Below are 72,089 nucleotides of genomic sequence, written 5' to 3' on the forward strand. Positions count from 1 at the left end.
TGAGAAAATGTATCTTTAAAAAATTCATTAAGTATTTTAGAAAGCAAGAGAGGGCGCCATTCGTGGACATTATGAGGGATGCCTGAAAGTCAGAAGGCAGATGGGATCAGACTGAGGAAGGAAACCAAATCCCAAAATATGCAAAAGAGATGACTCTTAAAAAGGAGGAAGACATTCTAGGGGAGAGCTCCAAGTTGGAGAGAGGCAGGTATAGAGATCTGGAGGGTTCTAGATGGGATCTGGCAAGAGAGGCAGCCAGGTGGTTGAGCCCCTCTTCCAACTTCCACAGCTTGTGTAAGCAGTAGGTGACAGGGGTGTCACTGTCCAGGTGGGAACAGTGAGTGTAGATGCTCAGGTCAAGGTAAGCAGTACCCTTCACAGCTGATGACTCAAGAAGCCAGCAGCCCTCACATCCAGAAACCTGGACCCTCCCTAGGAGCTGCCTTTGTCCATGTCCTATGGACCCTCCCAAATCACCCTTTTTTTTTTTAAATTTTTTTATTGTTATGTTAATCCCCATACATTACATCATTAGTTTTCGATATAGCGTTCCATGATTCATTGTTTGTGCATAACACCCAGTGCTCCATGCAGAACGTGCCCTCCTCAATACCCATCACCAGGCTAACCCATCCTCCCAACCCCCTCCCCTCTAGAACCCTCAGTTTGTTTTTCAGAGTCCATTGTCTCTCATGGTTCTTCTCCCCCTCCAATTTCCCCCCCTTCATTCTTCCCCTGCTGCTACATTCTTCTTCTTCTTTTTTTCTTTCTTAACATATATTGCATTATTTGTTTCAGAGGTACAGATCTGAGATTCAACAGTCTTGCACAATTCACAGCGCTTACCAGAACACATACCCTCCCCAGTGTCCATCACCCAGTCACCCCATCCCTCCCACCCCACCCCCCACTCCAGCAACCCTCAGTTTGTTTCCTGAGATTAAGATTTCCTCATATCAGTGAGGTCATATGATACATGGCTTTCTCTGTTTGACTTATTTTGCTCAGCATAATACCCTCCAGTTCTATCCACGTTGTTGCAAATGGCAAGATCTTATTCCTTTTGATGGCTGCATAATATTCCATTGTATATATATACCACTTCTTCTTTATCCATTCATCTGTTGATGGACATCTTGGCTCTTTCCACAGTTTGGCTATTGTGGACATTGCTGCTATAAACATCGGGGTGCACGTAGCCTTTCGGGTCCCTACTTTTGTATCTTTGGGGTAAATACCCAGTAGTGCAATTGCTGGATCATATGGTAGCTCTATTTTCAACTTTTTGAGGAACCTCCATACTGTTTTCCAGAGTGGCTGCACCAGCTTGCATTCCCACCAACAGTGTAGGAGGGTTCCCCTTTCTCCGCATCCCCGCCAACATCTGTCATTTCCTGACTTGTTAATTTTAGCCATTCTGACTGGTGTGAGGTGGTATCTCACTGAGGTTTTGATTTGGATTTCCCTGATGCCGAGCGATATTGAACACTTTTTCATGTGTCTGTTGGCCATTTGGATGTCTTCTTTGGAAAAATGTCTGTTCATGTCTTCTGCCCATTTCTTGATTGGATTCTTTGTTCTTTTGGTGTTGAGTTTGATGAGTTCTTTATAGATTTTGGATACTAGCCCTTTATCTGATATGTCATTTGCAAATATCTTCTCCCATTCTGTCAGTTGTCTTTTGGTTTTGTTGACTGTTTCCTTTGCTTTGCAAAAGCTTTTTATCTTGATGAAGTCCCAATAGTTCATTTTTGCCCTTGCTTCCCTTGCCTTTGGCGATGTTTCTAGGAAGAAGTTGCTGCGGCTGAGGTCGAAGAGGTTGCTGCCTGTGTTCTCCTTTAGGATTTTGATGGACTCCTGTCTCACATTGAGGTCTTTCATCCATTTTGAGTCTATTTTTGTGTGTGGTGTAAGGAAATGGTCCAGTTTCATTCTTCTGCATGTGGCTGTCCAATTTTCCCAACACCATTTGTTGAAGAGACTGTCTTTTTTCCATTGGACATTCTTTCCTGCTTTGTCAAAGATTAGTTGACCATAGAGTTGAGGGTCCATTTCTGGGCTCTCTATTCTGTTCCATTGATCTATGTGTCTGTTTTTGTGCCAGTACCATACTGTCTTGATGATGACAGCTTTGTAGTAGAGCTGGAAGTCTGGAATTGTGATGCCGCCAGCTTTGCTTTTCTTTTTCAACATTCCTCTGGCTATGCGGGGTCTTTTCTGGTTCCATACAAATTTTAGTATTATTTGTTCCATTTCTTTGAAAAAAGTTGATGGTATTTTGATGGGGATTGCATTGAATGTGTAGATTGCTCTAGGTAGCATTGACATCTTCACAATATTTGTTCTTCCAATCCATGAGCATGGAACGTTTTTCCATTTCTTTGTGTCTTCCTCAATTTCTTTCATGAGTATTTTATAGTTTTCTGAGTACAGATCCTTTGCCTCTTTGGTTAGATTTATTCCTAGGTATCTTATGGTTTTGGGTGCAATTGTAAATGGGATCGACTCCTTAATTTCTCTTTCTTCTGACTTGTTGTTGGTGTATAGGAAGGCCACTGACTTCTGTGCATTGATTTTATATCCTGCCACTTGACTGAATTCCTGTATGAGTTCTAGCAGTTTTGGGGTGGAGTCTTTGGGATTTTCCACATAAAGTATCATATCATCTGCAAAGAGTGAGAGTTTGACTTCTTCTTTGCCAATTTGGATGCCTTTGATTTCTTTTTGTTGTCTGATTGCTGTGGCTAGGACTTCCAATACTATGTTGAATAGCAGTGGTGAGAGTGGACATCCCTGCCGCGTTCCTGACCTTAGCGGGAAAGCTCTCAGTTTTTCCCCATTGAGAATGATATTCGCTGTAGGTTTTTCATAGATGGCTTTTATGATATTGAGGTATGGACCCTCTATCCCTATACTCTGAAGAGTTTTGATCAAGAAAGGATGCTGTACTTTGTCAAATGCTTTTTCTGCATCTATTGAGAGGCTCATATGATTCTTGTTCTTTCTTTTGTTAATGTATTGTATCACGTTGATCGATTTGCGGATGTTGAACCAACCTTGCAGCCCAGGGATAAATCCCACTTGGTCGTGGTGAATAATCCTTTTAATGTACTGTTGGATCCTATTGGCTAGTATTTTGGTGAGAATTTTTGCATCCATGTTCATCAGGGATATTTGTCTGTAATTCTCCTTTTTGTTGGGATGTTTGTCTGGTTATGGGATCAAGGTAATGGTGGCCTCATAAAACGAGTTTGGAAGTTTTCCTTCCATTTCTACTTTTTGGAACAGTTTCAGAAGAATAGGTATTAATTCTTTAAATGTTTGGTAGAATTCCCCTGGGAAGCCATCTGGCCCTGGGCTTTTGTTTGTTGGGAAATTTTTGATGACTGCTTCAATTTCCTTAGTGGTTATAGGTCTGTTCAGGTTTTCTATTTCTTCCTGGTTCAGTTTTGGTAGTTGATACATCTCTAGGAATGCATACATTGCTTCCAGATTATCTAATTTGCTGGCATAGAGTTGCTCATAATATGTTCTTATAATTGTTTGTATTTCTTTGGTGTTGGTTGTGATCTCTCCTCTTTCATTCATGATTTTGTTGATTTGGGTCATTTCTCTTTTCTTTTTGATAAGTCTGGCCAAGGGTTTATCAATCTTGTTAATTCTTTCAAAGAACCAGCTCCTAGTTTCATTGATCTGTTCTACTGTTCTTTTGGTTTCTATTTCATTGATTTCTGCTCTGATCTTTATTATTTCTCTTCTCCTGCTGGGTTTAGGCTTTATTTGCTGTTCTTTCTCCAGCTCCTTTAGGCGTAGGGTTAGGTTGTGTATTTGAGACCTTTCTCGTTTCTTGAGAAAGGCTTGTATTGCTATATACTTTCCTCTTAGGACTGCCTTTGCTGCATCCCAAAGATTTCGAACAGTTGTGTTTTCATTTTCATTGGTTTCCATGAATTTTTTTAATTCTTCTTTAATTTCCTGGTTGACCCATTCATTCTTCAGTAGGATTCTCTTTAGCCTCCATGTATTTGAGTTCTTTCCGACTTTCCTCTTGTGATTGAGTTCTAGTTTCAAAGCATTGTGGTCTGAAAATAGGCAGGGGATGATCCCAATCTTCTGGTACCAGTTGAGACCTGATTTATGACCTAGGATGTGATCTATTCTGGAGAATGTTCCATGGGCACTAGAGAAGAATGTGTATTCTGTTGCTTTGGGATGGAATGTTCTGAATATGTCTGTGAAGTCCATTTGGTCCAGTGTGTCATTTAAAGTCTTTATTTCCTTGTTGATCTTTTGCTTAGACGATCTGTCCATTTCAGTGAGGGGGGTGTTAAAGTCCCCCACTATTATTGTATTGTTGTCAATGTGTTTCTTTGCTTTTGTTATTAATTGGCTTATATAATTGGCTGCTCCCATGTTAGGGGCATAGATATTTACAATTGTTAGATCTTCTTGTTGGATAGACCCTTTAAGTAGGATATAGTGTCCTTCCTCATCTCTTATTACAGTCTTTGGTTTAAAATCTAATTTGTCTGATATAAGGATTGCCACCCCAGCTTTCTTTTGGTGTCCATTAGCATGGTAAATGGTTTTCCACCCCCTCACTTTCAATCTGGGGGTGTCTTTGGGTCTAAAATGAGTCTCTTGCAGACAGCATATCGATGGGTCTTGTTTTTTAATCCAATCTGATAGCCTGTGTCTTTTGATTGGGGCATTTAGCCCATTTACATTCAGGGTAACTATTGAAAGATAGGAATTTAGTGCCATTGTATTGCCTGGAAAGTGACTGTTACTGTATGTTGTCTGTGTTCCTTTCTGGTCTATGTTGCTTTTAGGCTCTCTCTTTGCTTAGAGGACCCCTTTCAATATTTGTTGTAGGGCTGGTTTCGTGTTTGCAAATTCCTTTAGTTTTTGTTTGTCCTGGAAGCTTTTTATCTCTCCTTCAATTTTCAATGACAGCCTAGCTGGATATAGTATTCTTGGCTGCATATTTTTCTCATTTAGTGCTCTGAATATGTCCTGCCAGTCCTTTCTGGCCTGCCAGGTCTCTGTGGATAAGTCTGTTGCCAATCTAATGTTTCTACCATTGTAGGTTACATATCTCTTCTCCCGAGCTGCTTTCAGGATTTTCTCTTTGTCTCTGAGACTCGTAAGTTTTACTATTAGATGTCGGGGTGTTGACCTATTTTTATTGATTTTGAGAGGGGTTCTCTGTGCTTCCTGGATTTTGATGCCTGTTTCCTTCCCCAAATTAGGGAAGTTCTCTGCTATAATTTGCTCCATTATACCTTCTGCCCCTCTCTCTCTTTCTTCTTCTTCTGGGATCCCAATTATTCTAATGTTGTTTCGTCTTATGGTATCGTTTATCTCTCGAATTCTGCCCTCGTGATCCAGGAGTTGTTTATCTCTCTTTTTCTCAGCTTCTTTATTTTCCATCATTTGGTCTTCTATCTCACTGATTCTTTCTTCTGCCTCATTTATCCTAGCAGTTAGCGCCCCCATATTTGATTGCACCTCATTGATAGCCTTTTTGATTTCTACTTGGTTAGATTTTAGTTCTTTTACTTCTCCAGAAAGGGTTTCTCTAATAACTTCCATGTTTTTTTCAAGCCCAGCTAGTATCTTTAAAGTGATGATTCTGAACTCTAGATCTGACATCGTACTAATGTCCGTATTGAGTAGGTCCCTGGCAGTCGGTACTACCTCTTGTTCTTTTTGTTGAGGTGATTTTTTCCGTCTTGTCATTTTGTGCAGAGGAGAATAGATTAATGAGAGAACAAAATGCTAGCAGGGTAACAACGTCCCCAGAAAATATACTCTAAACAAATCAGAAAAGACCTGAAGCAGTGGGAAAAGAAAGGGAAAGAGAGAAAAAAGAAAAGGAAAGAAAAAAAGAACAAAGAAAAAGATAAAGATAAAAACAAACAAAAGCAGAACAAAACAAAACAAAACAAAAGAGAATGTGATCAGATATGATCAGGCTGGATTATAGATCAGTGCCACACACTAGATTTTGGGTGTATTTTGGTCTGTTAAAAGAAAGTCCCTCCCAAAATTTTAAAGAAAGAAAAACTTATATATGTACAAAAATAAGGGTTGATATGATGAAGGGATGGAATATGACTGTAAAGATGGAAATTATAAAAAATTTTAAAAAAGGATTTGATAAGTTGTTTGAAACAAGAAAGAAGAGGATTAAAAAAAAAAAAGAAAGAAAGAAAAAAGGGAGAGAATGTGATCAGGCAGGGGAGTAGAAAAAAACCATACACTAGAGATTTAGAGTATATTTTGATCTGTTAGAAGAAACTATCTCAAGATTTTAAAGAGAGAACAACTTATATATATATGCCAAAAATACGGGTAACTACTATGAAAGGATAGAATATGACTTTAAAAATGAAAAATAAAAATGTTTTTTTTTTTAAAAAGGGATTGATAAAATGTTGGTTGAAAAAGGGAAAAAGAAAAATTCAAAAAAAAAGAAAAAAGGAAAAAAAAAAGACAGTTAAAAAAAATAATTAACTTTGAAAGACTAAAGAATCATGGTAAAAAAGCCATGAATTCTATGTGCAGTATTCCCCTAGCGCTGGAGTTCTGCCGTTCTCATTGATCGGTAAACTTGGTCTTGGCTGGCTGTTCTCGCTGATCTTCTGGGGGAGGGGCCTGTTGCCGTGGTTCCCAAATGTCTTTGCCCCGCCCTTGCCGGTCCGGGCTAAGTAATCTGCTCGGGTTTGCTCTCCAGAGCTCTTGTTCCCTGCAAGCTTTCCGTACAGCTTTGGAGGCGGAGAGTGAAAATGGCGGCCTCCCAGTCTCCGCCCCAGCGGAGCCGAGAACCCGGAGTCCCGCTCCCCAGCGAGCCCCCAGAGAAAAGCAGTCAGTCACTCCCGTCTCCCTGGTCTCCGGCCACACTCCGCGCTCACCCGGCCTGTGACCGCGCCCCTCTATCTGGCACCCGACCCCGGGTGGAGTCTCCAAACCCAGCAGATCCCCGCGGTGCGCTCCCGCACCTCTCCTCCCGGGGGAAGAAGGTGAGTCTCCCCGGATCTGCCGCTTGTTGGGTCCCTGCTGGAGGAGCAGTGGCCCGACTGTGCCGCGGATCACGGTTTATAGCAACCCCGAGCTGAGAGCCCGCGCCTGGGCTCCGTCTCTGCAGCCGGCTTCCCTGCTCCGATACCTGGGAGCTCTGCCGCACTCAGGCACCCCCGGTCTTTCTGTGACCCCGAGGGCCCTGAGACCACACTGTCCCGCGAGGGTTCCACCCCCCATTTCGCCACCAGAGTGACGTCCCTCAGCGGAGCAGACTTCTAAAAGTTCCGATTTTGTGCTCCGTGGCTCTATCACTTGCCAGAAGCGGCCGACGGAGGCCCCTCCCCCGCCGTCTATCCTCCCGAATATCGCCTCGGATTCACTTCTCCGCACGTCCTACCTTCCAGAAAGTGGTCGCTTTTCTGTTCAGAGAGTTGTTGCTATTCTTTTCTTCGATCTCCTGTTGAGTTTGTAGGTGTTCTGAATGGTTTGATCCCTATCCAGCTGAATTCCTGAGAGGAGACGAAATCCAGGTCTCCTACTCCTCCGCCATCTTGCTCCGCCCCCCCCAAATCACCCTTGCCTATGTCCATGAAGACAGTAATGCCACACACACCCTTCAGGGCAGCTCAAACGCAAAAATGAACACACAGCCACAATTTAACAAACACCTGAAGAAAATCAACCACACCCAAAAGAGGCCCTAATAAAACAGACAGGAATACACAGCAGAGGAAGCACAGTTCATCAAACAAACAACACAAGGTGGATAAGAGATAATTTCATATCAAGCAAGAACAAGTTATTAAGAAAAAGACCCAATTAGAAAAAAAAATCTTAAAAAGAAACACATACAAGTACTGAATAGAATAAAAACATGGCTTTAAAAATGGTGCAGTGAGGGGGGCGATAAAACAGAGGAATTCTGTCATCATAGAAGGCACAAGGACCCAAAGAGGAATTATGAAAGAATGATGGAGAGATGGAGGGTGATGTTGACGTGTTGGCATCATCTAAGATGAGTGCAGGTACGTGACAATATAGAAGATGAAGGGTGGGGACAGCTCCGTTTCCACCTTGTAGCCAAAAGTGATCATTAGAAATGTAGATCTGGGGGTCTTGGTGCTAGCAACAGAACCGCTTCCCTGGGGAATCATGGCCTCTGGTTCCCACCGCACACACAAACAGCTCCAAAGTAGTAATACTTGCTGCATGCTTAACACTGAAAGGACAACAAGAAGTTTAAGATTTCTTTGTTGTCCTTTTGTTATTACAGTATATCTACTAAGAGATGCAGCCAGCACATTGTGTTCAAGTCACTTGATTGTTCCTTCCTGTCAACTTCTCTCACCCATGCTCTTTCTATTTTAGGATTTGCTTTTCTTTCTCATTTAATTCTTTTTAAATATGTAAAAGATTTACACTGTTCAACGTTCAAGACAATGTAAAAAAATGCTCGGACAAGTCTCCCTTCCCTTCTACCTCAGCACCTCAACCTCTTTCTCCCCTCTGACTTTTCCTTTGCAGTATGTCTTCTAGAAAAAGAAGCAAATAATTACTTGCCCTCTCATTTCCTGCTACTCCTTACAGAAAAAGGTAGCAAAATATTGTTCCTACTTAAACCTGCTTTTTCACTTACCAGCTTTTTCTAGCAATCACTCCATATGAGTACATAGAGGGACTTCATTCTTTTTTACAGCTGGGTAGCACTCTGTCCTATGGAGGCATCGTGGTTCATCCAATTGGCTTTAGACTGATAGACATTTGGGTGGCTTCCAGTAGTTTTCTACTACAAATGATATTACAATGAATAACTTATACAATGAATAACTTACAATGTGGGATATTTCACATTCGTGGGAGTGTATCTTGAGGTGGGATGACTGGTCAAAGGGAAAGTACAAAATGCTACATACTGTCACAGGCTCCTCCAGAGAGCTCATGCCTTTTTGTATTTCTTCTAGCAATGTCCCTCTATGGTCTCACCAACAGGGTATATTGCTGAATTTTGGGGGGTTGACAATGTGAGAGAGGAGAAATGGTATCTCAGAGAAGTTTTTCCTTTTTGAGGTGTAACCCACATACTATAAAATTTATCCATTTAAATACATAACTCACTGGTTTTTCATATATTCATAAGGTTTTGCAACCATTAACTCTATAATTCCAGAACATTTTGATCACTGCAAAAAAAAAAAAAAAACCTAAACAAACAAACACAACCCTCTAATACTTATTAGTGGTCACTTTCCTCTCTCCCCAGCTCCTAGGAACCTCTAACCTACATTTGATCTGTACAGACAGCACATAGTTTCACCATTTTTAAAATTCATTCTGTCAATCTCTGCCTTTCAGTTAAGGGGTTTAATTTTTCAGTGTTTTATATTTAACGTGATTGCTGATAAAGTAGGTTTTATGTCTGCCATTTTGCTATTTATTTTCTATGTATTACATCTTTTGTTCTGCTCCTGTTGTTCCAATATTCCTCCATTGTGCTTTCTCTTGTGTTAGAGATTTTCTAGTGTACTATTTTAATTCCCTTGTAATTCCATTTACTATATATTTTTGAGTTATTTTCTTATTGGCTGCTATGAGATTATAATTAATATCTTCATTTAGAACAATCTAGTTCATATTAATATCAACTTAATTCAATAGTTTACAAAAACTTTATGCACCTATATAATTCTATCTTCTTCCCCCTTCTTATGCTGTAACTGTCGAACAAATTATATCTTTATACACTATATGCCCATTAACACAGATTTATTACTGCTTTTAGCAGTTGTCTTTTAAATCTTTTTTTAAAAAGGCAAAAAAGTTTATACTGTCTTTTATATTCACCTGTATGGTTACCTTTATTAGTGTTCTGTATTTATTCAAGTAACTGTATAGTCTCCATTCATTTCAGCCTAAGCACTCCCTTTAATATTTCTTATAAGGAAAGTCCGCTAACAACAAATTCTTTCAGTTTTTGTTTACTTAGGAATATCTTAATTTCTCCTTCATTTTTTTTCAAAAGTAACTTTACAAGGTATAGAACTCTTAGTTGACAGTATTTTTCTTTCAACACTTTAAATGTGTCACCCCGCTGCCTTCTGACTTCTGTGGTTTCTGATGAGGAATCAGCTGTTAATCTTATTGAGAATACCCTGTATGTAATAAGTTACTTCTCTCTTGCTGCTTTCAAGAGTCTCTCCTTATCTTTTGTCTTTCAACAGTTTGGTTATGATGTGTCTGGATTTCTTTGAGTGTATCTGACTTAGAATTCATTAACCTTCTTGTATGTATGGATTAGTATTTCTCACCAAGTTTGGGAAGTTTGCAGCTATTATTTCTTTAAATATTTTTTTCTGTTGTTATGCTTGATGGTGTCTGTATTAGGGTATTCCAAGAAACAGAATCAATAGGATATATATACATATATATATATGTATATATATATGCAGATTTATTATAGGAATTGCTCACATGATTATGGAGGCTGAGAAGTCCCTTGATACGCCATCTACAATTGGGAGAATCAAGAAAGATGGTGGTGTAATTCAGTCCAAGTCTAGCAATATTTTAGAGCTTTTCAAAGCCCTATATGGACATCTCATTCTACAATTTTTTCCTTTTAAGTTTTTTGATTAGACTTTTTTTTTTTTGGTCCCACTGTGACCTACCACCTCAGGCAGCTGTGATATTAAAGTTACCTTTAATTATTTTTGACAAATATCCTTGAGGAAAAGACCATTTACACTGGGTAAGCTCAGAGTCAGGTCAAATAAAGCCACTCTTATGAACAGGGTCTTCCTCTTTTTTTGGGGGGGGGGGGGGAGAGGGAGAGGGAGAAAGAAAATCTTAAGCAGGCTCCATGCCCAGCATGGACCCTGACACAGGGCTCAATCTCACCACCCTGAGATCATGACCTGAGCCAAAATCAAGAGTTGGATTCTTAACCAGCTGAGCCACCTGGTGCCCCAGGGGGGTCTTCCTCTTAACCATTAAACAGGTCAAATAATTACAATTCTCTGAGAATAGGGCTTTGAAGAAGCTCCAATCTCATTCTACTCCCTCCTACAGCTACCAAGCTGCAGGTTTTTATTGTGATGTGGAGTACTGGTTTTTAAGGTAACCATAAAGCTGCGGAGGGGCAATGGAAATACCTAAATTAGAATGCCACAAAGCTCACTATCTTATCAAGATTCAGTCATTTTTCTTGAGGAAACACTTTGTGGATTGCTGTAAGCCTTTGGTTAATTTCCAGAGTTCTGAAAAAGTTGATTCAGATAATCTTTTTCCTAGTGTTCTTGTTGCTTCTATGAGAAGAGACTTTTGAGAAGTCCTTACTCTATCATTTTTGCTTACATCACCCCTCTCAGTGTAGTTTTAATTTGAGTTTTTCTTATAATAAATGAAGTTAAATATGTTTTCATATGTTTAAAGGCCATTTGCATTTTCTTTTCTGTAAATTATCAGCAGTGTCTTTTGCCCAGTTTTCTATTAATTTTTTGGGGCTTTCTTCTTGATTTTAAGAATGTTTATATATTAGGAAGATTGGCTCTTTGTATGTAATACAAATATAATTTTTTTTTCTCAGATTGTCCTTTGTCTTTTGACTTTGCCTTTGCTATTTATTTCATCATGCAAAAACTTCACAAAATTTTTTTATTTAGTTAAATTTATCAATCTTTCAAAAAATTGCATCTTAATTTTAAGTTATAGTTAGAAAGGCATTCACACTTCTGGTTTTTTAATTAATCCATATTTCTTTCTAGTACTTATGATTTCATTTTTTATACTTAAGTCTGATCTTGAAGGTTATCCTTGTATATGTATCAAGTATAGGTCCAGTGCAATCTTTTCCCAAATGGCTAGCCAGTTGTCTCAAAACCAATTATTAAACATCCCACCTTCTCCAGTGATTTGAGACACCACCTTTATAATGTATGGGATTGACACACATATACTTGGGTCTACTCCAGGTCTTTTTATTTTGCTTCACTGGTCTGTCTTTCAGGCACCAATACAATATCAGTTTAAATATTGAGGATTTCTGTGGCTGAGTAATATTCCATTGTGTATATATATATACCACGTCTTCTTTATCTATTCATCTAGCAGTGGACATTTAGGTTACTTCCATATCTAGGTTATTATAAATAATGCTGCAATAAACATAAGGGTGCATGTATCTTTTCAAATTAGAGTTTTCTTTTTCTTTGGGGACAACATTGATGGACCTAGAAGGTATTATGTTAAGTGAAATAAGTCAGAGAAAAACAAATACCATATGATTTTTCTCATATGTGGAATATAGAAAACAAAACAAATAAACAAACAAGCAAGCAAACAAACAAACAAACAAAAAACCCAGAAACAGACTCACACAACTACAGAGAACAAACTTGTGGATGCCAGAGGGGAGGAGGATGGGGGGGGGGGGGGGGGGGAAAGGGGGGAGGGGAGAAATGGGTGAAGTGGATTAAGAGCTATAAACTTCCAGTTATAAAATAAGTACATCCAGGGGATGAAAAGCACAGCACAGGGAATATAGTCAATAATATTGTAATAACTTTGTATGGTGACAGATGGTGACTACACTTATTGTGGTGAGCCCTGAGTAATGTATGGGATTGTTGAATCACTATGTCATATACTTGAAATTAGTATAACATTATGTGTCAACTATACTTCAATAAAAAAATATTGTAGACTTCCAGTGTGTTTAAATATATGCTAAGGCTAGACTCAATCCCCCAGTACTTTTCTTCTTTTCAGGGTTTTCCTGCCAAATTTTGCCTCTTTATTTCTCCATAGAAAATTTATATTCATCTTGTCAAGTTCCAGAAGGGAAAAAAACTTGGTGTTTTTGTAGAGATCACATTAAATTCTTTAAATAACTTGAGCAGGACTGAAATTTTTATGATGTTGTCTTCCTGTCCAGGAATTCATTCCATCTTTCACTGGTTAGGTCTACCTCTTTGATTTTCAGTGTTTTGTAGAGTTTGGCACAGAAAGGTGTGCACATTTCTTATTAATTTATTCCGGGATATTTTATCTTTCTGATGCTAAAGAGTAGTGGCAATCGTTACTTCTTTGCCTTGTTCCTATCTTTAGCAGGAATGTCTTCAGTATTTCCCCATTAAATAAGAAGCTAAACTTTGGGTTGAAACATGTCTACTTTATCAGAATGTTCCTTAACTTTTGAAGTTCTTTTAGCCAGATGAAGAATTATGTTCCAGAATTGTGTAAAAGAAAGGCATGTTTAGAGAATTGTAAGTAATTTTAAAGAACTGTAAGTGGCAGGAGTGTTGCTTGCCTGTTATGGGAGAGGCAGGAAATGCGGATGGAGACCATTCAAATGCACATGAAGAAGACCTCACAGGCTATGCTAGGGCGCTTGGACTTTCTTCCATAAGTGTAAAAAAAAAAAAATCACTGAGAGGTTTTAAGCAGGGGAATGGCATAACTAGACTTATATTGTAGTGAGATTCTTCTGAGGGCAATGGCTGATGATTTCCATTGACAAAGCATTTCAAACACGACTGCAAATCAGACCAGACACCACCCACTGAATAAGCCGGGAAGAAGAACAAGTTAGGTACAGAAAAACAAATTGTAGCCATGTCACTATTTTTTTTAATGATTTAAAAATAACGGAGTCAGTAGATCTACTTAGGACTAAACATGAAAGACTTTTTCTGTTTTCCTATTTCCAAAACTTGGAAGTCCTGCTAGGGAGATTCAGCTCCAGGTGACTGTATTGTCTTCATCTGACCTTGGCATGAATCAGAGTAGGCAATGCTGGATCTTAAAGAGAACCCCAGCAACATGGGGGGACCTGAATGACCCTTACAGCAAGCCCCAGAATCACTTCCACTCACCGAGGAAATGGCTGTTTTCTCTCCTTTTCTGTTTTCCTGAGTGGAGTGCTGGAAATAGTCAAGCACAAAGCACAGCATGGTGGACAAAGAATATGATGTTTGTGTTCATGAAAAATTCAACCCTAATTATACCTCTGGGAGCCAGTGGGAGTTATGAAATAGTGTGCCCAGGATGTTCATCTTGTTAATAGATGCCAGCCATGGGGTACTTATTTTTCCATGCCATTTATAAAGACTTTGATGGACAGAAAAAAGCTGCTTGCGTCAGTCCATAAAATTATAATATATAAAGGATATTACGGTAATTCTTCGGGATGATTTTCATTTAGTATCTGGTCTATGAGAATGCCTTTCCTCCCATTAGTGCAAAATTCCAGCAAATGCAATAGTCAGCTTAGCAGGAACTCTCAAAAGTTTATGCACTAACGTCGGCTCAGACACCAGGGATACATTTTCCTGCCACTTAAAATTAATCATTTTTAATATGTTTTTTAAGGAAATGGTTTTTAAATTTTATTTCTGACTCTCAGTTTAGGAGTGATAGCTCCTAGATTTCAATCACATGGACTGACTGACATACAGGAAGTCATGGTGTGACCAATATGACAGCAAGCATTCTGAAAACAAATGAGCAGTCAGGGAAGGTGAACACAAAAAAAGTGAAAAGAGAAAACTAGCTAGTCCACTAGTTAGGACAGAGAATATATAAGCAAGTTTCTTTGGTCTGAAACCAAGATCAGAAAGTCAACTTTAGTGACTTTCACCAATGTTTCTGCAGGTTGAACCCTATGAAACTTTTGATAGTCTACTGGTTTTGACCTACAAAATCATATTTCATATGATTCAACTTGATGCTTTAGGGACAATATCTTGTCCACACCCTAGAACTGGGCATAACCTGCAATTGCTTTAACTCTAAAGCCTTAAACTGCCTGACTGAAGCCTCCTGTCCTCCTAAAGCTCTCATGCCCTCATTTCTATAATGAATCCATGTCTGCAGCCTAGACCAGTTTGCAGATCTGCAGGCCCACAGAGCCAAAAGTCCCCTGGGCATCTTGGCAAGGAAATCCCAACAATACTTCAGTGTGATAGTTTTGGGGTTTGGGGTTTTTGTCTTTTTGTTTTTGTGGGTTTTTTTAAAAAGATTTTATTTATTTATTTATTTATTTATTTGACAGAGAGATAGAGAGCACAAGTAGGCAAGGAGGCAGGCAGAGGGAGAGGGAGAAGCAGGCTCTCTGCTGAGCAAGGAGCCCGATGCGGGACTCAATCCCAGGACCCTGGGATCATGACCTGAGCCAAAGGCAACCTCTTAACCAACTGAGCCACCCAGGCGCCCCTTGTGGGTTTTTTTTTTAACCTCACTGAATCTAGTTACTCACGGCTATTGAAGAGAATGAAGGAGAGTGTGGAACTTCTGAGACTGAATCATGGGAAGCATTGTGGCTTCCATCTTGGATGAGAAACAACAAGGAACACTCAAACGAGAGAAGGCAGAGAGGACTGTGATAATGAGTCTGTGACTTTGTGAGTATTGTAAATTCAGTTTTTTACTGAGCCCTCTATCGTTTTACTCTTTTAGATGCTGAGGCTATGCTTTGTGGCCAGTGGAATTTGGCCTTGGTTTTTAGCAGACTCAGCCCTGGACTGCTTCTCCATCCACACTTGCTCCCTTGGTAATGCCACTGGGTTCTGTCAGGGCTTTAGATCCCACCCATCTGCTGATGATCCCAGTACCTCTATCTCCTCCCCAGCCCTCTCCTCTGAGCTCCAGACCCTTGCCTCCAGCTACCAGCCAGGTGTCTGTCCACCCATTGATGTGTGAAGGGCATCTCCGCCCAAACCTGTCATACCCCCAGCTCCGTCAACCCATTTGCTCAGCTCAAAATTCCTAGACTTCTTGACTTCTCTCTTCCTCACACCACACTTTGAGTCAGTAAATCCTGTGAAGTGTACTGTCACTACATGAGCCAGTCTGACCCTGTCATCACCCTCATGGAACCTATGCAGATCTAAGCCTGCTTCATATCTTGCCTGGATTTGAGGGACATCCTCCTACAAGTGCTCCCTGCCTCTACCCTGCCACTGGAAAGATCCTCTGAAAAGTGTGTCAGATTATATTCCCTCCTTTCTTGAATACTCTGATGGCCCCATCTCACTCAGAGATATGGCAGGGAATAAAATCAAGTTGGTGCCCTCACAGAGATGGCACTTAAGTTGGGAGAGGCAAAATTTAACAACAACAATTTAACATGTAAGCAGGTGATGAGAACAAATGTGTTCTTTGTTTGAAACCTTGAGCTTCCAAGAGACATTTCCAGGAATAGAAATGTCTTCAGTATAGGGCACAAGTCCTGGCTGGATTCAGATGATGCCATGTTCCCGGGTTCCCTGAAGAATGAGGACAGGCCGCCATGGGAGAGCCCAGACTTTGGAGTCAGGCAGACACAGCTCCAGCCCTGGCCCTGCCCCACACTAGCAGCAAGTTCTACCTATTGAATCCCTTCTCCAGTGAAACTGGCTAAAGAGAGTACCTACTTCAGGGTATTTTCATGAGGATTAAGTAAGAGAGTGCAAAGCACCAAACACAATACCTGGTACCAAGTAATCATTCAATAGTTGGTAGCTATTATTGTCATTATTAATGTTAACATTATTGTCTGTCCCTAAGACCCAGATTTAAAAAAAAAAAAAATGGACGAGACTAGAAACCCCAAACACAAGAAATCACAGCCTTACAAAAACTTGAATAAAGGAGACTAAAGTAATTAGGTTTTTGAGAACTGCCCCAAGGAAGGAAATTTCTTTGAGTGGACCCCAGTGGAGGGGCTCATGGCAGGAGGGGAGAAATGAGACCAGGGGCCAGGGCCTGATACTCTGTTCTTCCCAAGGCCACCAGGGCTGGGTTAGGCAGAAGAGGCAGTTTGTTAAGACACTGAAAGACATCAAGATAATGGGTGGAAGGTGGTAAGGAGATGTGGGCTTCTCTAACGTGCTGGTGAGTTAGGGGTCCTGAGCAGCTTGAAACAATCTGAGTTAATCAACATGAACCTCACCCTGATGAGATATTAAGTAAATTATCAATACTGTGCTCTCTATGGTCTGGCTATTATTTGTATCAACCAGAGTTGATGTACAGTCAGAACTTTGCCATGATTGGGTGGATGGTGGACTTCTGGAGCATGGAAAGAGGGCCATGCTGAACATCAGCCATTGTCTCCCACCAGGGCTGCCAGTAGAACTCTGCAGATTGTACTGGGGTATAGAGAATACCTCACCGAGGGGTGAGTGGACAGAAATCCTGCCTGTGCTCCAACTCTGTCATTAGAGGGGCTCCTCTTTGTAATTCAGCTGTTCAAAGGGGGCACTCTTAGCAATATGTCTGCCCAGCAGGGGTGCCTTTTAAAAATTTTCCTTGTGTGTTATTGGGGCCCTGCTCACACCTCTGTCCAGGGAGGAAAGGGACAAGGCATCAGGGGAATGTCACAGTCGTCACTACCTCTATGCCCCTCATCCAGGAAGGTTGGGGGTAAGTTTCTTTATCCATAAGCAGCCAAGGGGAATAGACTGTTTGAGTTTGAGGGAATCCAAAAATTGTCCTCTATTCCCAGAAGACATGCTACTCAAATTAAAGTGGAGACTGGGACAGTGTTGTCAGATGTTTTGGAAAAGGAGGTAGTGTCTCCTCTTCCAGCAGATGGGAGGCCTCCATGGCCTGAGGGGGGAGGGAGCATTTCCAAGTTCTGTGCCTGGGCTTCCTACAGGTACATCTCCACAGCGACCTTTCTGACATCCCTAGAAACAAGGACCAGGGTCACGCAGACATCCGCCAGAGGGCAACTGGGATTTTCCACTTGGCACCACCACACCCTTGATGGAGAAGGCCCAGGAAGAGAGGAGTGGGGGAAGGGCTGGTAGAAGAGGAGAGACGAAGGATCAAAGCATCAGCAGAGAGAGCCACCAACTAGCTTGAGTGAACAGCCCAAGATGCCAGCTTTGGGGAGCACACTGGAGAAACAAGAAGCTGGCTTGGATAACAGAGTCACCCAGAGGGGTGGGACAGGCTAAGCCATAGCTTAAGATGTCAGCAAGAGAGGCCGGGAAGGTAAAGGGAGGCTGGCAGGGTAAGGCTGGACAAGGCAGGGCTGCAAAGTCCTGGGATCTTTATACCTGTCCCTGGACTGATAGGGATGAGTATTGTCTGTTGGTCCAAATAAAGATGGCCACAAAGGATGCTCCTATGTCTGAACAGAGGGACAGGGATGTTCCCTGAGCAGAGTGAGAAGTTAGAGCCTATGGGAGGGTCTGCAGGGATGGCCTTCAAGAACAGGGGGGCAGGAGAACTCTTCGGGCGTGGAGGGGGAGGAATCTGCCACTTTCCACAGCGTTCTTGCCTACACTCTCATTCGTGTTGCAATCTGTGATTCTTGAGTATGCGAATGAAAATCTACATGATAGGAGGCCCCTAGTGTCCTCCCTGCCTTCTAACCTTGTCCCTTTTTCTTTCTTGTTTGTAAGACCTTGCACCTTGGAAACTTTGACTAGACCATAAACCACAAGGCTTGCAGAAATACTTCTTGGAATATACTATTCTAATGTTAGGATTGCACCAATGGCCCTGGGCAAGAGGCATAAAAATAGGAACAACCTCCAAACCATAAATTTCCCTTGAAGTTGAAAACTGTTGCCTACACCCAAACTGTACCTCCGCATATTCAGCTTTCCCCTATCCTATAGAAACCCTGACCCAGCTTTAATCTGGGCTCACCTGTCCTTCAGGTGCTCTCTGATGTGCATCAGTTGAATAAACCCTTTAATCTTTATTTAAGTCACCTAAATAACCATCTTTTGACACCTGATACTCAGAAAAATGGTCCTAGAACATTATTTGGGTCATCTGTTCCAAGGCCATCTTTTAGCAAGCATCCAGTTGTGTCCAGGGAGGGCAGGATTAGCCTCTCTCCACCATGGCACTGGGCTTGGTCGGATGCTGCTTTCCTGAGCACAGGGCTGTAGAGCATAGGGGGAGTCTGAGGGTGTGCGTGGGTAAGCGAGTGCAAACCAGATGGAGCGCTGTGGGTATGACTGTTCACCCTGCAAGGGAAGGAAGTGGTGTGGAGCAGGGGGAGGAAGAGAGAAGTTCAATCTCCTTCAGTGTGTGCTGAGTGTAAATTTCATCTCATGAACTAAAGAATTCAAGAATTAGAACTTGCTTTATCTTCCATGACTCTACTTAACTTCTCACTCAAGTCCACTTCTTCTGCTGGGCTGCAGAAAAAACAACGTCTGTCCTTTCTGGGAAACTTCACCCTCTAGGCGGTCCCATGATCCTGGGTCTTGCACAGTGTCAAGGCACTGGGGTAGGGAAAGTTATTTGGTCCTTATTCATCAGGCCCCCAGTTGTCATTCTGACTGCTTCAGGCCGGGCAGCTGTTGGTGACACCTGTGCAGTAGCCTATCTTGAATGTGTCTCTTTCTGGAGTCTTGCCCCCTCCCCAGTGGGGCTGCCAGGAAAGACGACTGTGCCCCATCCACTCCTGGGACCACGGCCTCACTCTTCCTTCTCTTCTGCCCAGTCTGGAGCAATCTATTTTCAGTCTGGGGAGAATCCGTCTCCTTTTATGTTTCTTTGACTGTGATTATTCTCAGGAATTCACTTCTAAGTGTAAAGCCAACACCAGCAGGATTTTCAGAGTAGGCCTATTTTCTGACTTGCCACATGCCTCCCCTGAAGCAATGCACCCAAGCCAGCTTAAATGAGGAGAGAGAAAAGGGGGAACAGATGGGGAAAAAGTACATACAATTATGTATCAGTGAGAAATCTTCTGGCTTCTCCCTGCCTTCCATGTCATCTGCTCTAATGCTGAGGCTGGCAGCCTGGGGCTTGGAATTTGCTGGTTGGGTAATGCTCCCTGGAGCTGAGGGTGAGGTCGGTCCTTACTCCATGGCTTGGATAGGGATGGGGGAGGGAGGTTCTCCAAAGTGAGTGTTACTGAAAGGGAGGGAATTAGAGCAGCTGGAAATACTTGGCAGTCTTCTTTGACTTCTCCCTATTCCATAACGACTAGCTCTTTCTCCTCTGTGCCCCTAGAACCCTTTCTTCTATTGCCATGGACCACAGTCTACTGCAATGGCTGGCTTCATTCTTGCCTCCCTCTTTAGACAGAGAGCTCCCAAGCTGAAGACCTGTATTTGTTCATCTGTGCACCCTAAGCCCCTCAAAGGTAAAGACTGAGTGAGTAACTCTTGGGAATGCTGTGAAATCCCTGTGCCTGCTGCAGGGGACTGGCATGCCATGGGTGACTGAGGCCTGGGTATGGAAATTATGGACAACACCAAATGGCTGCTCAACAAAATTAGGATCAGTTGAAAGCATGGGCCAAAGAAAGCCAGATAAATTTTAATGCTTAAAAACATAAAACCATGGACTTGAATCGCAAAATTCAGCTGGGATAGAGGTGATTTGATGAATGACTAGAGCCCATAAGCAAGATATAGGGTTTTTAGTTGCGTCCAAACTCAGTATGGGTCAGTCATGCTATATAGTTGACAAAGAACAACAATCACAACAAAAACAGGTAGTCTGATAAAAGGCTGCATTAGGAGAAGTATGCCATCTAAAACAAAGGAGGTGACAGCCCTCTTCTACAGCTCACTGCATCCAAATCAAATCTTTCCAGGGATATAATGTCCAGCCCCATGCATTATGTCTCCTGAGACACATGACCAAACGGAATACCTCCAAACAAAAGTAACCAGGAAAGTGGTTACATCTCAAAACCTTATCTTGTCTTTTCTTTAAATGGTGCTGGGAGTGCTAGATAAACATGTGGGAAAAAATGAACACAAATACACAAAATTTAACTCAAAATGGATCAAACACCTAAAACAAAACTGAAAACTATAAACTTCAAGAAGAAAACATTAAGAGAAAATTTTTTTGCAATGTTGGAGTTGGTAAAGACTTCTTGGGGTGCCCGGGTGGTTCAGTTGGTTAAGCATCTGCCTTCAGCTCAGGTCATGATCCCAGGGTTCTGGGATTGAGCCTTGCATCGGGCTCCCTGCTCAGCAGGGAGTCTGCTTCTCCCTTTCCCTCTGCCCCTCCTCCTGCTTGTGCTCTCTCTCTCAAATAAATAAATAAAATCTATAAAAAAAGATTTCTTAACACATAAAGAAAAACTATAAAAGAAAAATGACAAATGGACTTCATCAAAATAAAGCCTTTTTTTCTTTGAAATTCACCCATAAGAAAACCAAAATGCAAGCCGCAGACTGGGAGAAAATATGTACAGCACATGTATGAGACAAAAAACTTACATCCAAACATATAAAGAACTCTTCAACTCAATAATAAGAAGACAAAACAATAAGAAAATGTGCAAAAGATTTTTTTAAATTTTATTTTATTATGTTAGTCACCATTCATTACATCATTAATTTTTGATGTAGTGTTCCATGATTCATTGTTTGCATATAACACCCAGTGCTCCATTCAATATGTGCCCTCCTTAATACCCATCACCAGGCTAACCCATCCCCCTACCCCCTCCCCTCTAAAACCCTCAGTTTGTTTCTCAGAGTCCCTAGTCGCTCATGGTTTGTCTCCCTCTTAGATTTGCCCCCCTTCCTTTTTCCCTTCCTACTATCTTCTTTTTTTTTTTTTTAACACATAATGTATTATTTGTTTCAGAGGTACAGGTATGTGATTCATCAGTCTTACACAATTCACAGCGCTCACCATAGCACATACCCTCCCCAATGTCTATCACCCAGCCACCCCATCCCCACCCTCCACCACTCCAGTAACCCCCAGTTTGTTTCCTGAGATTAAGAATTCCTCTTATCAGTGAGATCATATGATACTTGTCTTTCTCTGATTGACTTATTTCACTTAGCATATACCCTCTAGTTCCATCCACATCATTGCAAATGGCAAGATTTCGTGGGGTTTTTTTGATGGCTGCATAATATTCCATTATATATATACCACATCTTCTTTATCCATTCATCTGTTGATGGACATCTTGGCTCTTTCCGTAGTTTGGCTATTATGGACATTGCTGCTATAAACATCAGGGCGCACGTACCCCTTTGGATCACTACATTTGTATCTTTGGGGTAAATACCCAGTAATGCAATTGCTGGGTCATAGGGTAGCTCTATTTTCAACTTTTTGAGGAACCTCCATACTGTTTTCCAGAGTGGCTGCACCAGCTTGCATTCCCACCAACAGTGTAGGAGGGTTCCCCTTTCTCCACATCCCCGCCAACATCTGTCATTTCCTGACTTGTTAATTTTAGCCATTCTGACTGGTGTGAGGTGATATCTCATTGAGGTTTTGATTTGGATTTCCCTGATGCAGAGTGATGTTGAGCACTTTTTCATGTGTCTGTTGGCCATTTGGATGTCTTCTTTGGAAAAATGTCTGTTCATGTCTTCTGCCTATTTCTTGATTGGATTATTTGTTCTTTGGGTGTTGAGTTTGATAAGTTCTTTATAGATTTGGGATACTAGCCCTTTATCTGATATGTCATTTGCAAATATCTTCTCCCATTCTGTCGGTTGTCTTTTGGTTTTATTGACTGTTTCCTTTGCTGTGCAAAACTTTTTATCTTGATGAAGTCCCAATAGTTCATTCTTGCCCTTGCTTCCCTTGCCTTTGGAGATGTTTCTAGGAAGAAGTTGCTGCAGCTGAGGTCGAAGAGGTTGCTACCTGTGTTCTCCTCTAGGATTTTGATGGATTCGAAAATGTGCAAAAGATTCTAATAGGCCCTTCACAAAAAAGATATATGAATGGTCAATGAGCCATGAAAAGATGTTCAACATCATTACTTGTTAGGAAAATAAAAATCAAAATACTATATACATATGAAAATGGCTAAAATTAAAGAGACTGACCATACCAAGTATTGACAAGGACATGGAGCAACTGGAACTCTCACACATGGCTCGTGGGGATGTGAAATGACATAACTGCATTGGAAAACAGCATGACATTTTCTTAAAACCTTAAACATACACTTGCCATACAAACCAGCCATTCTACAGCTATGTGTTTACCCAAGAAAAATGAAAACATATACCCACACAAAGACATACATTTGATAACAAGTCTTTATTTGTAATATCAAAAAAAAAAGCAAAAACAAACCATGGAAGCAACACAAATGTCCATCATAGGTGAATATATAAAAACTGATGGTATATCCTTACCGCAGAATATTACTCAGCAATGAAAAGGAACATACCATGCTTACATACAACAACATGGGTAAATCTCAAAATCATCATGTTAAATGAAAGAAGCTAGACAAATAAAATACATGCTTTCTGATCCCATTTATATGCAATTATATATATATTTATACACACTGCAGAAATGCAAACTCATCTAAAGTGTCAGTATTGTTGGTGCTGATGGAAATGTTTGACATCCTGATTGTGGTGATGTATGCATATGTCAAACTGAACAAAGAGTACACTTTAAATATGTGCAATTTCATGTATTTCAATTATATCTCTATGAACTTGGAAGAGACTCTTCTCTTGGAGGAACATAAAACAACATCAGAGGTGGCTGGCACTAGAATTGAAAATTCTAGCATTGTTAGGCCAAGAGAATAGTAAAGCAATGCCTGGGAGGCCTGAGGGCTGCACTCAGTGTTCAAGTGCCCAGGGAGAAGAGGCGAGGGTCCTGGAGAAGGGGTCATTTCTTGCATTGTGGTAGATCCTGCAGCATGATCTGCTGTATGGTCACCAAATGCAGGCAGAAAAATTCAAGGAACGATGCCCACGGGGATCCTGCTCCAGAAGGAACCAATTAGAATTTGTTTTCTGGGCTTTGTCTGAAGGTTTCACATTTGTAGCCACCAGACCAGAGTGTTCACTGCCAATTTTGTGATGGGGGTGGGCTCTAAGTGGAGAAGAGTTGGCCAAACCAAATGTTAGAGTCTGACATACACTGTGGCAGGGCTGTGTGACCTGCCCCACATGACACAGCCCCACGTGGCTTCCCCGTCACCCTTCAGCTGAGCATCTGCACCTGCAGCTCCCCCTTCCTGAGCACCATGCCAACTGTCTCCTGCTCTTCTATAGCTGAGGAGTGGTTTCAAGTATTAGAACCATAATGTGATTGTTGTGACCACTTCTAATTAATAACAAAGGCTGGTATTTGTTTAATAACTGACCATGGATATGATTACAAAACTATTCAATGTCCTATAGGCACTAAAATCATAACTTTTGGGGTGACTCTGTTGGACAGAAATCATGTGCAACATCGATCTTCTACTGGGGAATAAGGTAACAAGTAATTTAAAAAGTATTCTTACGGGATGCCTGGGTGGCTCAGTAAGTTAAGTGTCTGCCTTTGGCTCAGGTCATGATCTTGGGTCCTGGGATGGAGCCCGGCATCGGGCTCCCTGCTCAGTGGGGAGTTTGATTCTCCCTCTCCCTTTATCCCTACCCCCTGTACGTGCTCTCTCTCTCTCAAAATAAATAAATAAATAATAAAATCTTTTTAAAAAATTATTCTTAGTTGGTGAATTAGTTGAAACATAACTGATTATACACTTTACACACCTTCATTCTATCTTCAAAACAGTTTATGGGATAAGAAGTAGTATTACTCTCATTTTACGTAGGAGGAGACTAAGACACCAAGAGATATAGGAATAATTACCCAAACCCTGGGGATAAGGCAAAAAAAAAAAAAAAAAAAAATCATGACCTCACCTATCAATGTCAAAGAGTATAGTGTAACAAGCCTCCTCGTAGTCATATAATTCTCTGCAGGGGTGTAATTTTGTTTGACCTACTATGTAGTATTTAGTACAAGTATTTACTTAGTATTTGGTGTTTAACCTAAATGGAGGGTTTTGCCCCATTATGAACTGGCTTTAGAACCTGACACCCCCCAAGATAGGACACCTCTGTGTTTGTTTCAAGTGGACTGAGCTGTGCTCCCTGCTAGACACCATCTGGATTACTTCAGTGCAGTAGTGAATTTGAATATTCTCTCTTTTTTAAAGATTTATTTATTTATTATTTTAAAGGTGGGGGAAAGGGGGCGGAGCAGAGGGAGAGAATCTCCAGCAGACTGCCCGCTGAGCATGGAGCCCCATCCGGGGCTAGATCTCGGGAGCCAAGATCATGACCTGAGCCAAAATCAAGAGTCAGAGCCTCAACAGACTGAGCCACCCAGGCGCCCCATGAATTTGAATATTCTTAAGACAAAATAGCCCAGGAGAGGAAGAGGGGTTATACCAAGTGAAGGAAAACAGCCTATGTGAAAGGAGAGAACTCTGGGGCGCTCCTGGCTCCTTCCAGGACCTGCGGCTTCAATCCCCCGAGGGCAGGGGAGCGGGGGGGTCTGCTACCTGAGGCTGGAGCAGCAGCTAGGGCAGGTCAGGAGGGGACTCGTGTGCAAGCCAATGGTCTATCCAGGGCGACTACATGGAAACAAGGGTCGGAGAGGGCCGGGAGGAGGGACCAACTTGTTGAAGAGGTGACTCGGAGCACGGTTCCTTCTGCACTTCTCAGTAACTGCAAGTTCTTACTGAAGACATTGCAAGGTATTAAAAACGGACTTAATGAGAAATAATATGACCTACCCACATGGTTCATTTAAAAAATGCCTTTTGAAGTTGTAAATGGAATCAGTATGTCAGCTCCCACGCTAAAGATTGGAAGAGATGGGATGGGGACAACAGTCACTTGTCGGCCAGCAGTAAGAGAAAGGGCCAGAGATGGGTCCCAGGAGCTTGTGAATCAAGTCCCCATTCCACCCAATCCATTAAAATCTTTATTGCTAACATGAAAGTCCTTGACTTTTTAAAAGTGGTAACAGTGCCAAATCCCACTGAGAGGCAATAGCAATTAGTGTTTTTTAAATGGTGTATCCAGAAGACAGGTGGTACTGATAGGAGGGTAGTTAACCCATCTGCTGAATTAACTGCCACTTTCCTCATCATCTGGACTGTGAGCAGAGTGTTAGACAAATGGGAGAAACATCGCTGGTGAAAGCAAAACTATTAGAACCAACCTGGAAGTGTAGGTGAACGGTTAAATAAATTATGTATGAAACTCTCTGTACCTGTCTTTCAAAATGAGGGGTTCCTTGCCGCGCCCTGGGAAGGTGTGAGTGGTTCTCAGGGCCTGCACAGAGGAAGCACCAAGAAAATAATTATTGAGTGAGTGGATACATTGTTAAGCGAACAAAAGTAAACAATACATACGACAGAATTCCATTTATTGTTTTAAAAGGGGCTAGAGGTGTTCAAAGATATTTGCTTTTTCATATCTATATAAACCCAGACTATCTGGAAGAATATATACCAAACTGCTACAGTGGCGACTTCTGAAAACGAGCTTGGAAAGACAGGGGATTTTCCAGTTCAGAAAAATGAAATCAAGTTCTAGAAGGTAAGTGCTCTAGAAGGTATGTGAAATGACAAAAACGAGATAGAAAACTTCACATCACATACAATCACACTTTTCTAAGACATCTATCGTGTACATTCACTTAAAAAGTCATCTTTAGATGGTGGGCCATGACTGATGGTTGTTTGATGATTTTTTGTATTTTCCAGAATGTCTACAATAAAGGTTTATTATTTTTGTTATGTTCATCACATACAGACCTATGCTTTTTATTTTTTTTTAAGATTTTATTTATTTATTTGAGAGAGAGAGAGCACGAGCGGGGCGGTGGGGAGGGGCAGAGGGAGAAGCAGACTCGGGGCTCCATCCCAGGGGCTCCATCCCAGGACCTCAGGATCATGACCTGAGCCGAAGGCAGATGCTTAACTGACTGAGTCACCCAGGTGTGCCCCGACCTATGCTTTTTAAAAGAAAAGAAAGTGGGGTGGCTGGCTGGCTCAGTTGGTAGAGCATATGACTCTTGATCTTGGGGTCATGAGTTCAAGCCCCATGTTGGGTATAGAGATTACTTTAAAAAAATGAAAAGAAAAGGAAGTGAAGAAGCATCACCCATGCTGAGTTTTGTTAGTGTGAAGGCATGCTCCTTATCCCTGTAATTCAGGGGAAATTTCCTGGATTCCCTGCCTGTAGAACAAGGAAATTTCTCCCCGTGGCAGGCAAGGGCAGTCTCACCTAGCAACTCATAGACTGTGACTGAGGCTCACAGGTGCCCAGATAGAAATGGGACAAACCTCTATAACTGAGCTTCCCCAGACTTGCTCACTCCACCCTCAACTTCATTCATCCTTTGGGCTCCTGTGCTGATGGTTCTAGTTCACTCACTGTGAGTGTCATCACCTGTCCCCAAGCACAGTGACTTCTGACTCATTCCACTGCTCCGAGTAGATTTAGGGATTAGTCAGCTTTGAAACAAAACCAGACAAGTTTGAGATGAATAGGCAAACATCACAAAAATCGAGTTCTGTGTGTATGTGTTTTTGAAGGAGCGGAGCATACCCCAGAAGATGGTGTGCAGAATAGAAAGCAAGTTCAAGGATCATGAACATTGGCCCTTGACAACCAGGGAGCCTCTTCAGGCAGGTTGGCAGGCAGCGGATGGGGACAAATAGAAAGAAAAAGGAAGACAAAGGGGTACGCCACATGTCAGTTTGTGAACCTAAGAAACATCAACACTTTGGAGATCCTCCAAAATAAATGGGGGGGTCACCTTTTAGGGGTAAGTTCTGATACCATATGACTGTCAAACCAACAGGCATTTTAACCAAATAAGGCTAAATTCTCAAGCAATAAGAGCAAATCATAAGGGACAGAAGGTTCCAACTTCCCTTTTAGAACACTCCATTCCAGAAGGCGGTAGTGTAACATCCACAGGCATATGAGAGGTAAAAGTTATAAGCTAAGAACGTTGTACTCACCCATTTTGCCTTCCACAAGTGAGGAGAACAGAGATATTCTCATAAAAGCTTGGACCTATAACTAACAGGTTATAGACCCAGAGCACCCAAATTTGGGTAGGCAGGGGGGAATCCCCCACTGCATCCGTGAAGGTCAGGGAATCCCTCCCACACAGCTTATCTAGAAAACTTGGGGTAACATGAGTCTATTCCAATTCAAGTGTTGAACTACCAGTTCTAGGACCTCCTTCTCCTGTCAATACGAGAACAATTTATGAAAGGGGGAGGGAATCTTGTGTTACACCCATGTGTACAGGAAGAAATGATGTAAAACAGTCATCCCCTTGTGGCTGATGGAAACTCCCCAAAAGTCATGTTTCAAAAGATATCAAGTATGTGATCTTATTTTCTCAGTATTTTAAAAAAATTCTACAATGAATATAGATTATTAATATGATCAGGGGGAAATTACATAAAAAATTACGTGGGATGGGCCCAGAATTCTTCATTTTTAAAACACCTAGATGATTCTAATTTATACTAGATTTTGAGAATGACTCCTCTAAACCTATTCTCTAAACTTCCTCTCCAAAATCCAAATCTTCCTTTCCAAATCTCAGTTATAATGATCAAAGAAATATAGTAATACAAAAAAATATAGCACCACTTGAAGGCTAGGAAAGGACCCTGCCCCATGCCAGAAATATTTGGGAATATCTTTGAGATGTAGTGAGAGTAGACCAGACTAAGAGATAGCTGACTGAAGCACAATCCATCACAAGTGAGGGGAAACTCATCTGGGGACAAAACTGGGGAACCGACTGCCAGACAGAAGCCCAGTGATGTCCCAGGCTGGGACTGGGAACAGGAGAGGGCACCTGCCAGTTGCTGGGTGCTTCAGAGGAAGACACTTTCTGGCAAGATCCTCATCATTTTAAGAAAAATCCTTTTATTCCTAGTTTGAGTGTTTTTCGCTTTCCTTTCTGGAATGAGTTGATTTTTATCAAAAAATTTGTTGTAATTTATTGAAATTTGCATATGGTTTTCTTCTTTAATGTGCTAATAAAGTGACTGGCATTAAAATTTTCCTAAAAGTTGAATTGTGTTTGCATAGCTAGTATAAATCTTATTTTTGATACGCTGCTGCACTTAATTTGCCTTTGTTTTTTTGTTTTTTTGTTTTTTTTTGGAATTTTCATCTTTATAAAGTGAACTGAGCTTATAGCTTTCCTTCCTTCCCTCCCTCCCCTCTTCCTTCCCTCCTCCCCTCCCTCCATCCCTCCTTCTTTTCTTTTTCTGATGTTGGTATCAGGATTATGCTAGTCTTAGAAAATATATTGGAAAGACTTCTAGATTTTTACATGGTTACGTAGTATGGGAATTTTTAGTACCTCAAAGGTCTGGCTGGGCTTGGGGACGTTTTTTTCAAGTTTTTCTTTCTTTCTTTCTTCTTTCTCCTTTCTTCTTTCTTTCTTTTTTTCTTTCTTATTAGAGAGAGAGCACACACATGTGTACAAGTGGTGGTGGTGGGGGTAGATAGGGGCAGAGGGAGAGGGAGAGAAGCAGACTCCCCTGGGCTTGAGGACATTTTAAGGTAGATATTAGACCACCTTTGCAATTTCTTCTGTGTTTATTGGTCTCTTTAAATTTCCTACTTCTTCTGCCAATCCTGGGCATTTGATTCCTAGAAAATCATGTGTTTTTTTCTCTTTCAAATTTATTATTAGAAAGTTGTATATACTATTCACTTCAACTGTTAAAAACCCTATAGTGTTTGCAGGTACAGTAGCTTTATCATTCCTAAAGTTGTTTATTAGTGTCTTCTCTTTGTCTATTTTATTTGTGTCCTCCTCATCCAGAAGAAAAAAAGAAACAAACTACTCATATGGGTTTTATTCTTTCATTTCTTGGTTTCTACTTTTATATTTATTATGTACTTACTTTGGGGGATTGCTCTGATGTTCTTTTCTTAGCTTCTTAAGTTGAAAGATCAGTTCATTTATTTTTTCAAATATCTTATTTCTTAACAAGTGTATTAAAGCTATAAATTTTTTTTAGTATGAGTTTGGCTGCACCCTACAGATTTTTGTACGTAGTGCCTCTTACCACTTGTTTCTAATTTATCTATAAGTTCTACTTGTCTTTCTTCTATAACTCAAGTATTTTGGAAGGGTTACTTCTATTGCAATCAAATGAATAGTTTTGGGGGTTGGGGTTGAACTTAGTTTTTTCTTTTTTGCTATCATTTGTTATGACTAAATTCGCCTGTAGAGATTTTCTTTTTGCGAAGAGTTGAAATTTGCTTTTAGGCCTAACATATGCTTATTTTTTGGAGAATGTTCCACATTTGTTTAGAAAGAATGTGTCTTCTTTGAGGTTGGGTACAGAGTTCTTTATATAGCTGTTATATCAAGTTTCATTACTGCGTTATTAAAATCCTTTAAAGCCTTACTTATTATTTGCTTATCGATTGCTGAGAGAGATGTGTTAGCCTCTGCATCAGCTAGTTATCGCTGCAAAACAAACCCCTCAAAACTCAAGGGCTTAAAGCAGCCGTCATCTAGGATCACTCACGTACCCATGGTAAAGGGGGTTCAGCAGACCTGTGCTGGGCTTGGCTGAGCACCTCTGTTCCAGGCTGTGCTGGCTAGGGTTACTATGGGGTCTCTGCTGCTAACTGTAGGTCTGTGTGCCAACTGGGGGGGACTGCGGTTGTTGAGCTGATTCTTCTCATTATCAGTTTGTGGGTTAGCTGGAAGAACTCTGCTCCACAGTGCCTTTGCTAAGCTCTTGCTGGTCCAAGAATCATGACATTTGCAGATGTAATTTTTTTAAATAATTTTTTTAAATTTTATTTATTTGAGAGAGTGAGAGAGAGAGAGCACAAGAGGGGGTAGGGTCAGAGGAAGAAGCAGGGAGCCCGATGCGGGACTCGATCCCGGGAGTCCGGGATCATGACCTGAGCCCAAGGCAGTCGCTTAACCAACTGAGCCACCCAGGCGCCCTGCAGATGTAATTAAGTTAAGGATCTTAATGTGAGATCATCCTAGATTTAGGGTGAACCCTAAATCCAATGGCTGAGTGTCCTTGTAAAAGACAGCAAAGGAAAAACAGCAGAGACATGCACAGGAGAGGGTGATGTGGAAATGGGACAGAGATTAGAGAGCGATGCTTATAAATCAAGGAATGCCAAGAATTGCTGCTAGCCACCCGAAGCTAGGAGAGAGACATGGAACAGATTCTCCCTTGGAGCCTCCAGAAGGAACCAACCTTGATTCAAGCCTCCAGAACTGTGAAAGAATAAATGTATGTTCTTTTAAGCCACTTGGTTTGTGGTAATTTGTTTCAGCAGCCACAAAAAAGCTAATACAATCTGCTCCCACACGTGCCCCTACTCTTGCTGACACATAGCAATAGAAATTTCCCCGAGATATAAGCTTTATATTCCCCATCCAGGCTGTGCTGGGATCTGACTCCAGGAAATGAGGAGTGGTAGGAGCAAGTCATGAATAGAATTAGTATCTCTTTGGGAAGCTCCAATTCAAGCGAGGTCAGCACTGTCTCCAGGCAAGGGGAGGCGATTCTCTGGCAGAGGGAGGAGGTTGCTTTTACCAAGGGATTTTGGGGATTCGAGATCGTTGGGTTTTGCCACCAAAATGTTTCCAACCCAGGTATTTTCTGCAGCTCTGTCATCATAATCAAGTCCCGGGTCTGATTTTCAGCACAATCTGATCTGTGCAGCCGATAAGGATCTCCTTAAAGCTACCATACTGGTGTTAGAAGTCAGAATAATAATTCCCTCCCCGGAGAGAGGCAGTGATTGGAAGAGGGCATAAAGAGAGCTCCTGGGTGTTGATAGTTTCATATTTATTAAATCTGGGACCTGGCTAGATGATTGTGCTCACTTGATGGAAATTCCTCAAGTTCTGTACTTATAATATGTGCACTTTTCTGTAGGTAACACTTCAACAAAAATTTTTTTAAATTTGTAAACAATTGTTTTTAAAAAGTTAAAAAAAATAGTAAAAATGAAAGGTGCTATAGAGGCTCTCTGGCTTTAAAAGTATATTCAGAGGGGTGCCTGGGTGGCTCAGCTGGTTAAGCATCTGCCTTCAGCTCATGTCATGAGCCCAGGGTCCTGGGATCAAGCCCCACTTCTGGCTCCTGCTCAGCGGGGAGCCTGCTTCTCCCTCTGCCCCTCCCACCACCCCACTCCTGCTTGTTTTCGTGCTCTCTCTCTCTGTCTGAAATAAATAAATAAAATGTTTTAAAAAAAAAAAGTATTTTCAGAGTTGGAAGTTGATGGCCCTGAGCTGGTCATTCTCTTTTCATAAGTCCCTGGTACTGCCATAAATAGCCAGACTGTTCCACATTTGTTTTAATTAATACAATTTCCATAGCAATTAAGTGAAGTTACTATCCAGTCTCCTAGGAGTGCCTCATCATGAATCCTTCGGAAACCAGGGTCTGAGGCAAGGATTAAAGTACTAACACTTTATCTGGGAAGAGAAAGCCCAGGAAAGTGAGCAAGAGGGGAAAGGGGAAGCAAAAGAAGGGAACCAAGTGAGGTGCCGTAAGGCAAGGGGGCGCATCGCTGCACTGACCACTGCTCCGTCAGGAGCCACAAAGAGACACGGCGGGTCTGGAGCTGACAATTTATTTTATTTTATTTTTTGTTTTTTAATTTCTTAAAAATATTTTATTTATTTATTTGACACACACAGAGAGAGAGAGCACAAGCAGGGGGAGCAGCAGAGGGAGAGGGAGAAGCAGACTCCCCGCTGAGGAGGGAGCCTGATGTGGAGCTCGACCCCAGGACCCTGGGCTCATGACCTGAGCCGAAGGCAGCCGCTTAACTGACTGAGCCACCCAGGCGCCCCTGGAGCTGAACATTTTTAACACCACTTCCAATCTTCTTGGTCCTATTTCCTACTCCGGCCACCTCTGTAGCAAGTTCTACAGGGGTCCCAACCAGTTTCACACAAGAGCGACCTGAGAGTGTCTCCTCCTGCCCCAGGGCCACTCTCGTGCCAGGCTGGGAATATTTGGGGGGAGCTCATTTAGCATTCACGCGTGCACAACCTGGGAGGACCCGGGAGTTGACATCTATGGAGTAATGGCAGCTGATGGATAGATGCTCCCCTTTCATACCCCAGAACGGCCGTTCTGAGATGGCATTTCACAAAGCTCCTTAGACCTTCCTACAGCACTGAGCACCAGTCACTAGCCATAGTGGTGCCAACTTAAAGCATCTTTGCATTGACTTTGACTTTGCATTGACCTCCTGTTTCACTCCCCTTGTCTCTTGCTCCTGTTCCTTGGGATCACTTCCCAAGTGAAGAGAATTAGTATCTCTTTGGGAAGCTCCAATTTAAGCGAGGTCAGCACCGTGTCCAGGCAAGGGGAGGCAAGTCCTGGGGATCACTTCCCCAGTAAATTATCTCTATGCCTGCCTTGCATTTGGGTCTGCATTAGGGGGGAACCAACAAAATCACAAAAGTGACAAAATCATTCATCAGGATGTTCACCCAGCATGCATGATGGGTCACAATGAGGTGCCACACCTTGACAGGAGCCACAGGAGAGAAAGGAGAATTAATCTGCCTGGATTCCCTTTGCCTCTCATTTTTCACTGTTCCAGACTTACCCCACAAGCAGATAACTCCCAGTCCTTCTGCATTGTATCATCCAGCTCTTTGCCCACCACTCAGGAAATCTGATCCCATGTTTCACGGTGTCGGGTGGAAGGGTGACCTCCTGGGGTGGGTGCTGATTGATACAGAGAAAAGAGGGGATGGCTCGAGGTGGTGCAATAGGTACACAAATTGAGTGTCCTGTGCAAGGGAGGAAACAGTAGTTGAGAAGCAAGAGAATTGAAGGGGGACAGAGCTTGAGAGTCTACAGAACATTTATACAGAGAATCCGAGCTACTGAAGCTCGGGTCTGGTGCTCAGGAAAGAGACATGTGGATTTGGGACTAGCCCGGATACAGGAGGACTAGAAGCCTGGCTGAGAATGAAGCCACTCTGAAAGGCACAGAGAAGTCAGGGTCAAAGCTGGGGACCCAAGGCGGGCAAAAGTGCAGAAGAAGAGAAGCCAAGGGAGGACAATCCGAGTTAGGATGAAAGCCGGGAGGGTGTTCTGTTATAGAAGCCAAGGGAGGGAGGGGAGGAGTAGGTGAAATGATGTGAGGAGGTCAAGCAGAATGCAGACCGAGGAAAAATCTGTCTTGTCTGGCAATTAGGAAGTCATCTGTGAGCCGTGTGAAGAATCCGCATCAGCAGAAATGTGGGCATGTAGGCCAGACTGCAGTGGGGGAGGTGAAGGAGATGGGCCTCCGTGGATGCTCTTAGAGGAGATCGAGGATGCTGGCAGGAAGGGGGAGGGCCAGAAGTGGGGGATAGAGAAAGGGAGCTAACATTTCCTAGTATAACCCTGAGCACTCAGCAAGGGTCTTCCACATTATGTCCCCACCGATTGTACCCCAGCCCTGGAGGGATGAACCATCCTGAAGGAGAGAAGGGAAAACGGAGGCTCAGAAACGTGGCTGGTCCAACGTCACAGGCTGGGAAGGGGCAAGCCTGGAATTTGCACTCAGGACTGCCTGGCTCCGTGAGGCAGCCCCTTTCCATCGTCTGCTGGAGAGTGAAGCAAAGCTCCGGGAAGGACATTTCAGGTGGGAGGGACTGGATTTGTGTGCAGTCAGAGAAGGAGCCAGAGGAGAGGAAGGGCTGACAGACATGAATGGAGAGACTATCCGGAGGCTGCAGTCCCTGGAGGGCAGAGGAGGTGAGGGGTGGCAAAAGAACGCCATCGGTGAGTAATCAATCCATCGCAAGACTCAACAAATAACGAAATCATGGGCACATCTTCATTTCTGTCTTGGGCTTCTTTATTTTCAGATCTCTAAGTTAATAGATAGCCTTCTGACTGCCTTGCCCAGAAATTAGGGCGTTCTGCTCACTAAAATGGGTCAGGCCTGGAGAAGTGGGAGCAGGGGTTCAGGAGGCCTATGAGTCACAGGCCCAGGCCTAAAATATTTCTCTCTAGGGATGAAAACATGCTTATGTAAGGAACAAGAAATACCAGCACTGCTGTGGGAATGGTAAAATAATGTAAAAAAAAAAAAAAGCATTTTTCCTTTGTTTAAAATTTTTTTACTATTTATGTTGAAATAATTATAGATTCATAGGAAGTAAAATAAATCCATTTTAAATGACAGATTATCTTTTATTTTTGACATACATTTTAAATGACATATTTTTCTAATGACATATTTTTCCTGCCAATTGGCAAAAAAAATAAATGTTAATAATATCTAATATTGGCAAGGGTACAGGGACAACAGCTTTTTGGAGGACAGTTGTGCTGTACCTTTATCATCGAACCGCCAGGTCCAAGTGTGAGAGAAGTACTCACACACCTGCACAAAGAGGGTAAATGCCCATCTGTGGGGACACAATACTTCAGTAAGGTGGAATTCCAATCAGCCATGAAGATGAAGAACATGTATGTTAAGAAGTTCTCCCAAAACATTGCTAACTGAAAAAAAAAAAGCAAGTTGAAAACAGTACTATAATACAGTATGACCTTATTTATTTAAATATCAAAACCAACACAAAACCAAATTATTTTTGTCTATATAACTACAGTAATGCCGAAGGAGAGGAATGAGATTGGAGGATAATAGAATCAAGGTGGAATTTCATTTTATTAGTGTTGCTGTTTTGCAATGAGAATATACTCATGTATCATTTGGGCGTTTAATTTTTTCGCTAGAATGAGAACTGCTGACATGGTAATGACCGCATGAGACAGCATCCCCATTCCTCTCTTGGTGAATATCGCGTAAAATTCCATTTTGAGCAAAACTAGAGTCCTACTGTTCTTACCCCAAATTCAGCAGTTTTTAGTAAATAAATGCTCCTCAATTTGTTGTCTGCCTTTGGTCTATATCAAAGCCCTAAAACAATAATTGCTCTGCAATAATTATTTTGTCCAGTTTTATAGTTGTTTTTGGAAGAGAGGATGTACCAACCTTTTTACTGGCCATTGTTAGAACTCTTTTCATTTGTACCTGAGTTTGTGATTTTTTTTTTTCTGAGCTAATGTTTTCAATTTTTATGGTCTATATAGTTTCCTGGGGCTGCCATTAACAAGTACCCAAAACTGGGTGACTTAAAATAAATTTATTTTTTCACAGTTAAGGAGGCCAGAGTCAGAAATCAAGGTGTTGGCAAGGCCATGCTCTGTCTGAAGGTTCTAAAGGAGAATCTGTTTCATGTCTTTCTTTTAGCTTCTGGTATTGTTGGCAATTGTTGGCATTTTTTGCTTATAGAAAGATCACTCCAGTCTCTGCTTCTGTGGTCACACGGGGTTCTCCTTGTGTGTCTTCACATCATCTTCCCTCTCTGTATGTCTGTCTCTGTCTCTTCTCTTCTCATAAGGACACCAGCCTTATTGGATCAGGGCCCACCTTAATGACCTCATCTTACCCTGATTACGTCTGCAAAGGCCCTATTTCCAGATAAGGTTACATTCACAGGTACCTAAGATTAGGACTTCCATGTATCTTCTTGAGGTGCATAATTCAATCTGTAACAGTTAAATAATTCAGTCTTTTATCTTATGGTGTCTATGTATTGACTTCTGCCTAAGAAAGGTCTTCTTCACCCCTTTATGAATAAATAAATTTTTATAATGTAACTTTTTACATTTAAATTTCTGAGACATCTGAAATTGTTTTGGTGTAAGGAATGAGGTAAAGACTTGACTTTATATTTTCTATGCTCTAAAATGGTTTATTAAATGATCCATTCTCTGTCATTACTTTGAAATGCCACCCATCTGACCCAGGAGGCAGAGGAGCTGAAGAACCAGATGCAGTGGGAGCCCAGCTGTAGCTCCATGCCAACCTGGTTACTCGGCAGATTGGTGACAAGAGGTGAGAGCCACTAGAGTGCCTCATGTCCTGCATCAGCCTCCCCAGTGTAAAGGAACATGGTTGTCCCCTCCCATCAGCCTTCCAAATCTTGTGAAAAATGTCTCTGGTGGCCCACAATAACTTACGGCTATTCAGAGAAGGGAATTCTTAGCTAGATTGACATAATAGGGTTTGAATGGAAGAATGATGTGATCTAACCTAAATTTTTAAAGCATCACTTTGGCTGCTATTGCATAATCCAGGTGAGAAATGCATGTGTCTTAGATCAGGGAGTACTGGGAAGTGGTCATATATTCAAAGAACAAGCGAAACGACTTGCTTATAGATTGGATGTTGTATGTGAAGAAAAAAGATCAGTCAATGATGACTCCAAAATTTTTTGGCATAAGCAGCCTGAAGAATGGAATTGCCATTAACGGAGGTGGGGAGAACTCAGGGAAGTTCCAAATTTGGGATACTGGAGTTAAGAACTGGGTTTTGGGAGGGCGCCTGGGTGGCTCAGTTGGTTAAGCTTCTGACTCTTGGTTTCGGCTCAGGTCATGATCTCAGGGTTGTGGGATTGAGCCCTGTGTCGAGCCCCATGTGGAGCCCTGCAATCAGTGAGGAGTCTGCTTGAGATTCTCTCCCTCCCTCCCCCTCTGCCCCTCCCTCAATGTGCATGCTCTCTCTTTCTCAAGTAAATAAATAAATCTTAAAAAAAAAAGAACTGGTTTTGGTTATGTTAGATTTGAGGTGCTTACTAGACCTCTAAGTAGAGGTGTCCTTACTTAGGGATGGATGGTCGTTACCCTTTGGGATGGGGTGAGCGTGTTCCATGTTTGGGGACAAGGGTGCATAGGGATATTTGGGTAACCTGAGTGGTGGATTATAGCAGAGAATGCTGTATCTATCAATACCCAGCCTCATTTTCTTTCTTTAATAAGACAATCCTGAGTGTTAGTTAACAATTGCCAGCCTTCCTTTCAGCTTTCTGAAATCATACGATCTAGTTTTAGCTAATATGGTGATGGCAGAAGTAATGTAAGTCACCCGAGGTCATACTTTTAAAAGGAATGGGTAGCAGACTGATTGACCTTTAAACTGGGATGCAGATGTGAGGGCTAGTGCTAGAGCAGCCATCTTAGATCATGCAATGGAAGCCACATGTTGAAGACAATGAAAAGTTTTAAACATACCAAAAACAGAGAGATAGTATAGTAAACCCCCATATAAACCATCATTTGTATTTAGCATTTATTAACATATTGCCATATTTCCTTCATTTTTTTGCCAATATATTTTAAGTAAAATTACAACAACATGCTATTTCATCCCTAAATTCTTCAGTATTCATCTCTAAAATGTAAGGTCATTTTTCTACATGATCAAAGTATCAGGATCACAATTAACAAAATTAGTAACAATCCCTTAATATATTATCTCATATTTATTTTATATTTCTATTTCTCCAATTGCCCCCTAAATGACTTTTAAACTAATTTGGTTGAATAAAGATGCTATCAAGGTCCATTGTATTTGTTGCTGTGTTTTAAATCTCCTTTAATCTAAAATAAATTTACTCTCCCCTTTTTTATTCTTTGATGACAGTGACCAGTTGAAGAGACACAGTCAGATGTCCAATAGGATGACTCATCTTTTAAGAGTAAAAGTCAGTTCTAAATTTAGGTTAGAATTTGGGGCAAGAGTATGTCATAGATTACACTATGGACCTCATATCTCGTCACATCGGAAGGCACAGAAAGTCTGGTTATCCCATTATTAGAGATGCTAAAATTGTAAATTGATTTCAAAATCACTTTTTAAAACAATATAAAATACCTAAGAAAGATAAATGGGCATTGACATATTTTCATCCAATAATCCAATTCATGGAAATATGCTTTAAGGGAGAAAGGAACCCAAAGTTTTATGAAGATTTTAGATCCTTACCTCTTTTATGAAAAAACTGGAAACAATATGAATGTTAAACTGTGGTAACTCTGGTTCATTCATTCCTTTATTTAATATTTATCTAGCTCTTACTATGGGCTAGACACTGGGTTAGGGCCTAGGAAGTTAAAGACAAATACGGTATGGTCCCCACCTCAGGATCTGCTAAGGGGAACATGCAAGCATATACACATCTGCTTCACACTGTGAGGAAAACCACAATGGGGAGGATTTCCCATCTTTAATGATTTCAGTGTATTTCCTCCAGTGCCCTTCCAGTTCTGCAGATGAGGAGGCACTCAAAAATGGATTTCCAATTCATTTGACATTAATGTCTACTATAACTGCAGTGTGGTTTTATAAAAGATAAGCAACATGATTTTTCAGGTAGCACATATTGATCCCCTCTAGCCCTGAAACATTGAAGAGTTCCAAGATAGGAGAGATGATATTTGTTCAATAACAGAATTGTATCCATCAAGTTTTAATGGCCTGGGAGAGAAGGGATGAGGGGAAAATGAGCACGATGTATTTGTAGATGTAAATCATACCAGTTGTTTTTTTTTTTTTTAAGATTTTATTTATTTGACAGAGAGAGACACAGCGAGAGAGGGAACACAAGCAGGGGGAGTGGGAGAGGGAGAGGCTTCCCTGCCGAGCAGGGAGCCCGATGCGGGGCTCGATCCAAGGACCCCGGGATCACGACCTGAGCCGAAGGCAGCCGCTTAAAGACTGAGCCACCCAGGCGCCCCAAATCTTATCAGTTTTTAATGATTTTTTTTCTGTCTCTGAGCCTAAAATTATGTCCCAAAGGTAGCTTACTCCATGGCAGTGGTGGGTCATGCATATGGCACTGCCAGCCCCAAGTTAGCAGCAGGGCAAGCACCTGGGCGCAGGTGTGTGAACAGACCCATGTCCCACATCAGAGGACCGGAGTGCTGCTGACCCTTCTCAACACAAAGGCTTACTGCCACAGTCTCAAAGTGAAGCTGATCGAGTTAGGCTCAGACATTTTTAATGTTCACCTGATAAGCTACCCCCCAAAGTATGTTTCTATAAAGCAGTTTAATAGTTTATGATTGAGGAGGAGCCTGGGTGGCTCAGTTGGTTAAGCGTTTACCTTCGCTCAGGTCATGATCCCAGGGTCCTGGGATCGAGCCCTGTATCGAGCTCCTTGCTCAGCTGAGAGCCTGCTTCTGCCCCTCACGCCTGCACATGCTCTCTCTCTCTCTCTCTGTCTTAAATAAATAAATACAATCTTTTTAAAAAAAGATTTTATGATTGACCTGCATGAGAATTTAAGATGTTCTTAGTCCATTCCTCTACCTTTCAACAGGATCATGACTACCTCAACTCATAAAAAAAAGAACCTATCTTATTTTTTTTTTAAATCAGTAATAATGATAAATGCCCCCAAGGAGTTTCACCATTTCTGCTACTAATTGGCTCTGTTGTTTACAGACATTGGCATTTAAGGGCACCCTCCTACATTCCTTGTTCTTCAGTTTCAACTTTGTTCCTTTAGTTCTAATCTTGGCTAAGATGAGGTGCCCAGGAGCATTCCCTTGCCCACCCTCAACCTCCACTTCATCCACCAAAAACCTTGGCTCTACTTGGCTAACTCCTATTGCAAAACTTCCAAATCACATGCCACCACAGGCTAGCATACCGCTTGTTTTTCAAGGCACAGTGAGAGGAAAATTTCTAGAAATTTATGCTGTGCACAGTCTCCTCTCCCAACTTGAGTAGCTCAGGGGAGCTTCCCCTGCCTGTTTTGAGGAGGCACTTATCTAGACACTTTTTCCAACCTACTTCAAAATTCTTATTAGCAATTCCAGAAAATGTAAACGACTCTATAGTGACAAAAACAGATCAGTGGTTACCTGGGGATAGGGAGGGAAGGAGGAAAGGGACACTAGGAAACTTTTGGGGGAGATGGAAATGTTCCTTATCTTGACTGTGGTGATGGCTTCAAGGTTGTATGCATATGTCAAATGTGATCAAATTATACCTGCTAAATATATGCAGTTTATTGCGCATTAATTATACCTCAGTAAAGTTGTTTAATGAATTCGTATTGGCTCCTAGTTCAACTTCTTTCAGATCCAACCTCATTTCAGAAGGCTTGGCTTAGTAATTTACAAAGCCAGATCCTTCAGTCAATACCATGTCCCTCCAATCCCCAGGGCTAGAAACCACTGCAGTAACATCTTCACACAAGCTGTGTAAATCAGTGTTAGTTCCCTATAATCATGTGATCACTTCACTGTCCATGGGGCTCAGAGAAATTAAGTTGATTACAGTCTGTTCCTGCCATGCTTGCCATTCAGCTGTGTGTGGGCTGCTCTGTGACATTGGAGGGGCAGACTTTGCTTAATACAATGGACATTTCATAGATGAATATTCTGAAGAGGGCATTCGTCTTTATGTATATGGACCACCACCCCCACCAAGACCTCCTCAAGGCTATGACTAAGACTTGTCCATTCTGAATGTGTTTGTTGCTTTGGAGGTGCTTTGGGGTTCACCTGGCATCTCCTTCCCCACAGCGTTCCAGCCATGTTTTAAAGGGAAGGTGACTTTCCTTCCACATCAGTCCCCATCAGCCCTTTTCCTCTATCCCCTTCATAAGGGAGCAATGAAGAGAGATTGTGGGAACACTGAGCACCTCAGAACAACTCCAGAGGCTTCCAGAGCAAAGGCTCCAATCACATTTAGCTCTAAGGCAAGGCAGAATAGAGAAGATGAATAACACATGCATCCACATCTGAGCTGCCTTTTCCAAGAAAAAATATTTCTTCTTCATTTCACCTGGGTAAAAAAGGAGGGACACAATTTTTAAAAGTCATGTTCAGATTTAACTGAATGTGATCAAATCCTGGCTCAAAAGAGTCCACACAGAATTGGAATTTATTGACTACTATCCCTTGGAGATCCAGGGTGGGTCTCTTCAGGCACAGATGGATCCAGATGTTGAAGGCTACTGTCTGACCTCTGTCTCTGTCTCTCTCCTGTCTCCCTCTCAGTCCTCTGTGATGGCTGCATTCTCCACCTGGAGGGTCACAGAACTTGTCTTTTCTCTTGTGAAATTTCGTGGTTCTCATTCATCTGGGGGGAAAGGAGATTCTTCAACTCTGGTGGAAAGGCTAATGCCCTGCCTTTGCCTGTGCTATCTTGCTTTTGCAGCAGGAGGAAAGGCCATTGGACTGCCCTCCCCATTCACAGGAAAATAATGATGCCAACTTGTAATTTATTCAGAGCACAGATAAACTTGACCTGCACAGAGAAGAAAATAGCTCTGAGAGGAGGGAATGTATTGACAAATGAAGTATCATCATTCTTGGCCTTAATCTGTAAGGCTTAGATATACAGTAATAGACATTCATGGAGGAAAGGGGCACCTGTAATCACCTTCTATTATGTGCCAGAGATTTATGTTCTCATAAAGCCCATAATTTGAGATTCTTTCCCCCTCCCTTACTCAATGCTATTCCACCTAAAAGAAAGGAAATTTTAGCTGGTATTGCTGTGATTCAGAAGTAAGTCTAGCTTGTGCTAAATCCTCTGCTTTTACCATTGAGCCCCTCACCTCCTTGGTTCCAGCTCTGCCATATATTGGCTACATAACCTTGGGCAAGTATTTCAATCTCTCCAAGCTTCTTCTCTCAAGGGCTTACCATAGATTGGACAATCTTCTTCAAATTGATCTATAGATTCAACACATGTTTGATCAAAATCCTTGAAGGCTTTTTTTGTAGAAAGTGACAAGCTGATTGTAAAATTCATACAGAAATGCAAAGAATCTAGAATAGCCAAAACATTTTGGAAGAAGTAAGGTTTCAGTGGGTGATTTTTGTTCTTCTAAGATTCTCTTCTTACCCCTAATGTTCTTCAGTTTTTCCGAAAGTGTCTATATATGGATTTATCTTTATCTATCCTACATGGGTTTTAGTACTGACTCTGAATCCAAGGACTTATGCCTTTCTTTAGTTCTAGAAATTTCCCAGCATTTTCTTAGAATATTACCTTTTTCCCCCCCTTTCTAACTCACTTCTTCTGGACTTCCTTTTAGATATTTGTTAAAGACTCTCAGTCTAATTTCTTTTTGTGTGTGTTTTATTTTTCTCTCTTTCTGTGCTAACTTCTAGTTCATCCCTTGTGACTCACTTCCAATTGATTAATATTAGAGTTTGATCTATTGGGTTTTTATTTCATTGACCATATTTTTTATTTCTAAGATTTCTAATTGATTCCTTAGCATATCTACCTGGTCTTGTTTCATTTCTGTTTGGTTTTGTTCAATAGTTTCTTATTTTATAACAATTTCTTCATCTCCTGAGAATTCTTAGCATAAAGTCATTTTCAGATTACTCCATTATTTTTATTTTATGTGGTACGAATTCATCTCTTGGTCCCTGCTCTCAGGAGCTGGACAGACAATACCTTAATCTAAAAATGCATGTAATACAATAAAAGATAACTAAAAGGAAAGCTAGGATAAATGTATGATGGTCTAGGGTGATTAGGAAAGTTGCCCTGAGTTGATGGAAGTTAAAAAGAAGGTTTAAGAAAATGGCACCTTCACACCTACCTGTGTGGTTTATTTCATTTATCCCTGTTGGAAAATGTCTGCTTCAACTGAGAAATACTGAAAACAACTGTTTCTCCAGCAAAATAATATTTCTGCCTGGCTCAACAGTCAGTAATTTTATTAAGGTATGATAAGGGGGCCTAATATTATTTTATTAATCCCTAAAGCCAGATACCATCTTCAAATTATGAATAGCATAAACAATGTGACCAACTTTAATTTCAAGGAACTTCCCAGTCACCCAAGTTCATGAAATAAGGAAGACAGTGAAATATTCACCTGGAAAAAAATAATCATCCACAGTCCCGACAGCTGGGGAAAAAGAGAAGAATTTGGATCTACATTTTAAATAAGAAGTTCCCCCTCAAATTGAAGACGACTTTAAGTGTTTTCAAATTAAAACCAACAGAACGGGTAGAATCAGATTTTATTGGTGGATTTTTTCTTCTTTTTTCTGTATCTTACCTATTCCTTCACCATCACCACTTTCCACTCACCTAATTCCTATCCTCATATCTCCCCATGGAGGGAAATGAGAAGTTTAACAAATTCAAAACGCTGGACAAATTTGCCATGAATGTTTTGCCATTGCTTTTACTTTCCCTAGTTCAATCTATAAAACAATAAGGTGCCTAAATCAACTGTCAAAGTATGATCTAAGCCCATGAGTGAAACATGAGTGTCTATAAGTGACTCTAAATCATTAGTCCTTTCTTCAGTTCTAGAAAAAGCATACTGTACTGGAGTTCTATAAAATTTGAAACAATTAAAAAAATAGTTCCTCATATATGTAAGCCACTGGAAAGACATTTTACAGTGATCTCATTTAATTCTCACAATACCCAAAAGGGTAAGCACTATTATTATCATTATCCTCATTTTACTGATAAGAAAACTAAGGGTCTGAGGGGATAAATACCTTGCTCAAAGTCTCACAGTTAGGGGCTTCTGGTTGGCTCAGTCATTAAGCGTCTGCCTTTGGCTCAGGTCATGATCTAGGGGTCCTGGGATCGAGCCTTGTGTTGGGCTCCCTGCTCCGCAGGAAGCCTGTTTCTCCCTCTCCCACTCCCCCTGCTTGTGTTCCCTCTCTCGCTGTGTCTCTCTCTGTCAAATAAATAAATAAAATCTTTGTATTAAAAAAAAGTCTCACAGCTAAGGGGAAGAACCAAGATTTGAACCCAAGCATTCTGAGTCCAGAACTTTTGCTCTGCAGCACTACACAGTACTTCCCTGTATCTGAGTAACCCAGAGCCATTTCTTATAGTTTCTATTTGTTTCCATTTCCATCTTACCAATCTATTCACTCATTCTGTCAGTTTTTTCCTTTTAATCTTTACACATATTTTAACAACTCTTAAAGTCTTTGTCTTCTTACACTTCCATTCACTAATTCCCATCAATCTTTTCTTTTAAATCTTGAACTTATTTGCAGCACCGTTTTAAGTCTTTTTCTGCTAATTCCAACATCTGGGTTGTTTTGAGGTGTACTTCTATTTGATGCCTTTTCTATTGATTATGGGTCTTATTTTCTTGCTTTCCATATGTGATAATTTTTCATTACATGTTGAACATTGTAGATGATACGTTGCAGGAAGTCTGGGCTATGCTGTTTTCCTTTAAATAGTGTTAGATTTTGCTCTGACAAGTGGCTAAATTACTGGTGGACCTTCTTGATCTTGTCAGGCTTTGATTAAAGCTTTGGTAAAACCACCCAGTTGTGTCCATGTCCTAGAGATGTGGCCCTCAATCTAGGATGTGTTCTTTACTCCTAAAAGTAAGGTCTGAGGTCTCCACTGAATGCTCAAGGTGCTCAGTAAGATCTCTGAACTCTGGCTACGTAGAAATCTCAGTGTTTCCCAGCTCTTTACCACATCTATTTAGCTCTCTGCATTCCAGCAGAGTCTTGCCTTGCACATTCATAGCTCAGACTGCTTACCCTTGTGCAATCTCTCCTCTTTGACACCCTGCTCTACTGATTCCAGCCACCCAGCCACTCCAAAGTTCATTCTCTGAACTGCTCCACCCTGCAAGACCCTTGTGTTCCACTTGGACTCAACTTTTCTGCTGGAGTCTGGAAAGTGCCCCCAGGCGTAAGGCCAGGGAAAATATGAGTTTCTTCTCTCAATAATCAGAGTCTTGCGTGGCCTGCTGTCTTCTATTGAAAATAGTTGTTTTATTTATTTTATCTAGTTTTAGAATTGCTTACAAGTGGGGGACAATGAGCAAAATAAGTGTGTATTTTGGGGGCAGTAGGTGCCTCTTATTTGCTAAGCTTTATAATACGCCAAACATATTTTCCAGGCAAGGCCAGCATCTGCAGCTAGTGACCTAGTTATGTGTCATTTCCAATATATCATATTTCATAGACTCTAAGACCCTATTGGTTGTAAAACTCACCATTATTTTAGGAACACTGAAGCAGAAAACACGGTTGGTGAAACATAATTCCTTGATAGTCATTCTATAGATGCATATATCAGCCACACCTGCCCCTTGTTGCTTTGAAATTTCTTTCATCTATTCTAAGGAATTTGGCAATCTCTCCTGCCTTCAATTGCATGGCTTAGAGGGTACTGGGAAATCATTTTGTTAAGTATCTTAATACAAAATGCAGCACAGCTTTGTCTGCTTGTGGGTATCTTCCTTTTTATGACCTATATGAAGGACTTGACTATTGTTTGCTGAGAAAATATAGAACTGCAATAATTTTTCCAACAATGCTTATTTACTTCACTGACAACATCTCTAGGTTTTACTCTTGTTTCTGTGCTTTTCTATGCACACAACAACTTTTCATTTCAATGTCAGTTGTAGAGTAATCTTTCCAAAGACATTCAAAATAGTGTTTAAAGCCAACATGCGTATGGGTGTCTGGCTTGCTCAGTCAGTGAAGCGTAAGACTCTTGATCTTGGGGTCGTGAGTTCAAGCCCCACTTTGGGTTTAGAGATTAACTAAAAATAAAATCTTCTAAAAAAAAAAGCCAACATACATAACCCAACAATGTACATTACTCAGTTGACATGGCACCAATATGAACAACCAAGGCCAAGTTTGTACATCTGTATGCAATGACAATCACATGTCACCTAGTCTCCAGTGAATATAAAATGCCACAGATTGTAATTCATGTCCTGATTTCAGAAATGTTAAAGTGTGAAAAAATATCTACTTCATATAATTGATAAAATATGGTACACATAAATTATGCACACACACGCACACTTATATGACATAAAACCATGCCCAAAAGGAAGTAATTTGCTCATAAGGTCTTCTAAGTGCTGTTCCCATTTTGACAACTTCAAGCACACTTCAAAATTGCATCAGTGTTGACCTGTTAGTTGGCCTAGTTTTGCAAATTGAACTACAATTTAAGCACACATTTCATAAAATGAAAGTAATTACAGTGTGGGCATTCTGAAGGCCATCCCTTGATCTCACCACACACACTCAGCTGGGAGAGTGTAAATCATCCTAAATGCACACCCTTTGCTTCAGGGACTGATGTTAGCTGAAGGTTACCTCCTCAGGCCCAGCGATTACTGCAGAAGTCCTGTCCCAAGGATGAGGGGGAAAGACTATGCTCTTGGACTTGTAGCCTCTCTTGGAAGCATGACCAAGGCAGTTCCCAGGCTCTAGGCTGGGTCCTGTGAGGATACCGCAGGTAAGCACAATGCTACACCTTCTCCCTAACCCTCAACCCTGGAAACAGACATGAGTGATACAGGCTCTTTAAAACTGGCTTTTAGTGTATTTAACCATTTAAATTTCCTAAAGTTGGGAACTATTTAAGCAAGGTGCGAGTTTCTATCCCAGAGCCAACAGTGAAAGTGCGACATCTTCTTTTTTTTTTTTTCCAATTCTCCAGAAAATCTGTTTAAAGACTTGGGAAATCCCAACAAGCAAAAAGCATGTTTTAATCTTCAGTGATGGTGGCAGTAGTTGGCATAAGTTATGTGCTGGTTATGTGTTATATGTTAGGACTTTGTGTGCCTGATCTAGTCCTCACAGCTACCAAGAGAAGTAGGTGTCATTATGCTATTCATTTTACAGATGAAAAACTGATCATCAGAGAGACAGAGTAACATAGGCAAGGCCACACAGCCAATAGGGGCACAGCAGGGATTTAAAATTTGAGAGTGTCTGACACCAAAGCCTGTGCTCTTATGATTCAAAGAATGTCATCCCTTTTTTCCCCAGCTTCTCCATTCAAACCTCTTTCAAGTATAACCTACCATCTCAAGTAAAATAGTGCTCCACCCAAGGGACTGTCTGACAAGGTGAAGAATAAATGCTAAGCTCATACCTCAGAGTGCAGAGCGAGCCCACAATTGACAGGAAGTGTCCTATCCTGGAGGAGGGGGAGAAGCTCAGGTAGCAAGCACCTCATTTTCCAAACACAGCAGGCTTAGTCCACAATTGAACTCACCAACATCCCACAAAGTCTGTGGGTTACCAGCTCCCCATTTCCACTAAATCCCTTAAGCTAATGTTAGCCTTAAAGGGGGATATGAGATTATGCCCTGGGTGTGCTTGGGCCACATGGGCCCTGAGTATAAAAGGCATAATTGGAAAATTCAGTCAATGGTGAGCAGTGACAGGGACAGGCCCCAGGGTTAAAATGGAAGGCACGTGGTTAGAGAAACAGTCTTCTGTAGATGCCCTTACTCTGGTTTGGCCCTGGATCTCAGGTCCAGAGAGAGGACAGATGCCAGTGAGGTGAGGAAACTGTGAAGTCAGGAAAATGTGGAGGTCACTACCAGAAAGAGCTTCTGAACAGTCCAGTTTTGCAGTGATTTGTTGCACAACAATAGATATTGGAAGGAAGGAAGGAAGGAAGGAAGGGAGGGAGGGAAGGGAAGGAGGAAAGGAGGGAGGGTTGGATCCAGAGGTTATGATAACAGCCTAGGGAAGAACCCATGAGGACCTAACTATAGGAATTGAGAGGGAAAAAGGTCACCTTTGATTTGGCCCAGAAAACCCAGAGCCTCTAAGCCTGGACAGACATGCAAATAAACCAGCAGCCAGAATCTCCATTGCTGAAGCCTTCCAAGTTGGACAACAAATCATCAGACGTCTCAGTCGCTGCCCCCAGATAAAGGTCCAGCATTTGTCACTTCTCCCTGAAAGGAAGAGCATGTTTTCATTCCCAGCAGTGATCAGGTCCTGGCTGCATAGAGGCTTTGTTGATCTCAATGACAAGTCCTTCACAGGAGTGTCCCTGAGAAGTGGCCGCTAGGGGACAAACGCAGAAGGCCTAGCAGCACCTGGCATCCCGTCCTTTCCTAAATTTCCATCCACTCTTATTTCCCTTTTATAAAGATTCAAAAATTCACTTATTTTATGTAGACATAATTCCTTCCCCATCCAAAAGAAATAATAATAATCCTGGTTTTCCCAGGACCATCCTAGTACTTGACACCAAGGCAGCTGCTTAAAAATAATAACCCATAAAGTGACTCTCTCTTATCATTCAAATAATTACATTGAGCCTCTCCTGGGATTGGGACGTCCTTTGGAGTATCTGTGGGCAGGGGAGGAATTGGCAGTAAGCATGGGGGCTCCTCCTTTGCCTCCAGCAGAGAGAGTCTTTGAAGGACTCACTCAATTGTACTTATCTAATGGCATGTATGTGCGCATGTGCGTGCCCTACAACTTATCCAGCAGACAACCAGTAAGAATGAAAAGGCATGTTTGCACAGCTCAGTGGTGGGGAGATCTCAAAAGGACACCTGGAACTGTCCAATGGAACCACATCCCTGCAACTTCCTTCTCCCCCATTCCACTTTACTGTTTCCACTCCATGGAATTCATTCTAGTCTTGTATAAGAGTCACAAGGGAAACAAAGGCAAAAATGAACTATTGGGACATCATCAAGATAAAAAGCTTTTGCACAGCAAAGGAAACAGTCAACAAAACCAAAAGACAACTGACAGAATGGGAGAAGATATTTGCAAATGACATATCAGATAAAGGGCTAGTATCCAAAATCTGTAAAGAACTTATCAAACTCAACCCCCAAAGAACAAATAATCCAATCAAGAAATGGGCAGAAGACATGAACAGACATTTTTCCAAAGAAAACATCCAAATGGCCAACAGACACATGAAAAAGTGTTCAATATCACTCAGCATCAGGGAAATCCAAATCAAAACCTCAATGAGATACCACCTCACACCAGTCAGAATGGCTAAAATTAACAAGTCAGGAAATGACAGATGTTGGCGGGGATGTGGAGAAAGGGGAACCCTCCTACACTGTTGGTGGGGAATGCAAGCTGGTGCAGCCACTCTGGAAAACGGTATGGAGGTTCCTCAAAAAGTTGAAAATAGAGCTACCATACGATCCAGCAATTGCACTACTGGGTATTTACCCCAAAGATACAAATGTAGTGATCCGAAGGGGCACCTGCACCCCAATGTTTATAGCAGTAATGTCCACAATAGCCAAACTATGGAAAGAGCCCAGATGTCCACCGATAGATGAAAGGATAAAGAAGATGTGGTATATATATAATGGAATATTATGCAGCCATCAAAAAATGAAATCTTGCCATTTGCAATGACATGGATGGAACTAGAAGGCATTACGCTAAGTGGAATAAGTCAATTAGAGAAAGAGAATTTATCATATGATCTCACTGATATGTAGAATTTAAGAAACAAAACAGAGGGTCATAGGGGAAGAGAGGAAAAAATAAAGCAAGATGAAACTGGAGAGGGAGACAAACCATAAGAGACTCTTAATCATAGGAAACAAACTGAGGGTTGCTGGGGTGGAGGGATGGGGTAACTGGGTGATGGACATTAAGGAGGGCATGTGATGGAATGAGCACTGGGTGTTATATAAGACTGATGAATCACAGACCTCTACCCCTGAAACCAGTAACACATTATATGTTAATTAATTGAATTAAAATAAACATTAAAAAGAAAGAATCACCTGCTGGAGTGGACACTGTCTCTGTTCTACCCAGTTGCCCTTGGATCCCTTTTGTGGCTGCTGTGCTCCCCTGCCCCAGCTTCTAATGGCTTCCACTCATGATTCTATCTAGAGGGTTGTGTTCAGGCTACTGGAGTCTCTTTGCTGGCACCTCCAGAGAACCGGAAGTGCCAGTGAACTTGCCTGCCCTTAACAGTGACTGACAGTTGCAGGAGAACAAAAGCTCAGCCTTTTGCCTCAAGTAGGGACATCACCAAGATGTAATTTAAATGCCAGAGCTTCCCTGCCAGATTGAGTGGAGGCTATGCGTGGTTCTATGTGTGGTTCTATGGGGCTCTGTCTGGGATACACCTTGCCTTGGCTTCCTCCATTCCTGCCCTGCTTCTCCCACTCTCCTACCAGATGCATCACTCCAGGGAGTCCAGCCAAGATATTTCAGGAGCTTGTCAAAAAGCACACTTTGGTCCCACCTTCAGAGGTTCTGATACAGTAGGTCTAAGATGAGACTCAAATTCTGCCTTGTTGAACTTACCAAACTCAACCTCCAAAGAACAAATAATCCAATCAAGAAATAGGGAGAAGACATGAACAGACATTTTTCCAAAGAAGACATCCAAATGGCCAACAGACACGTGAAAAAGTGCTCAACATCGCTCAGCATCAGGGAAATCCAAATCAAAACCTCAATGAGATACCACCTCACACCAGTCAGAATGGCTAAAATTAACAAGTCAGGAAATGACAGATGTTGGCGGGGATGCGGAGTAAGGGGAACCCTCCTACACTGTTGGTGGGGAATGCAAGCTGGTGCAACCACTCTGGAAAATGGTATGGAGGTTCCTCAAAAAGTTGAAAATAGAGCTACCATACGATCCAGCAATTGCACTACTGGGTATTTACCCCAAAGATACAAATGTAGGGATCCGAAGGGGTATGTGCACCCCAATGTGTATAGCAGCAATGTCCACAATAGCCAAACTATAGAAAGAGCCAAGATGTCCATCAACAGATGAATGGATAAAGAAGAAGTGGTATATATATACAATGGAATATTATGCAGCCATCAAAAAAAAACAACAATGAAATCTTGCCATTTGCAACAACATGGATAGAACTAGAGGGTATTATGCTAAGCAAAATAAGTCAATCAGAGAAAGACATGTATCATATGATCTCACTGATAAGAGGAATTCTTAATCTCAGGAAATAAACTGAGGGTTGCTGGAGTGGTGGGGGGGTGGGAGGGATGGGGTGGCTGGGTGATGGACATTGGGGAGGGTATGTGCTATGGTGAGCACTGTGAATTGTGTAAGACTGATGAATCACAGACCTGTACCTCTGAAACAAATAATACATTATATGTTAAAAAAAAAAAAGAAGATAACAGGACGGGAAGAATGAAGGGGGGGAAATCGGAGGGGAGACGAACCATGAGAGACTAGGGACTCTGAGAAACAAACTGAGGGTTCTAGAGGGGAGGGGGGTGGGGGGATGGGTTAGCCTGGTGATGGGTATTAAAGAGGGCGCGTTCTGCATGGAGCACTGGGTGTTATATGCAAACAATGAATCATGGAATACTACATCAAAAACTAATGATGTGATGTATGTTGACTAACATAACATAATAAAATAAAATTTAAAGAAATAATTAAAATAAAAACAAATAAAATTAAATTAAAAATTAAATAATAATAATAATAAAAAAATTCTGCCTTTTTAATAAGCACCCCTCATGATTCTGAAGGACGGGATCAATCAGTGGACTCTACACTGAGAATGACTCGTCCAAAATAAGTGATTCATACTTAAGGAAATATACACTTGGGTTTCTCATGTGGTTTGATGGTTCTAAAAATGGATGAGAGTCCTGATGTCAGGGTGAGGCCACTGTGCATTCAGCAAATGCTTTGCCAAGTTGTGCAAAAGGAAGCTTCTGCAACCCGCTAAGATAAACCCTAGTGTCTACATCCACATGTCAGCCCCTGGGAGAAGTAAACTCTTCCAGGCCAATACACTCCCGCAGTTACCACAACATCCCAGGATGGTGCAGGACTCCTAGCCACACAGTCCTCAGGGAGTTTGTTGTTCGTGACAGGGGTAAGCATGAGGAGTATTTTTTAACTCAAATATGACTCAGATTGATGGAAGCTGCAAATTCAACTATCGTAATTTGGGTTTTCCTGGAAGTAGACCTGAGCAAAGGCTTTGGGAGCAAGTGGTTTATTTGGGAGGGGATCCAAGACAACACACGGATGGAAATAAGGAAGTGAGGCAGAGCAAGGAGGGCAGCCAGTGAAAGGAGCATTGCTGAGCATGGTGCCACCACAGGCCATCGGGGCTGAACCCTGTTGGGGACCGATGGCAGCCAGCGTAGAACATGGCTTAGGAGAGAGAGCTGGGGACGTGTTCACCACTTCCCATGAATCACTGGTTGAGGGCTGCTCCCGGGGGGCCATTAATCCCCAGCACTTGAAGCTCACCTCCGCAGGGCAGAGCAGGCTCCTCCCACCACCAGAGAGAAAGCTCGAGCAGAGTCACAGGGCTGGGAGCTGGAAGTCAGTCCCACCCACAAGGCACCCATGGCATCTGATGAAGCATCTATATCAATATGTGAGGTAAGTTCTTTCCAATTACAGTGCTTATTACATGGTCCCTTTAAAAAAATAAAATAATAAAGCAAGAAAGCAAGAAAGCGAACAGCTATGGTTGGAAGAAAAAGAAACACAGCCATATCTTAAAACCAGCAGCATTTCTCTAGACGAATCCTTTAGACCCATCTGTATCTTCCCAAGGAGAGCAGATTGCTTTGTGAGCTCCAGGGCTGGTGACAAACCCAGTTTCTCGCTTCTGATTTTCCCAGCTGTGTGTACAGCACAAGCGAATGCCTTTAGCAGCCTGGCAACTCTTGAGGCAATTAGGGTTGCCAAGAAATAGCTGCACTATCACTCCTGCTCTCTGCATCCGTGATTTCTCTTTAAAATTAGCATCTTGTTATACAAGGGTCCTCCATGGGGAGCCCAGAAAAGAACCTCCCAAAACTTGACAGTTTCAGTGGACTTGAGCTTTTAGTGTGGTTCTCCCCGCACTTTGACTTCAATGGAGCCACTATTCTCTGAAAAGGGAGTGTGAGTGATAAAACTCAGGAGGCGTGGCGCGGATCTGTGTAAGTGACATAATCCCAAACGCCTCTCACCTCTACCCCATCCTCCCTTGAGTGTCTCCTCCTCCGTATCTCGTCCTGAGAGCAGTCGTTTTGTTCCAAGAAGAGCTGAATGTGGGAAAAGACTGAAAATGCAGGTTTTCTTGTCCCCGAAACCTCACCTCACTCCACTAAGGTTTATCCCATTAAAAGAGCTCACAGCGTTCTAGGAATTGATTCCTGCGTGACTTGTTCGACGGTTGTGCAAACACAGGATCAGGAAACCAAAGTGACTCATTCTGGGTTACACAAACTATGGCAGGGAGACCCGGGACTTACGAAGTTCCCAGAATCAGAAAAGAAAGAGAATGGTACTCGGCATGAGAAAGAAGACATGTTTCTTGAACATTTCTCCAGGCAAAATATTTGTACCCATTGGTGCACACATTCCCCAAAGAATAAGAACAAAATAAGAACACTTGTGTGTTTTTACAGTTCATGAATGTAATGGGGTCTGTCCTCAGGTTTGCACTTAGGGGCTGCAGGAGACACTGTTGATGCTTCACGCATATCTCCACCGCCCACCTGAACACACCGGCAGCTGCTGGGGACAGTTCCCGAATAGGCTGGTGGCTGTCCACATTGACGACCTGCATCTCTGTTCTCTGTCTGTGGTAGGTCCTCCTGCTCCCAACCCATCACAGAACCCTCAAACAAGAGGACACAGGAATCCTGGATTAATGCTCCGGTGGGGCACTTGTGAGGTGTTTCCTATACAGCTACTCAGAGGGGCCCCAGCCAGACTGAGCCTCAGTGTCCCTCATTAGTAACCTGTTCATCAACCCACACTTGATGTTTCCCTCTTCCCAGACTCATTTTACAAACTTCTCAGCTCAGCAATCTGAAATGCCCTCCCAAACACACCACCTGCATCCAGGTCTTTGTCTCAGGGTCTTTTTTGGGGGGCAGGGGACCTAAATTAAGACAGGTACCCAAAATATAAACCAACTTTTTTTTAAAGATTTATTTATTTATTTTAAAGAGAGAGGGCATGAGCAGGAGGGGCAGAGTGGGGGAGGTAGAGAGAATATGAAGCTGACTACATACTGAGTGTGGGACCCGATGTGGGGTTCGATCCCAGGATCCCAAGATCATGACTTAAGCCAAAATCAAGAGCTGGCCACCCAACCGACTGACTGAACCATCCAGGCACTCCATCAACCAACATGCTTGCTCAAAGACTGAATCTCTTTTTCCTTTCCACTCCCAGCTCCAGAAACTTACATAAGAAACACAATCTGGCAGATAAGATCATATTCTCACTCCTTTGCAAGTCCTCGGCAGCCTCTGGGCCTAGCACCCCGAAGCTCCCCGCTCAGCTGGAGGCCCGTCTGTTGCCAGCCATCTCCAGGGAAGTCACAGAAGCTGGTAAACAAACTCTTTCCTTCACTCATTATCCCGGGTGCTAGGAAAATATATGCACAGATCTCTCATTTCTGGGCTGCCAGTTTTTAACATTTTGTTGCACATACTACAGGTTTGTGCTATTCCTTAAGGAATGAAAATCTAAATAGAACTTTTACATTTATGGGACAAATCCCCACAGTTCAAATATCACTGCTTTTTAGCGTGAAACCATTTCCTCTTTCTCTTTGGGCTACCTTTCCCACCAACATGCCCTTTGGACATTGCTCAAAGTTATCCCTATGCAAAGCAGCCCAACCTGCTTTTCTTAAAACCCCAAATCTCTGCCCACCTCCGCAGTAGAATCTGGGACCTCGGATCTCAGGCTTGTCCACAAGAAGTGATTACAGGTTGGATGGTGTAGTCAAGCCCATTGCTTAATAGCATGGTAAGGAGGAAGAAATGTGTACTAATGTTCTCTCTGCACAAATGAGTGGCTCCAAGCAGGGCTTGATCCCAGAACCCCGAGATCATGACCTGAGCCAAAGGCAGACACTTAACCAATGAGCCACCCAGGCACCCCCTAGGCTTGCATCATTATAGACAGGCTTTATTCACCTACTTGAATGTCCAGTGGGTCATTCAACATCCTGTGCTTGTCTCTTTCAGGGGTTGCCAGACACCCAGCATCCTGGTCCCCTTCCCCTTAACACCAGTAGGCACCCCTATTATTGTGCTCACCCAAAAAAAGTCCCCATACATTTCCAAAACCTCACCTAGAGGGCAGTATCAGCCACACTGAGAAGCACTGCCTAAAGTTGCCTCCTACATGCGCTGGAATTCAGACAGAACCGTCCTCAAAATTTAAGTCCCAGTCATTCTATGAGGTCAGCTCTCCACCAACTCAGAGTTAATGCTCTCAGGCAGTGGGCGTGGCTGAGGAGCTGGCCCCCGAGCTGGAGCTGAAGAATTAATAAGCAAGAAAAGATAAATACGCTGTCCTTGACAGTTAAGAACAATTGCCATGGAGGGGAACTTAGCAATATTTATCAAAATGTTAAATGTGCATACCCTTTAATTCTGTAATTCTATAAATTCATGCCATCGGCATATTTGTGCATGTGCAGAATGATGTATATTCAAGGAGCTTCTGTTATCCTTGGAAAATACTGGAAACTATTTAAATTTCAACAGGGCACTAGCTAGATGAATTATGGCACATCCATATAAAAGGGGTATTCTATAGATATTGAGGTAGAATTATGCCAACAATACAGAGTGACCCCAATATATATTTTAAGTGAAAAAGGTGAAGTAGAGAACATTATGTAATATGTGCTTCTGTCGGGAATTTATGTGCATGTGTGTGTACATACACATGTGCTTGTGTGTGTGAGTGTGAGAAAGAGAGAGAGAGACTTATTTGATGTACTTGTATGTGCATAGACTATCTTTGAAAGAATTTACTATAACCTAGAAGCACTCTTTGCCCCTAAAGAAGAGAAACTGGATGGAAGCATGGGGTGAGGGGAAGACTGAGTTTCATTATATACTCTTTTCTACCTTTTCAGTTATGAATTATGTGCATTTAATACCTACTCAAACCATTTAAATTTATTTTTTTAAAACTAAGAGCTTTCCCCAATAAGGCCATCCTGGAACAGCTGTGACCCCAGGCATTAATTCAAAGGAGAGCAAATGGCCTCCATTTGGCACCAGGTGGGCTGGTAAGGGGGGACGTGTCTCTGGTGGGTGCTGAGACAACTGCAGGGACACACCCTTGTCCTCTGTCACATGGGCCCCAGCTTCAGAGGGAAGCTGGATTGGCAGGGTTTCAAAGACTCCAGACCACTGGTCAAAGAACTTGAGTCTGTTCATTAACTTTTCCCGAGTATAGCCATAGAGGCTTCTTCTAAACCTTCTACAAATGAAAGTGAGCCAAGGGACAGGCCTGAGGACATTGGCAGCCAGTTTCCCCAGCAACTACCATTCCTCTTGGCTTTTCAGTATTAGTTTGAAAAGCAAAGACTCCTTCTGCTTGGAGATCAATGACTGGGAGCTGACCTCTCCCCATTCCTATTTTCCACTCATGAGGCGATCTCCTGTTTCTGGCAGCTCTTACATCCCTGGCAAAAAGAAATGGTGCTGAAAACAATTCCTGTGATAATTTGGGTGTCAGTGACCCAGCCAAGGGGCAGCCAATGGCTCGTCACTCACCACCAAACACCTTGTATATCCAGTCTATTGCACTAAGAGTTGTTTACTTGGTAAACATTTATTGATCACTTAGCATGCATCCAGCAGAAGTCACAGTTCCTGTCCTCTGGCAGATGAGATATTCACATAGATAAAGAGGTCAGTCAACAGATTTATTGAGCAACTGCTATGTACCAAGCACCGTTGAAGGAAATTCAGGTAAAATATGGTAAGCTCTAATATTGAGTGTTAAAGGAGTAAATCTGCAGTGTCCCTGCCCCACCTATCACCCCTTGGGGCCTGACCTTAATAGTGCCTGTGGGTCCAATTTCCAAAACCAGCAGCTGCAGCTGTTCCCCTAAGGACTTCCCATGGGAGCTGGAAACCCCTCTGGCCCCCACACCCATTGGGCCAGGAGTGCTAGGGGATTAATACCCCTCTTCCAGGAACCACCCTCAACCAGTGACTGACTGGAGTTGGTGTATAAATACCCCAGCTCCCTCACCCACTTGGATAAGATAACTCTGAAGTACGGGTTCTACACTTGCCCTGAGGGTTCCCAGTGGGATTAACTACCACCCACAACCGTCATTTGACATTTATCATTTTGATGTTGCTGTTGCTCTTCTTACCCTCAGCCTGTTTCACTCACCTTTGGTGTTTGGGTTTGTGACCCTTGAATGAGATTTAGAATATTCCTCCCCAGATTAAGGGATTCCACTAACCTTACAGAAATGCCAGCAAAAGAGGATTTTTCCTCTTTTCCATGCAGGTATGTTGCAGTCTGCTATGGGCTAAGTGTTTGTGTCCTCCAAAAATTCATAGGTGGATGCCCTAACCTCTAATGTGATGGTATTAGGAGGTTGGACCTTTGAAGGTAATTAGGTCTAGATGAGGTCATGAGGGTGAGGTCCTCATGATGTAATTGGTGCCCTAACAAGAACAAAATCATAGAGTTGCTCTCTCTATCATGTGAGAGGAAAAGAGCTCTCACAGGACCCCGACCATGAGGTCTTCTCAGCCTGACTTGGGTCTTCTCAGCCTCCAGGCTGTGAGAAATAAATGTGTATTGTTTAAGCCACCCAGTCTATGTACGGTATTTTGTTATAGCAGCCCAGCTAGTCCCCTTGGCTCCCTGGAAGCTATTCCCACCTCCACCATCAGCTTCTCTCTTCTCTACCTGAGAACTTTCTCTGACCCTACAGGAAAGGGAGGTCTATTCAGAAGTGAAGGGGGAGCTGACACCCCTGGAGCAGCCCTCAACCAATGGGGCATGGGAGCTGGTGGGTAAATGCCCCAGGCTCTCCTCCCAGCCTCAGGTAGGCTGGATATGAGGCATGTTCCACGAGGTATCTCACAAAGACCCCAGTGGAACTGTCCCCACAGCAGGAACCCGCTCATCAACATGCATTTGATTGTCCTCTCTCTTTCCCCTGCCCCCTCAGCCCTGCTTCCTTGAGATCACTCCCAAATAAACTCCCTGCTCCCAGGTGTTGTCTCAGCCCTGCCTTTGCAAACACTGAAACTAAGACAAGACATTCTAAGGGAACTCATCATTAAGGAAAGGAAACACTGTTCACAATGACCACAGCTACTTCCTTCTTTTCAATCAAATCGTCCCAGGTGATAGCAGAAACATTGGCTCTGTGGGCCTTTGAAAAGTTCCAGGCCAAACAACGGCATTTCTAATACATGTTCCAGGGAAAAAACTCAAGACCCAAAAAAGAAGACTTCAAACCAACACCTTTTGAATCAGAGCAAATAGTCTCCTGACCTCCTTTAAAGGGGAATCGCTTGTAACAAGTTTAAATTCTGTGAATAATAAATTAGGAGGCTCTAGTACGTCCCTGGAAATTCCACTAAGTTTTCTACAAGTGCAGAATGGACATATGTCTTTGAGATACCTCCCATGGCTAAAAATCCTACATTGCAATGATTGTATCTGTTGCAAGGACCCCTCTTTGGGGATGCCTCTCCAACTCTAAATGGAACTTCATTTAATTCTTTTCACCACAATCAGATGGAAATATCTAGCTTCTAAAACCAGTTAACGTCACAAATTTCCTCTCACCACTACTCACTCTTAAATGCCACATCTGGATATGGTTGTCATGCTTTAAGCCCCCTGCATGACGTGAAGGAACTTCCACATCATGGGCAGTTCTGGGCCCCAGCTGGTGAGGCTCGCTCAGTGGTAAGGGGGTGAGGGGTGGGCAGGTGGGGAACAGAGAGGGCACTGCCTTTGCTTTTTCCTTTCCTGAGACAAGAGGATGGGCTTAGGGTAAAACTTAATTACCATCTCACACTTGGTGAAATACAAAAACAACCTCCAAACAAGGTAAAATCTCATTACAACTTTCATTGTGTTTATTGGCACTGAAAAGCAAAACCATTTCTCCTTAATATACATAATGAGGTCTACATATCAAAGAGCCTAAAAGAGGGACCTCAAGCCAGGGTTTGCATATGTTCCTGCAAATCTTCAGCCCAAACCCTCTACCTGATCTACTTCTCTCAGAATCATTTGTGCCCATCGATGACCTACCACATACACAAATATTTTTCTTGTTTATTACCTATCTCTCCCACTAGAATGGAAGCACAATGAACAGAGGGATTTTGTCTGTGTTGCTCCCTGTTGTACCCCAACAGTGCCTACTGGACAGCTGATGCTTTCAGTAGCATTATCCTGAAATTAGAGACAGCCATGGGGGCAAGTGGTTTATTTGAGAGATGATACCAGATACAAGAAGTGAGGAAATGAGAGGAGTAAGGCAAGGGAGAAGGAAAAGTCAACAAGGGGCACCTGGGTGGCTCAGTCGTTTAAGCATCTGCCTTTGGCTCATGTCATGATCCCTGGTCCTGGAATCGAGCCCCGCATCGGGCTTCCTGCTCAGCGTGGAGTCTGCTTCTCCCTCTCCCACTCCCCCTGCTTGTGCTCTCTCTCTCTCTCTCTCTCTCAAATAAACAAATAAAAATCTTTTAAAAATAAAAGAAAAATCAGCTAAAGAGAGGTTATCAAGGCCTTTGCTGGAGGCAAAGAAACTTTGAGAAGATTCTAGAAGCTTCTGGAAATGGTCCATACAGAGGACAGGAAATGGGTTCCTATCCCCCACTGGATGAGGGTTGTCCTATCCTCTGGGATATTAAGACCTTTGTACTTCCAGACTAAACCTCTGCTAGGGCTGAGCTTTGAGGCAGAGAGCTGCAGAGGGGTGCTTTAGAAACTTGAGAACACTGTTTGCTCACAAATGCCCAGTCCAAACCCAGCTAGAGCCAGAGGTGGGACATGTAGCTGTGGTGAAGGGCACTAAAAGCATCTGCCTTAAGAGGCATTAAGCAAGTATCTTTTTGTGAATAAATGGATTCTCCTTAATGCAGATATGCATGTGCGTTAACAGGAAAAGTGGGGTCCAGGCCCATCTTGCTTTAGAAGTGGTCTAGAGTTATTAGTACCCTCTGACCCATTAAGAAGGAAGACTCATTACTATGGTCATGGAGTTCAGACCCCTTTTAACTTTTTATTTTCCCAGAGTATCTTCTATAACATATCCCTGCTCAGAATCCCATTCCTAAGGGTGAAGTGGCTACAACTCTATTGCAAGTTATAAAGGTCCACTGCACGAGCTCTTCTTCCAGCTTCTGATAATCCTTGTCACTGTTGGCTTCTCCTTATGGCATTTTTACTCTGGTGTCTTGGCCACTCCTTCTCTGGTTCTTTACCATCCTCCTCTTCTCCACTCACCTTCTTGCTCTCGCTCCTCAGGATGTGCCTATTCTGCCTGCCCTCCTAGGCACTCCCTAGGACTCCCAGGCTGGCAGACACCACCACTCCCCAAAGACTCTGGTCCACACCTCTGGTGCCTCTCTGTCCTGAGCTCAGGGCTCATTCTCAACCTGCTCCTGGACCATCCATGCACCAGCAATGAGCTCAGTCTTACATTAGACTCATTACCTACCTCACCCCCATGCCCCAAACCTGCCCTCACACCCAAATTCTTGGTCTTGAGTAACACTCCACCCACCCCCCATCTCACAACAGGGAGCCTCAAGGTCAGCCTCAGTCACCTAGTTTCATTTCCTCTCCAGGCTTCTCAGACACCAAGAGGTTAATAGTGGCTGTCCCGGGATGATGGAATTTTTCTTCTTTTCTCTTCTTTTACTGATTTTCTGAATTATCTCTGATGAACACATTACTTTCATAATGTTCGGTATGTTTTGTAATAACTAATAGGCTTCATAATGCATTATAATCCTCAATGTAAATCTATCTTGATCCCTCCTGGCCCTCCTAACAGATCCTGACTTACAGCCTCTCCCCACTTGGAACACCTTGCACATCACAACCAGACTCATCTTTCTAAAATCAGAGCCTCATTCCTTTGTTCTGCCTCATCAAAACATTTCTCTGGGGGCACCTGGGTGGCTCAGTAGGTTGAGCGACTGACTCTTGATCTCGGCTCAGATCATGATGTCAGGGTCCTGGGAGGAGCCCCCTGCCCAGGCTCTGCACTAAGCGTGGAGTCCGCTTGAGGACTCTCTCTCTCTCTCCCTCTCCCTTGGTCCCTACAACCCACCCCCCCCCACACACCGCACCGTACTCGCTTGTGCACTTTCTCTATCTCTCAAATAAATAAATCTTTAAAAAAAAACCACATTTCTCTGGGATCATCCCCCACCTCCTCCACCCTGATAGCCCCCCAGTATATCAGAATCACCAGGGGGGTGTCTGTTAACTTGTTTTTTCTGCTCCCCCATTATGTTGTCACCATTGTTCATACTGCATCCCCAATGCCTGGCACAAAGCAAGTGTTCAATAAATATGTATTAATTAAATGGATGGAAGGAAGGGCATTAAGTCACTGGCTTACCATAGGGAAATTCTATAGCAGTGGTTCTCGAAGGGTGGTCAGGGGCCCACCAGCAGGCGCCTCATTGGCGAACTTGTTAGAAATGCAGATTCTTGGGCCCCACTTCAGAATTAAAAACTCTGGAGGTGTTTGAACAAGCCGTTTAGGTGATTCTGTCTTATAACAAGTTTATGTTCCCAGAAATGCCTTGGCCACAGTCACAAATCAAACTGGTTTCTCCAACTGAACTGCAAAACTCTTAGCAGCCTCGTGGGAAAACCACTGGAAAACATTTTATCTGTAGCTGTTTCAGAAATGTTGCCTGTCGGTTGCAGAAATACAGCAGCCTCTAGAGTTTAGAAAAGGGGATGCAACCAGAAGTGTCTCCCCGCCAAGCTTCCCCAGCCACCACCCCACGCCGACCCCCACCTCCGCAAGAGAGTCCTCGCGGTCCGGCCATCTCGGGACCCCCACTGCTGAGTTCAGGTGCCAGTTTTGAAAGAAGCACTTCCAAATGCTTCTTGAGGGAAAGGAGGGGAGGAATGGAGGGTTCCGGGACGGGAGGAGGGATGGATGCGACCCGCAGGTCTCGGGCTGGGAGGCTCAGTGCGCGAGGCGGCCAGGGCCAGGCGGTGGAGCCTCCGCTAGGCGCAGCTCTTCGCGCCTCGGTTTGCCGTCTGTGAAATGGGATTGCCAGTGCCTTTCGCGGAGACGCGGCGAACTCGAGCACCCACCCAAACGGCCTCAGGGCCGAGACGGGTTTGGTCACCACGGCGCACCGGCACGGGTCGCCTGGCTCGGGAGTCAGGGGCGCGATGGCATTGGGAAGGACGCAGGACGGCCTCGGCGCCTCCCCTGCCCCCTGCGGGCGGTGAGTGACCAGGGCGAGGTCCTCAAGCCGAAGCCGAGCAGCCGGCGCTGGAGCGGGGATCCGGCCTGGGTGTGAGTGCTCCCCGACTGGAGGCAGGTGGGAGGGGCTGATGCAGCTGCCGGAGGGGAACACCGAGAGAGAGCTCTTTGGGACTCTCGCTGGCGCCACTTGGCGACCAGGAGCCGCGCGCGCCGCGAGCAGGAGTAATTTGGCCCCGAGGAAAACACAGCCCTTTCCCAAACTCTGAGCAAAGTCCTGGGGTGTCATCCTCACTTTACAGCTGCGTGAACAGAGGCCCGGGGCTCCAAGAACCAGCTGCGGCCGGAGCCCTTTCACTGACCCGGGAACACCCTCGGAGTCCTGGAGAACCTCCAGGGCTTTTCATGGGGCCGAGCAGAAAGTGAAGACCCCTCCCTCCCCCAGGAAGCCCACTTACCGGTCCAAAAAAACCAGAGCTACCTGGATGCTCTGAGGGGGGCTAACACCCCCTCCAGCTCCGAATTACACTTTGCTGACACCCCGCCCCCCGCCCTGCTCCGGGTTTCCTTTCCGGCCCCTCCGGTCCCCAAAGCGGACTAAACTTGCGCAGCTTCTCCAACCTGAAGGATATTCCCGACACCCAGGTTTCCCACCCTGGAATGGGAGAGGGAGAGGGACAGAGTTGGGAGAGGATGCTCCTCCGACAGAAAGGGGGGGCTGGGCACGGGACACCCCGCATGCGAGGGGTTAACCCAGCTCCACTGGGCCATTGCCCCCTCTCCCCTAGGAGCCACTTCAATCGGTTGTCGTCCCAGTGGCCGCCCTCTGAGCACGTGTTGCTGCCGGTCTGCGTCAACGCTGGGTAAACAGATTACTGGCTGACAGCGCCGGGAGGGGCTATTTAAGAGGCAGCGTCCTGCCGGCCCACCTGAACTTGGCTCAGCTCCCCCGCCACTCCTGTCGAAACGCACGCGAAGCCCGCTGCGTCCTACTCTGAAGGTAGGTTCCCCGCATTCCCGCGGGGGATCCAAGTGTCAAGTTGGCTTGAGAATGCTGTCTTCAGTTTTGTGCCCCTTCCATTTTATTTTTCTGTTTTCTGTGTCTTCTTCCCAGCTCGAAAGACATTTCTTGAAGTCAGAAACAACAGGGAGGTCTGGGTGGGTAGAGCTGCTTAGGAGACTTCAAAGCGCCTGCTTTGTTCTCGTCCGCATGCAATGCTGGACTATCTATTTGCTAGGATTAGCATGCAATTTGGGATTAGCTTGATGTTACACAGAGGTGCTGCGTATTTTGCAGTCTCTTCAAATAAACTATCAAGAGGTTTTAAGATTTAAATTCATTTTCTAAATATTGCAGAAAAATTCAAGGCTTTGGGGATAGAAACGTGCGGGTGTCTTATCTGCTGGTGCATCTAAAAGCCTGCAGCGCTTTGCCAAGGACAGAAAACTGAGCGCATACTTCTGACAACATTTTTTTTTGAAGATTTATTTATTTTAGCATACTTCTGATTTTTAAAAAGCCTTTCCTGTGTTCTGCATAGTAGTTTATTGCCAATTCCCATATGCACCTTAAAGAAACTTTCTAAATATGGCTTTTCTTTTTTGTTCCCTCATTTTAAGCTGTGCTTCTTCTTTTTTTTTTTTTTTTCACCCTTTATTTCCCCATTGAAAGCTTCTTAGCTATCAAGGGTCTCGCTTCTCCCACGGAGTCTTCTCTTGAGATTATTTTTCCAGCTTTAATCTCTTGCTTTTCCAGTTAGAAGACAGACGTTCTAACCACACTTTCTGAAACGAAAGAAAAACAGAAGACATTTCTTCTGCTAGCCAGGGCAGAAGACAGGGTCTCTGTCCGCTTCCCCGGGCACGGGGTGTGGTTCACCCAAAACACAAACGGGTTGTGCCCGGACACGCGCGCTGTGGCCACCTGGCTCACGTCGGCGCCTGGCGAGCCCTCGTGTGTGCACCAGTGTGGCGGACCTGGGGCCCCGCGCGTTTGGACTGAGCCCCCTTTTCCGTGCCCCGGGTGCCCCGAGCCTCCGCGAGAGCCCGCGATCCCCCGACCTTTTCGCTCACGTCCCCTCCCCTTTGCTCTCCGCAGCCATGAACGGCGGCGTGTGCCTGTGCGTGCTGCTGGCGGTCCTGGCGGCCGGCGCCCTGGCGCAGCCCGTCCCTGCGGCGGACCCGGTGGGCCCAGGGGCGCAGCAGGAGGAGGAGGAGGCGCCCCGGAGGCAGCTGAGGGCAGTGCAGAAGGTGGACGGCGAGTCCCGAGCGCACCTGGGCGCGCTACTGGCCAGGTACATCCAGCAGGCCCGGAAAGGTACGGATGCTCATTCATCTGTAGGGTCCCTATCCGTCACTTCTGACCCCGCGCGGGCCTCCCAATCCTGTCCCTCCTCCCTAGCGTCTGGCTGATGGAGGCGGGTAACCCCGGGGAAGGAAACACAAGGCGATGCGTTAAGCTGAAAGGTTTTTCACTTTCTTCCCCCCTCCCCCCGAACTGCACTGCGCTGGACAGTACGATTTTCTGGACGTCCTTTGTAGCAAACTGAGAGCGAGGGTGGAGGATTTAATTAATTAAGGAAAACCTTTTTTAAAAAGCTTTCTCGACACTAGTTTTTGGCACGTGTTGCTGTTTAAATTCAACGCCATATTATGAAGACATTAAAAGATAATTACCGAGCAAATTACGGACTCTAAAAGGGTTTGCAGATCTACTAAATACCCAGTACTGTAAATGCGGAGGAACCAGGAGCCACCCAGATAGTGACACTTGGAAACCCCTACCAGGAAGGGATCGATGCTGAGAAAGCTCTTGAGTTCAGATTACAACAGTTGAAAAAGCAGTGACAATGTGTCAGTTTTCACCAAAGGACGCAACAGGAGGAAAGAATCAGTAGCAATTTTGAGTTGTCCTTGGCAGTGATTTAAAATGATTCCTCAAGAGACCTGTTTGTTTTTATTTTGCTCTTGGAGACATGATCCCAATTGCAGAAGAAGTGCGCAAGCCAGGTTTCTCAGCATCAGAAGTCTGTCTCCGGGAATAAGGTGACTCAGTGGCTCACTAGCTGGGTGACATACTGACAGCCTGTCCCTGTCCTGGGCCCGTCTCACCTGTAAAGCAGGGATGAGGCTAGAATTCCCCGAGGGCCCTTCTAGCTCTTTGTGAGATTCAGAGGGAGGCTCATGCGTCTGTAGGGTCCTTAGGAACCACGACTGGGACTGGGGCAGTTTTTGTCTACCAACTTGATCCACAATGACACTGATGGTGAACACACGGGCTGGGGGGCAGTGTGCTAAACTGGACCAACACAGCTGGACAGTAAACCACAGAAAATGCTGCTGGGAAGGGTGGGGGGTGGGCTCCTTTCCCAGGAGGCTCTCTTACCCTCCAATCTGTCAGGGCCTGGATTTGAACCTTAGCTCATGGCTTGACTAGACAAGGAGAAAACGATGGGCTTGGCTTTCCAGAGCCTCTGATGGTTTCATATGAAGGTAAGATCGGAACTTTTTCAACCAGGGGAATTCAGAAGGAAACAACAACAACAACAGAAGATGATTTGTTATATTTTGTCCTCTCTTTGGGAAATTGTCCCAGCTACCATCTTCTGTTTTGCTCTCTGGCTAATTAAATTGAGAGATGTGGAAATATTAGTCAGATGACAGAAAAATCTGAAAACTTTTTGAGTTCCTATTGATTGTCTGTCTCAAAGTAATTTAATATCTGTCCTTGGATGTAGATTGAATTTCAGCCAGACCAGTCTGAAATATCACAGGTTTTTCATTGAGCCATAATCTGGAACCACCTCCCCACCTTCAGGAAAGAGCCACCAGAAACAGGTCTGGGAAAGAAGCCAGTTACCAAACTATTTTCCTAGAACAGACACTTGACAGTGGTGTTACACTACAAATCTTAGCTGGCAGTTTCTTCCCAGCATCTCTTCTCAGCCACCTTCTCCCTTTGCCTTCGGAAGGTTGTGCCAAACAAGCCCACGTGGGAATGGCAGCCTTAGGTACTTCAGCTGCCGACACCCACGATGAGCACTAGGTGGAAAATAATCACATTCTTCTCTTTGACAAATATGAACCAGGAATAAATATTTATACCTGTACAGTTTCTTTGACTATTTTACATATTCTGAGATCATACTGGTTATCTACCCCACTATAGTACTTAGGCTTAAAGATTCTAAACACGCTCATGTACTCTTTGAGGAGTGCTCAAGGGTTCATCATCAGGAATTGTCGGCAGGGCTTTCAGGGATTGGGGGCCAGCTGGTCTGTTGGGGGCAGGGGGCATCTAACATACACCCGCCCCACGCCCAGTGAAGCTCTAATTCTACAGATCTGTGACATCTGTGGGTCTGCTGGTCCTCACAGAAGCCCTGCTTAGTAAGTTCCCGTAGCCTCCCGTTGTCAGTGTGGCAGCCGGGGAGAATGTATCACCTACGTGACTTTGCACGTCTCACCATCTGTTCAAACCCTGCCTTCTCCGGAAGGTCTGGGAGCCATTCAGCTTCCCAGCTGTACTGCCCATTTGGGGTTTCAAAGTCTAAAGGAGCCAGGCCCTTCGATTCAGTTCTGTAAACCAGTAGTGGTTCCTAATTTGTGTCGCCCTGGGGAAGTGAGTGAGGACCCTGGTAAATGCACACACTGCACGTGGAATGCGTAACCAGCACAGCCACCAGGGCTGAAAACGTGGTGCCCCCACCCCCCCACACACACACACACACAACCCGGGCTGCTTGCACACATCGAAGCTGCCACTTTGCCTTCATTAACTGGAACTTGGGGCTGTGCCCAGCCCTTGGTGGGGGCATTCATCAGCAGCAGGAGGAAGGATGGGCCATATTTCCGTAACTGTGTACAACTAACTGGATCCGCAAGGTTTTTTTGAATGCAAGGACTAATATTTCACCTGAAAAATGTTGAACAATTCAACAGCCAGGTCTGTTTGCCTTTTGCGTAGGCTGGAGATACCTGCAAAAGGGCTGGAATGTGCTGGATTGCCTCTTGATTCCAAGGCTGGGAAGGGATTGAGGTGGGGGTGGGGGGAGAAGAACGGCTGGGGACATTGCTCTGTATAATTGTTCTGGGTTTTAATGTAGCTAGCTTTACTCGGTCATCCAGTAAGACAGAGGAGCTGCTCCTGCAAGGTCACTTATCAACAAATAAGCCATGGTCGACTCTTTGCAGCCTGTGGGCAAGAGTTGGCAAGGGCAGCCTCATACAGTAGGGCTGGATGCCAGCATCACAAGCAATGGGGACACAGTGGCCCCATGGAGCGATCTCCCACCATGCTGCTCTTAGAGTCCCCTGGGCTTTGCCCTTCGAGGTCCCTGAGGGACCTTTCTTGTCTCTTAGCTTGCACAGAAGAAGGCATTATACTGATTTCATAGCCAGAAAGCCACTGTCTGTGAAGTGTGGGCTAAGACTATGTCACATCTCTTTAAAGGAACTGTTTCTTCATGTCCCTGCTCCCTCAATGTGAATGACACACGAGAACCATCCTGTTCCTGAGGACATCACTCCCATCCCCAAAGGCCCATTGCTCATTCAGTTATTGCATTTTGGTCAAAAGGGATAAGTGGGGCGCCTGGTTGGCTCAGTCGTTAAGCGTCTGCCTTCAGCTCAGGTCATGGTCCCAGGATCCTGGGATCAAGCCCCGCATCGGGCTCCCTGCTCAGCAGGAAGCCTGCTTCTCCCTCTCCCACTCTCCCAGCTTGTTCCCTCTCTCGCTGTGTCTCTCTCTGCCAAATAAACAAATAAAATCTTTAAATAAAAACAAAAGGAATAAATGAAATAACCTCCTTATTACCTCTCTGCCCACTCTTCTTTGAGTGTTAACTGACGTAAGATTTTACTCTAACAGTGTGCCTTTTTCTCAGTATCATTTTTTAAAAAGAAGGTAGCTTTCAAATTAATTTCTAAACAGTATTTGTCTAGCAATGGGACTTGACTCCATTTTTTTTAAACCATTCTAACATCAAAATATTGTAATTGTGTTACCTTAACAAGAGTACTCAGGTATGCTCGGGATCTTGAGGGGCAAACTTCAGAAATGGGTAAGTACCAAGGAAACTCTTGCTTGGCATCTGCTGAGGGCCAGCTACATAAGAGAAAACACCCCTAGGAGTAGGGAAACTGAGGCAGGTCCCACGGTCAGTGAATCCACTTAAATCCTTACAATTTGAAAGCCATATCCATCGCTAGTAAATATTACCCTCTCTGTTTTCCCGGACCTGGGTCCTTCTCTTAGATTTTGGTCCAGCAATCCCAGTACCTGATAGCTCTTTGATACCTTTAAGAAGGTGCCTGTTACGTATTGTCTGGCTTTTCTCATTGTTCTCCTTTACAGATTGAATTAGCGATGCTCTTAAATATAATGGCCTTGTTTTCTTTCCCCTGCCCCTTGTAGCTCCTTCTGGCCGAATGTCCGTCATTAAGAACCTGCAGAGCCTGGACCCCAGTCACAGGATAAGCGACCGGGACTACATGGGCTGGATGGATTTTGGCCGGCGCAGTGCTGAGGAGTATGAGTACCCTTCCTAAGGGACCCCGCCTTTATCAGCATGCCAGGAAGCGACCTCCTGGCTCAGATGAGGCAGACTAAGAAAACAATCACAATTCATAACTCATTGTCTCTGAAGTTTGATATTTCAAGTATCTATTTATTAAGTTTTCAGTGTGAAAAATATGTCTGTAAGATTGTCCAGGGCAACCTCACGCCTCACCAGACTTGTATGAATGGAAGACAAAACATTTTCCTCGTCTGTGACACCTGGTCCTAAAGTGTTGCTATGCTATTAAAATGATTTCATTCTGCCCCCTTGTTCCCTGTGTCTATCGAGCACAAAGGGCTCCATTTAATCCTCAGGACCTTCAAGGAGGGAAGCCTGATACATGGATTTTACCCAAGGACAAATCCCTGCAATAGATGATTGCAGAGAAGGCTCGAGAGACGAGGATCGGGCATCAGGCTAACTTCTCTGCAGCTGGGCATAGTGGCAGTGAAATGACCTTCTGGGTCAGCTCCGTGGCCCAGCCCTGGCCACCCTGGGCCTGGGGCTCCAGCGGGGCTCCCCTGCAAAAATAGAACATGCCCTGCTTGTAGGGAGCACTCATTTTTCTGGGTAAAGACCAGAAAGGCAGCTTGGGATGGAGCCTTCCATCCGCCCATCCCCGCAGGATACCAACCCCATCCCACACCAGGATTTCCTTGCGGTTCTCTTGGTCTTTAAACAAATTATGGGGCAATGCCAGTCGGTGCTTTCACGTCCCTTGGATCTCTCCATGGTCCTGTGGTACAGAGGTTATTGTCCTCTTACAGATGGGGAAACAGGCCCTGAGAGGTGGAAGTGACTGGCCCACAGTTCCCCAGCTAACGAGATTCACAGACTTGATCGCTCCCAGGTAGTGTGACCTCCATCACCCCAGCCCTTCCAGACTCTGGAGTGCATATGAATCACCAGGGAATCTTGTAACCCACACATTCAGATTCAGCAAGTCTGGCCTTGGGCCTGAGCAAGCTCCCGGGTGATACCAGCACGGTGGAACCTGGACCACACTTGGGGTGGCAGTGGTCTAGAGAAGAGCCTGTGATTACAGTCCCCTGGGTCTCACCATATTTCAGAGACATATTTCAGGGCATGTTGGGTGATTCTGGTAGCTATTCAGAGCAGAAGCTCTCCTTCCTTGGGCCAATCCCTCCATTGGGTCTCCGTAGGGGTCCGTAAAAGAAACTATTTCAAGGGGACACCTGGAGATAATCTGACACCAGCCACCCGCAGTGTAGCCTTGTCATGCCTCCTGGCCAAGGCTTCCAGGAATCTCAAGTTTTTATCCAACAAAGGCCCCAGGTGGCCTGATGCAGCCAGACATGCAGCCCCAAAGGAACAGACGTTGGAAAGAATGTTGGCAAATCTATAACCGGTCCCAGATGGGCCATCCTCGACCCAGGGCTACCCAGCAGACCCTTAGTGCCAGCTTCCTCGATAGTAGAAAGAGGATGCCAGGAAAGTCCTCAGAAGAAGAGGACTTGGCAATTCTTTAACTTGAACTGAAGTCAGCATTCAGTGTAAAACAGACTCTGAATAGACAACACGTTATATTGTTCCCTTGTGAGGTCATTACCTCATTCAGATCCTACAATATGGTCTCAAAGACTGCTTCGTATCTCAGGGGTCCAAGCCTGGCCAAATACCCAAATGCATATGTTTTTAGTGCAGAACACACACATCTTGTAAAAAACACTGTTTTTGTTCTGGGTGTGCAGGGGATCTTGGGTATAGATGGGAATAAGTGTGTGTGTGTGTGTGTGTGTGTGTGTGTGTGTGTGTGTTGGGGTGGGGGATGGTGAAAGACTTGGAATTTAATATGAAATGAGCAGTGGGGAATGGGTGACAAAGGTCTGATCTGAATTAGTAATTTGTAAATCATCAGGGAAGTGGATGGTAAAATATCATTTTCAAAGAAAAGACATGAGCCATACAAATATAAATGAACACACATCAAAGATGTCATTTAACTCATTAATAAAGAGACCAGTAAGATGTCATATCATTTCAAAGGAGAGCCTGAAGGACAGACACATTGAGGCAGAAATGAATTTGCTGATAGACACAAAACTGGGCTGTATCTTTAGGCAATAAAATGTAATGTTTGGAATAACCTGTTATCCAGGGCAGAAAATGGTTGTATTTTTCAGGGACAATATTCACTGATGTTTCTATAGACAAGAATTATTTGCAGGACTGCCAGTTTTCTATGGCTTACAAAGTAGCCCAGTCAGAAACACAGACCTCAACAGCATGGGATCCATGCCCAGCGTCCCACTGAAAGGACACCCACTAATCCCCTTTGCTCATTTCAAAGTCTTTCACAGTTCCTCCTAATGCAGGAAAGGGAAAGGAAAAGGACATTTTCTGGCCTCCTCTGGGCTGTAGGACTCTGTACAAGGAGTCTCGTGAGCACCAGCTCAGGATGCTGTCCCAATCCTGCAAGCCTTCTTAAGATTCTCTCTCTCTCCCTCCCTCCCCCCCTCTCTAAAAATAAAATAAAATATACCCCACCCCAGACACACACACACACACACACACACACACACACAGGTCCAGCCCTATTTCTTTTGCTGTAAGTTAAAATCCAGAAAGAATAGAGCAATTTCAAAGAAGGAAAAAGAAGAATGTTGATGGGCTTTGTTGCATTTACTCAGAATATCAAAGAAGTGGAAACAATCTAAATGATCCACAGTGAGAGAGTTGTTAAAGAAATGAATGCACAACCAGCTAGTGGACTACTAAGCAGTTATTTAATGAGAATTGAGATGGTGTAGGAACATGGAAAATGACTATGATCCATGCAAAGTGAGAAGGTCCTCTGACCTCATTAGGTTTATTTTCCTTTTAATATGAAGATAATCAGGTGAGGGTCACAGGATCACAGGTATTTTTCTTCATCTTCTCCAAACTTCTGTACTCTTTGTAGATCATCCTTATAATAACTACAGCTCATGT

General features: G+C 43.4%; 1 protein-coding gene and 1 long non-coding RNA gene across 2 annotated transcripts; both read left to right on the top strand.

Annotated features, from left to right (window-relative positions):
- The first annotated feature begins 34,170 nt into the window (after nt 1-34,170).
- LOC116635309 lies at nt 34,171-37,251 on the top strand. Its single transcript, XR_004300132.1, has 3 exons — nt 34,171-34,546; nt 36,587-36,674; nt 37,211-37,251. It is a non-coding gene; the product is annotated as an uncharacterized LOC116635309 (long non-coding RNA).
- Nucleotides 37,252-63,390: 26,139 nt separating this feature from the next.
- On the top strand, nt 63,391-69,407 carry CCK (cholecystokinin). Its single transcript, XM_032408900.1, has 3 exons — nt 63,391-63,577; nt 64,676-64,894; nt 68,993-69,407. Exons 2-3 carry the CDS (start codon nt 64,678-64,680, stop codon nt 69,124-69,126), a joined length of 351 nt encoding a protein of 116 aa, XP_032264791.1. The 5' UTR covers nt 63,391-63,577; nt 64,676-64,677; the 3' UTR covers nt 69,127-69,407.
- The last annotated feature ends 2,682 nt before the right edge of the window (nt 69,408-72,089 follow it).

Source organism: Phoca vitulina, unplaced genomic scaffold (genome assembly GCF_004348235.1).
Source record: "Phoca vitulina isolate PV1807 unplaced genomic scaffold, GSC_HSeal_1.0 scaffold10, whole genome shotgun sequence".
Classification (NCBI taxonomy): domain Eukaryota; kingdom Metazoa; phylum Chordata; class Mammalia; order Carnivora; family Phocidae; genus Phoca; species Phoca vitulina.

Coding starts and splice junctions, on each gene's coding strand:
- CCK (XM_032408900.1), top strand. CDS start 64,678: ATGAACGGCGGCGTGTGCCTGTGCGTGCTGCTGGCGGTCCTGGCGGCC. Junction 64,895..68,992: donor CATCCAGCAGGCCCGGAAAG/GTACGGATGCTC, acceptor TGCCCCTTGTAG/CTCCTTCTGGCCGAATGTCC.